At 44.1% G+C, this 72089-nt stretch overlaps 1 protein-coding gene and 2 long non-coding RNA genes across 3 annotated transcripts; all 3 read left to right on the top strand.

The window, feature by feature from the left end:
* The first annotated feature begins 4008 nt into the window (after positions 1 to 4008).
* Positions 4009 to 5777, top strand: LOC123371427. Its single transcript, XR_006579793.1, has 3 exons — positions 4009 to 4163; positions 5068 to 5238; positions 5436 to 5777. It is a non-coding gene; the product is annotated as an uncharacterized LOC123371427 (long non-coding RNA).
* Positions 5778 to 13609: 7832 nt separating this feature from the next.
* Positions 13610 to 15597, top strand: LOC123371426. The gene is made up of 2 exons (XR_006579792.1): positions 13610 to 14150; positions 15377 to 15597. It is a non-coding gene; the product is annotated as an uncharacterized LOC123371426 (long non-coding RNA).
* A 30752-nt stretch (positions 15598 to 46349) lies between these two features.
* On the top strand, positions 46350 to 46889 carry LOC123370775 (CAAX prenyl protease 2-like). The gene has a single exon (XM_045017574.1). The coding sequence runs from the start codon at positions 46350 to 46352 to the stop codon at positions 46887 to 46889; it is 540 nt and encodes a 179-aa protein (XP_044873509.1).
* The last annotated feature ends 25200 nt before the right edge of the window (positions 46890 to 72089 follow it).

Raw genomic sequence — 72089 nt, 5'->3', positions numbered from 1 at the left:
TTCACCAGGCAGGTGTATTAGATCCAAGCACTAGTTTCATGCACTTCTAAGCTCTTCTTGGTCTGGGTAGTTTCCAGGCACTGTCTTTCTTTGGCCTCTAAGCTCAGTGCCTGAACATATACTCTAAGATTGGCACCCCTCTTTGGAGGTGGGGCCCTGCAGTCCAGCTGCTCCAACCCCCCCAAGAGCAGTGCTGAACCCCCCAAGACTCCCCAGTAGTTTAAGTGCATGCTCCCTGAGCTTCAGTCTTGTGGGTACTCTGGATTATAGTTTAACGCTCTAGAGACACATGATAGTTGAAGGAAGAACACACAGACTTTGCAAAAGGAGCTCTACACCAGTCACTCTTTACTTTTAGACAGCGCAAGAGATATACAGATCCATGGAAAATAAACACATGTATGTGCCCAAGGTCCTCTCTTCTGGACTGCCCTTCTCCCTCTCAGGTTTCTTTTCCAGGCCATGGAGTTTCCTCTCAGTCCTGCCATAGGCCGTTTCTACGCTATGGAGACCGGACCAGCATAGCTATGTTGGTGCAGCTATGCCAGTGTGATGTTGCAGTGTAGCGGCCACCTACACCGACAGAAGGGTTTTTTCCATTGGTATAGGAACACCACCGCCTAGAACAAAGTTAGCTACATCAATGGAAGCATCCTTCTGCCAACATAGCTGCCTTTACACTGGGGATTAGGTCAGCATAGGTGTGGGTTTTTTCACACCCCGACTGACATTGCTATGTTGACCTAACTTTTAAGGGTAGACCAAGGCTAAGTTTCCTCATGAGGCTTGAGCATTTCTTGGGATTTGGTCAGTATACTTCCAGCGCCCAAGGTCCCCTCTTCTGGACCACCATTCTCTATCTCAGATTTCTTTTCCAGGCCATGGAGTTTCCTCTCAGTCCTGCCAAAATCTCCTATTTTGTTGTCCCCTGAACCTCTCAGTTTTTAAAGGCCAGTTCTAACACCTCTGTATGTTCTCTTGTCCGGCTGGGGAAATTCCACTGTTCCAACTCCCACTCCCTGCAAATAAGCTGGAGAAAACTGGTATTGCCTAGATTAGTTATCCCATTGTTCTGCTAGGGCAGGCTATTCCATTGTTGATGATCCTTAACAACAGACTCATTCAGGACAGACATCCAGATGACATTCCCCTTCTCCTCCATACAAGAGGTAGGATGCAATATTGCAGTACAAGACAACCATGTGGTCATAAAACACTCAGAGTTCATAAAATCAAACTGGAATTCAGAAGTTAATGAAGAGGATTTCCAACATCGTCACATTTAGAAAGGATATAAGCCGTCATGCTTCAAGACAAAAGCTAACCTGTGACGGGGAAGGCTAGGAAAAAAGTTTAACTTTGGGCAGGTCACACCACAAGGTCCTGCTTTGACTGAAAACAGGAAAGCTCCCATTGATTTCAAGTATCAATTGCCTATTTTAGAGCATTTCTTGCCTCTTCCTCTAAAGCATCTAATAATGGCTACTGTCAAAGACAGGATACTCGACTTATCAGGCACGACAATACTTATGTTCCTATTGCAGAAGACTGTTTATCTGCAATAAATAACAATATGCTGTAGGAAATGTGTTGATGACACAGAGCAAATGCTGACACCATTATCTCTATATGGTATTTGGGGAAAACGTGCAATGTTCAACGTGCTTTTCTATGAACAGAGATCCTGAACACTTCTGATCATCAAGAATCCTAGGGCACTTCAGAAGAGTTAGAAATATTACTTCTGCTGTTCTAATATGTTCTGCCATAAAATCCCCCTGTGGTTTCATTGGATTTGGCATTTTGGAACACACCCTAGCCCAGGGATGGGCAAACTATGGCCCGCGGGCCGGATCTGGCCCTTCAGGGCTTTGGATCCGGCCCGCGGGATTACCCCTGGTGGTGCTGCGGGCCCGGCGCTGCTCTCAGAAGCAGCCCCCGGGCCGGGAGGCAAAGGGCTCCATGTGCGCACGCAGAGCCCTCTGCCCCCCCCCACCCAGGGGCCGCAGCACTTCCTGGAGTGGCGTGGGGACAGGGCAGGCATGCAGGGAGCCTGCCCTGGCCCTGGTGTGCGCCACTGCCACCCCGGAGCCACTTTAGGTAAGCGGCACCGGGCTGGAGCTCAAACCCCTCCTGCCCCCCGCCCCCCAACTTCCTGCCCTAAGCCCTCTGCCTGTACCTCGCACCCCTCCTGCACCCAACTCCCTGCCCTGAGCCCCTTTCTGCACTCCTGTGCATTCCAACCACCTGCCCTGAGCTCCCTGCTGCACCCTACACCCCGTGCACCCCAACTCCCTGCCCTGAGCCCCATCCTGCACTCCGCACCCCTCCTGTACCCCAACCCCCTTCCCTGAGCCCCCTCTTACACTCTGCACCCCTTCTCTGCCCCAATCCCTTGTCCTGAGCCCCTTCCTCCACATCCCGCACTCCACCCCCCCTGCCCCGGCCCTGCATACAATTTCCTCACCCAGATGTGGCCCTCGCCCCAAAAAGTTTGCCCACCCCTGCCCTAGCCTAAATTTCCGGTATAGCTCAGGTTCAGTTCTCAGGATGGGCTGAAAATGAAAGGGGCTCTTCTTTGGGGCTAGTTCTATGAAGGGAAATCAGCCGTCTGAGACTTACCAGTAGCAAATGTTGAAGTGGACAACCCAAACCATTCCTGTGAGCATCCATGGAACAGTCATTACATGATGTCACAGCAAATCAACACATTGTGACACAATGAATAAATTTAATCTTTGGCTCTGTCTGGAATCAGATTGTTTTCTGAAGATGACAATTGTTGTTGTCCATGGACCATGTTCAGAAAGTTCAGATACTCACATACTACAGTGAGGGGTGACAGATAGTATCATTTAGATGATGCGAGGAGTGGGGCTGGACATTCTATGGATAGCACTCATCCCTCTGCTGGGCCACCTCTTAACACCACTATAGAAAAGTGCATTCCCAAGATTAATAGGCGCACAGGGGAAAAGATAACACAAGGTTGATACCAAAGTAGAGAGGGAATGCAAGTGACTCCACTACACGAAAGAAGCTCAGAGCATGATCATTTAGTCTTAGAGAACTACAGGGTGGTTCTCTGCAATCCCCCAAAGAGGCCTTACAATTATATCATATTTTTTCAAGTTCCATTAATAATTTCAATGTTATTTTATGGCACCATTTAGACCTCTGTGTGCAAAAGCACTTCACAAACTTAATAAACCAATGTACACATCTATTAAAAGTGGTATTTGATGGGCATACAAGGAAAAAAACCTGAGGTTTTGATCCCATATGGACAGCACTACAAACCCATTACTGATCATCACTAGTGTGTGACATTGCATTGACGGCCACACTTATCAGTCTTTTTAGATAAATGCCAGAACTGCTAGTTCATCTCACAAGCCCAGGAAATCCCATCAAAGACAGGGTTCCTATCTCTACCCAGAGGTGAATGGTGGTAGTGCTCCAACTGGTGAGAACTTGGAAGCCAAGCTGGAGATGCAGCTGGAGCAGGAAGCAGTGCAGGAGATAAGTACCGCAGGAAGGTATAAAGGAGGGAGAAGATGACAGCATAGACTAAAGAAGATGCTCTTCCTTATTTTTTTGGCCCACACCCAGGCTGTTTTGAATTTCCAAAATAAAGTTTCAAAAGCTTAAAAAAAATCAGATTCTTACAAACTATGGTGAATCACTTGGTCACTTTCTATATGCAAAAACTTCCAGACACTGAATAAGTTCTGTTAAAGTTGCATATCCCGAATAGACTCATGGTTTAAATAAAATCATCCAAGCATTTTCAAAATTAAGCCTTCTACCCAAGGGTAATGTACAGAATAAAGTCTCCATTGTTTCACAGCTGGATGCTTCCTCAAGAAGGCACAAATTTAATAAATGGAAACAGTTTTAAAGGCAAGTAATTTCCAGTTAATAGTTGGCATGGGAAGCCAAAGGAGACAGACTAATACAATAGGATTGTGACATCACAATGAAGTCATCTACGCATCACCTGGCCTTACACATCTCCTCACTTCCCCAGCTAGCTGTTTTCCTGGAAGTTTCTCGGCTACTTGTCACCTTCATCTACTTTACAGTTCTTTCCTTTCTGGCTTTATAGCCATACAGAATAATGCATAGCAATAATTAAGCCCTGCAACATCCCTGTCACCTAAGTAAGTTGATCACACTCAGGGCAGGGTTTCCTGGACTTGGTGATTATATGCTTAAGATCAAGGCTGCCAGTGAGAGTTGGCACAAAAAGGAAGAAGAATTACAGGGCTAGGAGCTGACTAATATACTGGGATGTTCCTACACCCTTATGAGCCTGGTCTGGTCTGAAAGCCAGGAAGTGTAAACGAGCCTTTGAAAACCACAAATTCAAGTTTCCAGAAAGAGACACTGCATGTTGGCTGAGAAAAGCTAATTTAAATATTATTCCAACTCCAGCTAACTTGGATTTCATTAACTGTAAGCTCTTGGGACGAGGGTCCACATCTTCCCATATTTTTGGAAATTGTTGAGTACAGAGTGACTTCTAGTAATACATTAGTAATAAACACAGTAATTATACTTCATGTGAAGATACAAATCTTTACTAACCATCATACAAATATTTACCTCTGTGTTTCAGGTCATAAGTCCATATCCCATTTCTCAGGTGCCCGTACCCAAAGCTGGATCCACAATTTAGCCTCTGCTATTGGAAAAGCTTGTTCCATATTATATATGTACTGTGTTATTAAAATGGTCAAAGGTGAAGGTTCAGAAGTGGCCTCTAATTTTGGGTGCCTCAATTTTGATGTGTCCAACTCGAGACTCTTAAGGCCTGATTTGCAGAGCACTTCCATTTCCAATTAAAATCAGTGCCCTTGAGATGCTCAGCATTAGAGGCCACTTTTAAAAAGGAAGGACACTGGGATAGGTTAATTCATTCAGGTCATTGTTAAGGTTAATTTCAAGCTATGGTCTTAAGCTAATTCAAATACATAATTATGATGCAAAGCAGAGAGGCTAATCATCGGGAGTATGTCCTGTCCATCTCGCCATTTAAAGACCAGTGGTGTTTATTTTCACTAGCTCAGGCATTAAAGCATCACCACTGTAAAAGTCTAAGAGGCTCTACTTGAGACTGAGAACAATGACAATGGTCAGATACATATGCTACCTCAGCACACGCAGGTGAAGGAGGCCTGGAAGGAGAGCGAGGCCTTGCAGGAGGAGAGTCACGAGAAGGAGACTCAGGAGAAGGTAAATACTCATTACTTTGGTATTTCACGTTAGTGTCTGAAGTTATTTAAAATTAGGGGCGGGGGGAAGGGGAGAGAAAGGTGTGTGTGTTTCATGTGGTGAACAAGAGCAATTTGTCCCAACCAACCTGAGCAGGGATTCTGCCCACGTTTCTTCTGGTTGGACTGTATTTGTGCCTTTCTCACTTTTCTTCCCAGGCAGACCCCATTACCATGACACTAGTGTGATGTTCTGAAGTGGTCAGTCACATCCGCTCTTCCAGTTCCTGCAGTGTATGGGTGAGCTGCCGCCCCATCACAGAACAAAACAGATGTAAAACTTGGACAACTTGTCAAAATCCAAGAGAAACCACCCTTTCCCTTCAATAGAAGCTGGTGACCGATAAATCAGCTGACTGCAATTCTTGCTGTGACTTTTGCTTTTGTCTGAAAACTTTCTCCCTCAGTTTCCTTATTAAGATGATTTCGTTTTCCAGGGTTAAGATTAGTCTAAGGACAATACGATTATGCATTTGTCATAATTGGTGCAGCTACAAAACATGGCTTGATAATAAATAGATGCTACTGAATGTGCTGGAAAACCATCAATAAACAACAATGGGATTCTACAAGATCACTGTGATGCTTCCCAGGGGTAGCCAGAGGGGCGAGTCATCTCGCTGCCACCTGCCCTTAGCCCAAGCTTTCCTATTTATACTTGTCTTCTTCTTTAAAACAATAGGTTCTGAGTGTGATGAAAATAAGTAGGCCAGTCAGAAAAAAGCAATGCAGTTTCAGGTTTAATGATGGGTTTGACCATTGCTCCTTTGGTAGAAGGGTTCCTGAATCTTGAAAAGATACTCCATTGCCTCAATGGTGTTGATTCAGTGACTTTTCAGAAGTCCCTAGGCATGAGAACAGGAGGTTATCTGTTTTTGGTGGAGGAATATACACTGTGAGCAATGGTTGCTAGGCAGAGGGAAGAAAGAATGAATAAGTAAAGTGTTTTGGAAGGTTACCTGCTTACAATTCAAAAGTTTAAAATTCTAATTAGAATCAGTAGAGCACGTGGGAAATTAAACAGATTAGATAGAAGCTATTTTATTAGCCAAGAAATTGCCAAGCTAATTTCCTGGGTTTAGTGAGATCTTACTGCAAAATTATCCAATACTTCTCTCCCCCAATGTCCATAGCTAGAATAAACAAATTAAATACATTCAGTCAGATTCTCTTTACTTCTTTCTCTTCCTTGCTAACCTAGTCTCTTCCTTCTTTTCCCACACTACCGCCATCTCTTCCTCTTCCTCCTACTGGCAAGAGGAGGCCTACAGGGCCATCCTACCATTTCAAGGCAGTTGTTGTGGTAAAATTCCAGACAAAGGAGAATGTGTTTTAGGTTCAGCCAGACCAAACCTGCCTTTCCTGATGCAATTTCTGAGTCTCTGAGATGACTTTCAGCTGGCTCTCATTTCAGGGGCTGGCACTATCAATACATACAGTGCGTAAGCAGGGGAATGATCCCACTGTTGTGGGGAAATTTCCTGGCTTCTGCACTACACTAGCTGGATGTCTGCCTCACCTTGAGCGGGAGGGATAGCTCAGTGGTTTGAGCTAGGGTGACCAGACAGCAAGTATGAAAAATCAGGACAGAGTGTGTGGGGCAAAAATAGATGCCCATATAAGAAAAAGCCCCGAATATCGGGACTGTCCAAATAAAATCAGGACATCTGGTCACCCTGGTTTGAGCATTGGCTTGCTAAACCCTGGGTTGTGAGTTCAATCCTTGAGGGGGCTGTGGGGTTACATCATCCCTATGCTGCCTTGGTGGAAAGTTACAGCAGCAGCACATCAAGAACAGAGGAGTGAGATAAAGTTGTTGTGAGAAAGTAGGGAACTGCCAGAGGGAGGCAGACGCCAGGTGGCCTAGCTGGGATCGGTTTCAAGGTGATAAACAAGTCCATAAATCAGATGAGTTGCATGGGAAATGGGAAATCAGTAAGCAAAGGGCCATGCGTGTGAAAAGCATGTGTATCGGACTAAGAACCAATCAGCAGCAATGTGATGTTGGTGGGTCTGACGTTTGCTAATATGGAGAAGTCTATATAATATGATGCATTGTACATAATAAACGATTCTGCTTGCAATCATATTGGTTGTTGTGCTTTATCCGGCCCGCATGCAACGCAACAAATGGTGACCCCGACGTGATGCGATTCACACAGTTTGGATCGTTCGTCGGTGCTTGAAAAGAAACGCGGGGGTTACAGCTGCGGCAGGAGGTACTGCGGTAAAGGCAGCCCCTGGACGTCCGAGAGAGGCGTGTGTGAGCTCACAGGTGAGCGGCTGTAACAAAAGTATGAGTACCGCTGTATCAGCTGAAGAAAAGATAATACAGAAGTTTTTATTGCACATCATGAACCGACAGGGGGAAAGAATCTCCCCTGCTGCACTGACTCACTTATTAAGGAAAGAGGGGGAGCTGGGGAGGCTCCTCCTAACCGCCCTTCGGGCACAGGACGAGGAGGTGCTCCGCTGGAAGCGAGCCCTGGACGGGAAGACGTTGGAGTGCACGGCGCAGGCAGAGGCTCGTGCCGTGGCCCCGGAGGTCGTTCGGACCTACAAGCAAGTAAGTTGTTTTGGCAGGAGCCTGGAGAAGGCGTCCTACGCTGGCTGGTTTGAGCCGGGGACAGTGCCGGGGAAACCGTTATGCTTCTCCGGTATGAGCAGCATCAGCTGGGTGTTCTGACACAGGATGCACAGATTAAAAGAAGCCAAGCAGGGAAGGAAAAAGAACAGAATGAGTTAACCAAAGAAAGCTCATTCTTTTTTCGCCCCAGTCAAGGACACATTGCTCACAGCTAAGACTTGGCGGACAGCCAAGACAAAGGGGGGCTTGACTGGGCCCAAAAAGCTGTGAGAGCTGAAAAACCCTACCAGGCACTAACGGAATGTGTTAGCTGTCTCTTCTTACAGGTATGGAAGAGCTGCCCAAAGATCCTAGCAGCCCTGCCACTCCTTGGAACCAGGAGACTGACTGCTTGGACCCATAATTCTTACTGCAAAAAGACCCCTTCACATCAGGAGAATTCTGCTACTGATGATTGGCCTATTTTTTTTTCTAGTTCCATTGTGCTTCTAAATAGCAGGAAAAAAGGACAAGGTGACGTGCTGGCTAACCTCTCCCTTGTCCCTTGGCAGCCCCCATTGTGTTATTGGATTTTTTTTTGGAAAGAAGCAAAACCACTACAGGATGATGTCCTGGTAATCTTCCCTGTAGAAGCTGAACCACGACGGTGGTGGAAAAGAAGAAAAAACACTCACATCACTGATATTGCCAAAGTCTAGAAATTCCTGACTAAAAGGACATTGAGAACTGACCCTGGTAAAGAAACAAAGAATTGTACACTGGCAGGAAGAAATTTGGGACTCCTGCTGAGAAATGTGGTATTGATTGGATTTTGAGGTTTATTTTACAGGCTGCGCCCTGTGTTCTGGAGAAATTTTTTTTTAGCATGTATTGCCCTCCCTAATTGGAGTGTAAATTATATTGCCCTTATTTAGTTTTTTATTGTTGGAGCTTCGCTAATTCAAGTACAGGCTGGAGTTGGTGAGTTACATGTCATTTCCGCCATTGGTTTTAGGATCCAAAGGCTACTGGCAGAGATGGTATGGGCTATTACTGAGGCTGGGAAAGCATTGCTGTGGGATTTAGTATGTTTAAAATCCTGAATGACCAGCTGATGGCCATTCAGAGTGATTTTAAGCACCAGGATGGCCCACTGCCCTTACAGATACATCAGGAGTACCATCTGATTTGGGGTTGTAGAGACATACTTGGACGCTGTCTGGGTGAAAGTGAATATTCGCAGTGCTCCTCCCCAGCATGGGGACCGGTTAGAGGGGGGTGTGGGCTCTCATATACCGAATCCTGCCGGGTCCATGGGGAGGATGAATGTGGAACTAATTACCCCCTCATTATTAACCCCAGCTTCCTAGAGTTTAATTGTTTTTTGTTTTCAAAGTTTGAGAAAACTCAGCCAAAAGTTTGTTGAGTATTCTCAAAGGGGGGAGGAGTTGGTGTTACTAGGCATAAATCTAGGTAACTCGGGAGGATGGCTTTGGGCCTGTGTGACCCAAAGTACCTTTATGTAAAGTGCTTTTGTTAGCCTTACCTGATTTTTGTAATTTCTTGTGTTATGTGCTGACTATTGGCAGTTGCAAGGCTGTTTGATACTAGATGTAGCCAATATTAAATGAGATAGGCGGAAAGTAGATGTTGTAATTAAAGTTGCATGCATGAGTATGTAGCCCCCACAGTGGGAAAGTACAGATAATTGTTCACAGAAGAATATCAGAAGGTTTGGTGCTAGTTAAAAAGCCCATTCTCCTAGCTAAATTGGTAGTAAAATAAGTTGGTACCCATGGAAGCAACGGTTTAGCAAGAGAAAAAAGGATCGGGCCCAGGCGGGCAGGCAACAGACAGAGAACTTGGAGAGGAAAAAAGGATCGGGCCCAGGCGGGCAGGCAATAGACAGAGAGATTGGAAATCAGGTTGAAAACTTTTAAGGGTGTAGTGGAGAGAAAAAGTAATTAAGCACAAGCATGGGAATTTTAAATATTCAGGAGGATACTTGGAATGGTGATTTAAGTTGAGAAAGGTGGTTGTTGGAGTACAAGCGAGTAATTTAAGGCAGAGTAAAAAGTTAACTCTGTGGTTGCTAGAGGGAACAGCAGTTGAATTTTGTAAAGATGCTAAAGAGAAAAGTTTTTGGTGTCTTTGAAATGTTTGTAAATAAATTTAGGCAAAGAAATTAGTTTGCTATTGTTTGGCTATGTATAATTTTGTTAAATTAATTAAAGAATGTATACAGTGCTATGTAATTAAAATTGTATTAGGCTTTAAGGGCACTGTAAGTGGTGATGTTTTTTTTTTTTAGTGTTTAAAAGCAGAAGTTAAAAGTAAAGAGCGAGCCAAAAAGCATTTGTATTAATGTTCCCCTGTTTTGCCTAAAATTAACAAGGGTATTTGTATATTTTAAGTAGTAATTGATTGCCCAGAAGGGGTAGATTTGTTTTTGTCTTTTAGATAATTAAAGAAAATTAATGCTAGCTGCATAGCATTTAATATACCATGCATTTACTAACAGAGCAAAAATTATGTTTTGTGTTTTATGTTTTGTTTTGTGATGTTTGTCTTGTGGCCAGAATTGTTGTGTTTAATATTTTTATGAGATGGTTTGATTTGAAATTAAGCTGAAGGGTTAAATTGAAATGCAGATACTGGTTTTGTTTAATTTAGAATACAAAGTGTTTGGATACATCAGAAGAAAAATGTGATATGCTAAAGTTTAATGCATTTTCTTGAGTAAGAGAGAAATTTCATTGTTTAAATTTTTTATTTTAGAATGGTTATTAAAATTTGCTTACCAATAGTTTTGGAAAGCAAGGACATGGTTGTAAGAATTTTGTAGGTATGTGTTGTATAAATTTATTTAATTATTTGCATTTTATGTATGCATTGCTTTAGCAATTGCAGGATAATATGTATAAGCTTATGCATAATTATAATTTTTTGTGGGACTGGCTTAATGGCTTTGGCTGGCCCACTTGGGTTATTTTTCTTCTCCATATGGGAATAATTGCGTTGGGAGTTGTTTTTTGTTTTTTTTATTTGCTTGCCCTGTTTTGTACGCCCTTTGCAATGAAGTTTGGAGAGGTTTATTGTATGTTTTTTGTTTTTTTTTATAAGAAAAGAGGGGGAGATGTGGGGTTACATCATCCCTATGCTGCCTTGGTGGAAAGTTACGGCAGCGGACATCAAGGACAGTGGGGTGAGATAAAGCTGTTGTGAGAAAGTAGGGAACTGCCAGAGGGAGGCAGACGCCAGGTGGCCTAGCTGGGATCGGTTTCAAGGTGATAAACAAGTCCATAAATCAGATGAGTTGCATGGGAAATGGGAAATCAGTAAGCAAAGGGCCATGCGTGTGAAAAGTGTGTGTATCGGACTAAGAACCAATCAGCAGCAATGTGATGTTGGTGGGTCTGACGTTTGCTAATATGGAGAAGTCTATATAATATGATGCATTGTACATAATAAACGATTCTGCTTGCAATCATATTGGTTGTTGTGCTTTATCCGGCCCGCATGCAACGCAACAGGGGGCCATTTAGGGATCTGGGGCAAAAATCTGTCTGGGGATTGGTCCTGCTTTGAGCAGGGGGTGGGACTAGATGACCTCCTGAGGTCCCTTCCAACCCTGATATTCTATTATTCTATGACTCCCCTTCCACGCTCCTGTGTGGCAGAGTCCTCGTAACCCTGACAAGGCTGGGCCCAGGATTCTTGGGAGACTTCACCCCCCGTCTCGTCATGGTCACTTAGGACAGGGTCTAGGGCATCCCCACCCCGGGGCACTCGCTGCACACTGGCCACTTCCCTGACCCCCTGCTCACTACGTTAAGTTCAAACCAAATACAATTGATTAAACAGCGACGGTAAGAAAAACAAGGAAAAAATGGAAAAGGTTGAAGGAAACAAAGGCCCCCCACCCTGGGCATGGGGAAGACCACAAACAACAGTCTATGTGACTTTAAACAAAGCTTCCCAGGCCCTCTTGTCTGGCGACATCTCTCTGCACTGAGTCCTCTCTGCCCAGGGTCCTCACTTCATTCTCCCCAACCATTCACTGCGCTCGGCTGCAGTGTTACTTGTGGCACAACCGGTGTCCGCTATCCTGGCTCTGGCCCCGCAGCTCCCTACTGTATCTCAGCCCTGGGTTCCTGACTCCCTCAGTGACCTACCTGCCCTGTCAATCAGGCAGATCTAGAGCACTGTCCTCTCCCCATTGACCCTGCGTATGGTCAGTCTCAAGATCGTGATTTGTCTTTGGCTCTTCCCCTGTCTTTTGGTACTGGAAGAGGGCCAACCAAACCCCCCACTAAGTTTCAGTAAGGGGCCCCGTTACACTTGTATCATCCTATGTCATTTTAAAGTGACCACATACAGGAAAGACAATTTTAGTTAATAGATTGCCATTCTTATGGACTGTCTGATTAGGTGGTAGTCATGAGATACATGATTACGGGTTAGATCCTACTTTAAGAAGCATCTCAAGATGGGGCAAGGAATCAAGACTTCAACTTTACCACCGGTTTTCAAAAACGTATAATTCAAGTGCGTCCTACATTTTACATTTTTAATCTGGAAATTCAATTATTACCTGACATGGCAAAGCAAAGTACTGTGAGTAACACAATGTCAGGAATACAAATGGATGTCCACACATTGGAAAGGGTTCACAAAAGAGCAACAGGAATGATTTGGGGTTAGAAAACCCTTCCTGATAGTGAGAGATTTAACAGGTTCCGTTTCTTTAGTTTATTCAAGAGAAGGTTCAACTCATAAAGTCTATAGTGAACAACAACAACAGTGACTAAATTTGAAAAATAGCAGTGACAGAATTTGGCCAAGAGGCCCACGGTAAACTGTTAGACCTCAGTTCTGCATTTTGTTCTGCACGTGTTCGGTGGTCACCCTGCATGGATCATACAGTAGGAATGAGATGAGAGACAAGGTCAGAGATATAGGTTGGGCAGAAGCTACAGCAAGAATTTTGAACTTGATACCTAGGGCAAGAGGGAGCCAAACATCAGTGATGACAGTGTACAACAAAACAAAGACATGCCAGGCCAGATTCTTGGCCCTGGCTCCAACGACTCAGAGCAGGCAGCCGAGGATTTTTTCCTCGCAGAAAGGAGTGTTCAGATGGTGTCGAGCTGGCATAACTAGCTTCCTGTCACATGCCCCTGGCTCTGTGTCCAAAGGGCAGGTGAAGGGAGGGGGTGAGAGGCAGAGATGGGGCAAAGTAACGATACTTGGATGTTGCAGCGTTCCCTGGGATGCCAATTTTGCCAGGGGCCAAAACAGCTCCTGCTTGGCCCAGGATCAGGAGAAAAGTAAAAAGGTAGCTTAGCCATTCCTTCTGCTCTCCTCAGCTCTGTCAGGTGTAAAGTCCACTCAGATAAGCCTAGGATTCATTACATGTTTAAGATGTTTCATTTTTCATATTTGATTGTTATATTTATTTAGCACTTATCTAAGTATTTTGGATTACATTGGTGGAATAATTGTATCAGGGACAGGATAGCTCTTAATTCTGACTTTGTGAAACGCTGAGCACTTGAGAAAGACACGACAACATGTTAAGGTTTTCATACTGTGCAATTCCTTAGATGTCTATTTTGGATAATAAAGAATCTTCTGTCATTTCAGCTGGAGGTTTGCCATCTGTCCGTAATTTTAGATTATTTTCTAGAACAAATGGGGGGATTTCACACATCATGTCCTCAATTATTGTAAAGTGTTGCTACTCCACATTGGTTGTGAAGTGACAGCAGTCTGGGATCTTCAGTTTAAAAGCTTTCTAGTGAAGGTTGTTTCTTTTATTATTATGCTTCAGCAAGAGGATAATGAGGAGAAGACAGAACTACGGAAGAAAAGGAGTTTAGAGAAACAAGGGCATAAGGGTGAAAGCAACACTGATCACATCCAATCTGGGTTTGCCTACTACTCAGTAAATTAGGATTATTAGGGAATACTAATAAAATGTCAGTGTCATTACCATATATGGTCATTTTTCAGCAGCAAAAGAGACCTCTTGTGTGTTCATAGTACCAGACCCTTTAAATTTACATACTGGCTTCACTTCACTTCACAAGCTCAAAAGTACCATCAGAGCAGGCAGGTTGGCTTGGCTTGGCCAAGAGATGCTCTCTCCCTTCTTCTGGAATCTTTAAACAACTAAATTCACTGGAGGATGGCAAGATACAGACGACAGCGCCGCACCCGCGGCAGAAGAGAGAGGAAAGTTCCTCCAAGTAGAAGGAACAGGAAGAACAGGAAGTTCTATAATGAACCACTCGGAAAGAAGAAAGGTAAAGGCCAACCCATATTAATATTCTCAAACAAAACTATGTTAAAATGGAATTGCGGTCGAGAGTTGCAAATAAAAGATGTCTCTCCCTCCTAGAAATCGTTGGAGTAATTGTTTGTTGGATATAAACAAGCCCAAGATATGGAGCGTCAATATACAGAACTGAAGTAGCTTTATGAAAAGATACAGTTTCCATTCGGTGCACTGCATATGGAGTCGTTCTGTGGCATTGCCACTGCACTTTGGAGATTCCAACCTCAGTTCTGATGAACCATCCATTGACCCTCTGGCCTTTTACTTCCTCTCACCATTAAGTTTTGGTTTTTAGGGTAAAATCAAAATAAAAATTGAGAGATGGTGTAATTATCCCCAAACCAAGCCTTATAACCCCAGGAAATTAAGAGTTAAATTTACACCAAAAAAGAAGTTTCCGCAAGTTAATGTAAGGAATCCAAAGTGAAGGGACTATACTACCTTAACTCTGCCCAGTACTGACTATATCTCTGTACTGTTGTGAATAAACATGATTATGATTAGGGCATTTTAGAGTTTGTGGCCCCAGATAAGATTAAACTGATATTTAAAGACATATTTGATTCTCCACTTCCCCCATATTTTTCTCCTCATAGCAAGTTAGCAGTACAGGAAGGATGATGATTGAGTTACCTCTGATGTCACAATGGCTCTACTTAAGAGTAATCTGAGCCTCTCAGTAGCTTTTTATAATCATGAATATTAGATAGAAGGAGCAATAAGTAAGCTTCATTACAGTCTAATTTCTTCAAATAAAGCCTATGCATAAGATTTCAGTGAATTTTGATTATAGGCAAAGTTTGACCTATATATGTTATTCCATTAAGACAGACACAGATGCTACATTTCTTTAAATACCTTAATTAATTGTAAACAAAGTACTTGAGAGATTTACTTTTTCCATGTAAAAGAGATGTTGAATCCCTACTTTAAGTGCAAAATAAAACTCAGCCTTAACAATAGAGTTGAAACTAGCATCTCCATAATATTGTCTTTTAGCCTCTTAATATGAATTATTTTGGTATATCAAATAATTTCAGAAGAAGCCATCAGCAAATATGTGATTTGGGAGGGTCGATTTACCTGTCTGAAGGAAGATTGAATAGTTTGATATCCACGTGCTTTAAACTTCCCACACACTATTTACCAATGATTCACAAATAGTTACATTTCCTCCTTGTATGTTCTTAACAGGGTACACACGTGTCTGTGCCACGTACTACTACTGGAAAAGAAGTAGATAACCTCCTGCAATTCCTTTTCTCATTCCCATTGATCATCATCACCATCTTCATTGTGAAAACAAGCAGTTCCATCACACAAGACACCAAGAACCAGATGGAAGACTTGGCAAGTTCCAGGGGCCCTCTTTGTAAAGGAGAATGCCAGACCTGTCAATAAACCCATAAAATGCATCTTTTCTGTGGTGTGGAGTGTCACCTCTTACAGATTTTATTATTTTCTAGTTGTTTGAACTATTTAAGATTTTTCAGTAATGATTCAGTAAGATGTTTCATTTTAATTGGGGTGAATTTAAAGTTAATTTGAGAATAAAATGCAAAGCCTATATTCTTGCTACAAACGGGAAATCCCTGATTTTGATGTAGTCCAGTTTCTTTCAGATTTCATAGCTAGTGATATCTTTAATGGCTCCGTAACTTATGAAAGAAAGCAAGACGCATAAAGACCTACAGTAGAACCTCAATGTTATAAACTCATCGGGAATGGAGGTTGTTCGTAACTCTGAAATGTTCATAACTCTGAAGAAAACATTATGGTGGTTCTTTCAAAAGTTTACAATTGAACATTGACTTACTACAGCTTTTGAACTTTACTATGCAGAAGAAAAATGCTAAAAGGGCATTTATAGCACCTTTCAGTAACAGTCTCCAATAAATCACTATGAAACATTTGCTCAGTTCTAGTGACTGCTAAGGTCTCTACGGACGATGTAAATAGCAATGGTGGTAATAATACTTAGCTCACATATAAAGGGGCAAAGCTGCTAGCACTGCTATAAAGAAATCCATTTAGCCCAGATGTAGGAGGGGTAGAGTGCAGCTACTTTGCATCACACCACTGGTGGATTCTAGACTTAACATTGGCTATAAGACAATTAAAATTACCCCCCAGGGTGTCTCTTTCTCCTATTCCTCCTACAAGGAGGCAGGCAGAGAATTCCTTCACAGTGGTGAGGTAGATAAATAACATTATACCCATTTTACAGGTGGGTAAAGTGAGGCTGAGAGGGTAAGTGATTTTCCAAAGAGTGCATTCCCAAGGTGTGGCAGAGATGGATTTAAAACTCAGAAGTTTCTAGCTCCCCATTCTCAGTCTGGTCCACTAACTATAATGCTTCTGTGCCTCTTGTACTGCCACATTTATCTTCACGATGAACTATACTATGTAACTCAAGATATCGTTCTCCAGCTTTTAAGTAGGGGGTTGAACTTTTGCCACGGGTTAATTCTCTTTTGGGAGAGAAATGAATGCACACAAACTAAGGCTCTTTTTCCTATGATATTCAAACAATTATTTACCATAGCCCTATTTCAGCACGAAACTTAAGCACATGCTTAATGCTAAGTCACATGAGCAGTCCCTTTAAAGTCAATGGGACTACTCCTATTTCAATTTATGCACGTGCTACCTTACTGAAAAGGGACTATACGCACATATGGCCTGATCCAAAGCCCAGTCAAGTCAATGGGAATCTTTCCAGATGGCTTCTCTTACACAAACAGTCCCCAACTGCTGTGAAAAACCCCTGACTGTCTCCACCCTGATACTTTACCATCCTCTGGTAAGAACATATACTTGGGACATCATTTAAAAAAAACAAACTACACATCAAGGACCAACAAGCTTAAGCTGAGGGTTGCCTGGCTTAACCAAAACACAGAGACTTTATCCTTTTACATTTGAAAGGCACTTCTTTGTGTGAGACAATGAGTGTGCTCCCAAAGTCACCTGCCTACCCAGACTCAGGAGCAGCTACATTGACAGGAATGCTGGGAATATCATTGTGTCTGATGTGATGGAAATTTCCCTGTGCTCTCCATCCTCCTAGTACTCCTGAATACAGCACAGTACACACTCATTCATAGCTTTTCTCCCTTGTCCGCCTTGTAGCGTTGCTTCCTCTTACTATTTTCATTTAACTCTGGAACACTGGTGGGTTTAGCTCCGTGAGGTAACTCTTCTGGGATGCTGCCATCTGTATGACAATCTCTATACAAAATAAAGTTGCATTGCTCCTGCCAGCACTATTTCTCACAGGGAACAGCCAGAGTCTTGGTGCTTCTGATCCCTGATGGAAAACATTGTGTGCATGTGGGAGGTTGTCACAGCAGGCACTAATGCACTATATCCTTTCATCGGGGGAAGAAGTGTATTCCCATATGTACCCAGCGTATTCTACCTACCACATTTCTCCACAGGCAGAATGCCTATAGCCATGCTGTCACTGCTGCAGGGCTCCCTGCCCCTAAGCAGTTTTGGTTTTAAAAGCCACAAAATATATCCCAAATGGAACGCCTTAGAAAATGTTTTGGACCGGTTTCAAGGAGCAAGCTCTTCAGATGAAATGATTGCATTTCCCTGCAGATCTTTGCCCAAGCTCAGATACCATATTCACACAGAGTTATTATGCCACTGAGTTCAATTATGTACTATTGTGCTAGACGTCTGCACCAATTACCCACTTCCCATGTTATACAGTTCAGCAACAGAATGCAAGGTTCTATTGACCAGACAGCTGTCTCCTTCCATTTTCGATACAATTAGAAAAAGTCACGTAAGTCCTGGGAACTAGGGGGGACAATTTAGAAGATTTTGCAGTGCACACTAGTGGTTCTAATCACTATTACTTCTACTGTGGGCTTGGAATCTCCAAAAATGTAAAGGAATAGTCCCATTTTTATTCCCAATCCCAAAACATCTTCAAATTTTTTGGTGGCAGCTCTGCTGTTAGTGCTTGGGCATAAACATGTAAAGAAGATTTGCATTTGTATGTGAGCACGTCAAGGTGAATATGCTTAGAAGCACATTCCCCATGTTTGATTTTTCTTTTAACAATTATTTTAAAGCAGATTTCACATTGTACAAGTGTGCGGGAATATATAACACCAAAACTGTTAATACCGATACAGTAGGTAAGCAAGTATAATGTACAACTGCCTGCTTCTATCGTCTATTGCCTTTATCCAGGGAACAATATCATAGAGAGGACAAGACAAAAGCTGCTTTCTTGATGTTTTATCCTGCAACCTTTGTGTGGCACTAGAATACAGCAGCTCATCTCAGGTTGATATTAAAAATAGAAATGGACCCAGTTTCAATAAAGGCAAAGAGATTTGCTTGCAGCAGCAGCCAGCAATGTCAGGTAAATTGATCTATTAAGATGTGATTTATTATATACCCCCAAATATAGAAAACTACTCAAATATAGCTGTCTGCAATGTATGTGATAGTACGATGGCTTATTAGTTAACAGTTGTATAATGATTAGTTTGCGTTAAATATCACGTTAGACCGCGAGAACCAAATTCTTCCACTCTTACATCCAATAGCCTTAATCTGTGGATAGTCCCATTAACTTTTTGTATCTCAACATCTATTGTTACTAAGTTATTGTCTGACCCCTGCATAATTTCCCAAAACTGTGAAAATGTAAAGGTATATAAATCGTTAAAAATGCTTAAAAATCAACATTGATATCTGCCAAAACCATTTAAAAAATCATAAAATTTTCTAAACCTATACACAACCCACTGTGATAGGACTTAGGATCTGATCTAAAACCCATTGAGTTAATTCAGGGGAGTATCTCCATGGATTTCAATAGGTGGTTGATTGGACCCCTGGATCTATATGAAACGCAGCAGTTTGCTTCACATACATTCTGGTAAATATTTTCTTCAATTTCAGTCCACATGGATTGACACCACTTGAGTTTGTTTCAAATGGACCCAAAAATCTCAGATCCGGAACTTAGTCAAAATCACCAAGTTTCCCCTATATATACTGTCAATATCTAGAATTTCACATTATTTCGATACAAAATCATAATTAGCACGGCTTCTCTTGAAAGATCAATGAACCTTAGCAAACTTTTCCATGAGTTTGGTATAAGTTTTGAGTTTGTTAACAAAACTTGAAGGCAGGTAAATATTATATGTGGACATTCTCGATTGTGAATGCAAAATTCACTTTCCACAAATAGCCTCCCATATGTGCTTAAAATTCATTGTTTCTGCAAACATTCCTGCCTATCAACTCATTGATGTATTTGCAGAAAGTGGACTGCCTTTTGGAGTATTGCAGACGAGTTTCTTATTAGCCAAGAAATTTCATTACAACTCAGTATCAGTGTTCCCAGTTAATAAGGTTTTGTTGATGAGCACTGTAGAAGATGATATATTTAAGCGATAAGCCATAGCAGACAACTAATTTCCTCAGTAACTAAAGAATCCAGACAACCTGCTGAAGCACAGAAGAACAGCAAAGGAAAAGGTGACAGGACTCCTGGGAACAAAGCACAAATCCCAATTAAAACAATAACTTAAAAGGCTTGTCCGAGATGTGGGCCAGACTCTGATCTCACACTGGTTTTTATCTCAGTGACACCATTGACTTCAGTAGATTTACTGCCAATTTACACCACAGTGAGAGCCACCTCAGGCTAGTAATTTTCTGAGTAGAAAGGAACAAAGTGGAATTGATTTAATATTGTATTATTCCGTAGCAATGAGAAAAGTAATACTGCTTTACATTTCCATAATGCCTTTCATTCCAGGATATCAATATTACAAACATTTAACCCTAAGATGGTTTAACAGAGGCACAGTGAGGTTATGGTTCAGATTTCTAAACCTGAGTGTATACACTTGGGCAGTTAAGTAACTGGGGAGCAGTCTGATTATCAGAGGTCCTGGGCACCTGCTGCTCCCAGGCCACTTATTTAGTTGCCTAACTTTATGCACTGGGATTTGGAAGTTTGATTAAGTCATGTTTCTCCCCGGCTATTCATCCATAGAGGTACGGATGAAACTTGTATGCTGCAAAGATCACTCCCAACTCTTCCATTTTACATTTGCCTGAGTTGTTTTGTTCTTTGCTCAGTGCCCTTGAAACACAAGCAAATGGTTTTCCTGTTGGTATCATGTGGGATGACTGCTTCCACCCCATATAGGGAGGCATCACAAATCCATTGTACTAGGAAATTGGAATCCAAGTGTGTTAACACCCCATACCTAGCAATGAGTCCTCAGCCATATCATATTAATCAGTTGGCATCAGCTGCTGGAGTACCTGTAAATATTTCACATTTATGTTTGGGAATTCTTAGGCCATGATCCTTCAGCATAAGAGGAGATGCAAAGACTTTTCTTGTTCCAAGTTATTTGTTTCATGAGCCTGAACTTGATGGCTACTGAGTACCCAAAACTCCTGTGGGAGTCAAGGATTCTTACACCTTTTAGGAATCATACTGTAACATCTTTCTGATCCTACTGCAGAGAATATCAGCCTTTTTTCCCTTGCCAAACCACGGTACCAGTAGCCAATGGAGCAGTGGCTACTAACTCCTCCCATCTAACAGGGACATTAATCTTTTGTAAATCTGACTTATGTCATGTGACTGGGGCAAAGCAACATTTCTTGTGTCCCCCTGGGTATATCATGGGGTTCAAGGGGTTCCTCGGTCACTTTAGTAAATTGACACCTTCGAGAGGCAGTAGCTAGGTCAATGGAAGAATTCTTCCATTGACTTAGAATGTCTACACTGGGGTTTAGATCAGCTTAACTAACTCATTTTTCACACCCTTGAATGATGTAGCTAGGTGAACCTCACTTTAGGTTGAGACCAGGCCACATTCTTATTGCAAGTGGTTCTGTTTTGTTTTTAAAAAGAGATAGTCTTTCCTGCAGTCAGTCTTCATTCAATGTGCGTTCAGTGGGATTCTTTTCACCATGTTGTTGGCACGTCTGGTCTTTATACCAGTACTTTGCTTCTGAATGACCTGGTTTGCCACATTGGTAGCATTCCTTTGTACCAGATGATGATTCAACTGTCCTCTTGTACTTCTTGGAGATACATTTAGCTCTCAGAAGTCTCTTGTAGCAGTTTCATAGACAGTGCAATTTCTACAGCCTTCTGGGATGCAAGACCCAAGACAGGCATCTCTGTACTACCAGTCCTGTACTGTAGAAAACAGACCAGCCTCTCATAGCATCATTTAACAGAGCACCTCATTGACATTTCAAGAAGCTCACCGTACAGGCTGTTGTACATTGTAAAACCAGTTACCCCTGTTTTATTTTCTTGAATGAAACTAATCTCTCAGCAATTAACAATGAATCCAGATAAAAGTGTGACAAGAGTACTTCCATAAGACCAACATGTGTCTGTTCCAATTCTGTCAGCTCATATTAGGATGAAAATTTTTTCTCCCATCGCAATATGGAAAGTGAAAATGTACATATCAAGACCTCCATATGGAGTTTGCAGCTGCAAAGTATTCAAAAATTTCAGTTTAGAAGTTCCACCATTATAGTGACTTTCATTTAACTCAGGTTCTTTAGTGACTCTCTCACCTACTGCAACAATAAACTGTCTTTTCTCTCAGGTTCTGGTCAGTTGTAGCCAAAGTGGGTTTGCTTTCCTTTGCTACTAGTGTTTTAATCTGTTTTTCTCCCCATATGCATTCCTCTAATTTTCTTTCACTGCTGCCATATTCCCAACTTTCTTTTCTCTTCAAGAAGCTTCTTTCTCATACTGCAAATACTAAGAGACTTTGGAACAATGACATTGAAGATATTCACTCTCCTGTGAAGCCAGCATCGAGGAAAGACAGGTAAAGACACAATTTCCTAGCTGCAGAAAGATGTAGTGGTATTATGCTGGAATGCGTTTTATTTCCAACAATGTCAATGTGGTCCTATGTTAAACAATGCTGTGAGGGGATGGTTTGTTTTCTATAGTACATATTGACATTGTAAAAGCAGCAAAGAATCCTGTGGCACCTTATAGACTAACAGACGTTTTGCAGTCTATAAGGTGCCACAGGATTCTTTGCTGCTTTTACAGATCCAGACTAACACGGCTACCCCTCTGATACTTTACATATTGACATTGTTCACTATTTTTTTCATCCAGGCAGATTTAATGCTGATACTTGTGTTGTATATAGCAATGCAGTCAGGCCATTCTTAGAACTCTCCTATTGTAGAGTTCAACAATCAGCAGACACTTTGTTCTCCAATTTGTTGTAGCTTGTGACAGAGAAGACATATTGTGTTCTTTCATAGATATCTTACTTTTGCTCATTCCTGCTGGTGCTTTCCTTACTCTTAAACTCCATTTAAACTGGAAGTATGTTTTGTTCTTTGCATATTGAAACATCACACTGCCATTTCAAAAATTTAAGGTAGCCGTAGCCTTGTGACGGTGGACTCTTTATTCTCTGGAAAGTTACACAGAGTTCCTGAGAACTATGCATATCTTTGGACTCTGACAGGCTAATAATGCCCCTCTGCCAACCAGAGTACAGAAATTTGCACAATGTGCAGTTATTGACAAATAACTGTGAAGTCATTATTTAAATTACACTTATTCTCCTTCTCAACCACAGGGTAAAGATTATACATTTGGGTAATAAGTGTACAAATGCCCCTGCAGCCTGATTATACTGAAATAGAATTGTCAGCCAATTATATATAATTGTGTGATTTCTCTAGCAGACTTCTGTATGTATTGTTATTTTGAGAGGTGCTAAATAGCATGACCATTAGGGGTCTCTGATACATGAGCACCCAGGATGAAGGTCCCTATGAAAGAACTCAAGTTGCTATGCAACATAACAGTTCCCATTAGGAACGATATAAGGTAGTGGCCATTTTGAAAAAGGAGAGATAACATCTTCCCTGAAGGCACCTTGTTGCTTCTGTTCCATTGAGAACAATAGAGGGCAGCCTTTTTGAAAGAAGGCGATTGTTTGTGGAATTCTCTGCAGAAGAACAAAATTCATCAGCCTTGCTGAAGAAGAAACTTAATTATGAAGAAAAACAGCAAAAAGTGATCATTAATCCTATATTTTTTCATCAAATGTGGCTTGAGCATATGACATTTCAATGAATTTTAACTATATGTGAGGTCTGAAGAGTCGGTATTATTTTCTTTTGGACAAAGGTAGTGCTATCACATAGGGTGTTAAATTTCTTAAAGGAACCCACTATAAAAATTATTTTTTAGCTCCTAAACTAGTTAACAGATTTGCTTGTAGGGTCTTAGAAAATTTGTTCTGTATTCAGAAAATAAGCACTGTAATTCCCATACATAAACTGGTTATATCTCTGCTTTAGATGCAAAACTCAACTTCGTAATTATTGAACTGTGGTGGAAGCTTCCATAATGGGCTTGGCTACACTGGAGAGTTGCAGCGCTGGTGGTGGCTTTACAGCGCTGCAACTCACTCACCGTCTACACTTGCAAGGCACATACAGCGCTGTATCTCCCTGGCTACAGCGCTGGCTGTACTTCACCTCTGCCTGGGGAATAACGACTGCAGCGCTGGAGTGCCAGTGTAAACAGTGATTAATCTTACTACGCTGTAACTGACCTCCGGAATTTTCCCATAATGCTTTTAACTAAAGAACTCTCTTTGTTTTGTTATGATGCCTCTCTTTGTTTTGTTGTGAACTCGGGGCTCCCGGAGCTGCTTATCTAAAAAACAAACACAGCTCCTGTTTGCTGTGAATGAGGCAGGCAGGGGGATGAATGTCCACAGCTAGTGTTTGCTTGAGGAGAGAAACAGCACGGCGGGGGAGGGAGGGGGGAAAGGGAGTCCGTCGGAGCAGCTGCTTATCTGGTCTGAAGGCTATTTGCATTTAAGAGTGAATGAGGGGTTGGGGAAGTGGTCAGAATTTGCAAGGCAGGGAGCTGACAGTGTCGGCTCCAAAAATCCACTCTCTCTCTCTCTCCCCCCCCCATGCTCCCTGTTACACTCCACTCCACCCCACCCCCCTCTTTTGAAAAGCACGTTGCAGCCACTTGAACGCTGGGATAGCTGCCCATAATGCACCGCTCCCAACAATGCTGCAAATGCTGCCACACTGCAGCGCTGGTAGCTGTCAGTGTGGCCACACTCCAGCGCTTTCCCTACAGAGCTGTACGAAGACAGCTGTAACTCCCAGCGCTGCACAGCTGCAAGTGTAGCCAAGCCCAATGTATATTTGCAGACTTGTACTCAATACAGTTCAAATTTCTAGAGGTAGACTTAAGTACATGCTAATTTCACCTGTGGCAGGGTGGCACAGGGAGAGAGGTAGTTTCCTCAGGTAACCAGGCCCAAAACCATTAGGTATTTAACTCCTTTAGGCTTCTCCGAATATCTCAGCCTTAAAGATTTAAATTTAGCCCCCTCCTGAGACACCCCTGATCTCCAAGGGGTCCAGCTATTCCTCCTTCCTCAGGGGCTTGGTGGCCAACCTTAGGACCACTGGCCCCCGAGTTCTTTGCACCTAGAGCCTCTACCTGGTGGCTGGGCTCAAAGTAACAGGCAACCCCTACAGCCTCTAAGGCCTGGTCTACACTAGGACTTTAATTCGAATTTAGCAGCGTTAATTCGAACTAACCGCTCAACCGTCCACACCAGGAAGCCATTTAATTCGAACTAGAGGGCTCTTTAGTTCGAATTTGGTACTCCACCCCGGCAGGTGGAGTAACGTTAAATTCGACATGGCTAGCTCGAATTAGGCTAGGTGTGGATGCAAATCGAACTTAGTAGCTCCGGGAGCTATCCCACAGTGCACCACTCTGTTGACGCTCTGGACAGCAGTCCGAGCTTGGATTCTCTGACCAGCCACACAGGAAATGACCCGGGAAAATTTGAATTCATTTTCCTGTCTGGGCACTTTGAATCTGATGTCCTGGCTGGACATCGGGGCGAGCTCCGCAGCACCTGCAACGATGCAGAGCTCTCCAGCAGAGGAGTCCGGCCAATCCAAGAATAGAAAGAGGTCCCCAGCATGGACAGACCGGGAAGTCCTGGATCTGATCGGTGTGTGGGGCGAGGAGTCTGTGCTGTCGGAGCTGCGCTCCAGCAAGCGGAATGCAAAGACCTTCGAGAAGGTCTCCAAAGCAATGATAGAGAAAGGATACAGCCGGGATGCAATGCAGTGCCGCGTGAAAATCAAGGACCTGAGACAAGGCTACCAAAAAGTCAGAGCGGCAAACGGATGCTCCGGAGCCCAGCCCCAGACATGCCGCTTCTACGAGGCACTGCATGCCATTCTAGGTGGGTCTGCCACCACTGCCCCACCAGTGACCGTGGACTCAGTGGATGGCATAGTGAACCTGGACAGTTCCTCCTCGATGTTCGCCGATGTGGAAGATGAGGAAGGGTCTGTGGAGGACGGCGCAGGCGACAGCGAACACAAAACCGCTTTCCCTGACAGCCAGGATCTCTTCATCACCCTCACAGAGATCCCCTACCAACCCTCCCCGGCCGTTAACCCGGACTCTGAATCAGGGGAAGGATCAGGCGGTAAGTGCTAGAAACATGTAAACATTTATTTTTTATAAAACAGGTATAAAAATAGAAATACTATATATAAAATTTTCAATGAAAAACTATATGAAAAGTAGGTCCACACATATAGGGATTGAACAATAATCCTCCAGGGACAATTCAAGAAAGGTCTCATTTAGGTCCTCGAAAAGCCTCCGCAGGAGGTTCCTGGGGAGAGGTGCCTTGTTGGGTGCTCCGTGGAAGCACACTCTTCTGCGCCAGGACATCCTTATGTAGATGGGAAAAGACGGTTACTCACCGTAGTAACTGTTGTTCTTCGAGATGTGTTGCTCCTATCCATTCCAGTTAGGGTGTGCGCGCTGCGTGTGCACGGCTCTTCGGAAGATTTTTACCCTAGCAACTCCGGCAGGCCGGCTGGGCGCCCCCTGGAGTGGCGCCGCTATAGCGCAGGATATATACCCCAGCCGGCCCGTCAGCTCCTCAGTTCCTTCTTGCCGGCTACTCCGACAGTGGGGAAGGAGGGCGGGTCTGGAATGGATAGGAGCAACACATCTCGAAGAACAACAGTTACTACGGTGAGTAACCGTCTTTTCTTCTTCGAGTGATTGCTCCTATGCATTCCAGTTAGGTGATTCCCAAGCCTTACATAGGCGGTGGGGTCGGAGTTAGATGTTGCAGAACGCAACCGCTAAGCCAGAGGCTGCAACAGCTCTGGACTCCCGGACCAATGAGGCAAAGGTGTGGACCGAGGACCAGATAGGTGTACAACACATCCCCCGAAAGGGAATGCGAGCCAGGAAGGCAGCTGAGAAGCGTGAGCCCTGGCGGAATGTGCAGCAAGGTGGCTCTATGGCACATGGGCCGAAACAGAAGAGGTGCAGATGCACAACGTCACTGAAGATGAAATCCTCTAGGAGGAGACAGGTATGCCCTTCGTCCGGTATGCTGGTACGATGAAGGTTTTGGGGGCGTTACGAGAGGGCTCAGTCCGCTAGATATAGATTGCGGATGCCCTGCAGATGTCGAAGGAGGGCAACCGTTGCTCTCCTTGCACAGAGAGTGGCTTCGGAAAGAAAACCGGAAGGAAGATATCCTGGTGGATATAAAAGGCCGACACCTCCTTAGGGAGGCAGGTCGGACGTGGTAATAACTGCCCTTGTCCTTGAGGATCACAGTATACCTTGGGCCTATTGTGAGAGTCTGAAGCTCGGAGACTCGTGTGGCCGCAGGAAAGACTACAGGAAACTGCCTTGCAGGACAGTTATATCAATGAGCATGTTGACATTGGCTCGAATAGGGCAGTCATAAAACTGGGTAGAACCAGATTGAAGAGCCAGGTTTATGGCGGGGCCCCACTGGGGGGGGGGGTGTATAAATGCTCCAAGCCCTGAGGAACCAGATGGAATGGAGCGGGATCTCAGCGGGAGAAACATTGCGCGTTTCGGAGCAGCATGAGAAACGCTTCCACTCGGCCAGATACTTTAACCGAATGGACGATTTTCTACCACCCCGGAGAATCCCGTAGAACTGAGGCCGAACAACGTAACTCGGATCGGTTTAGCCACACAGGAGTCACCTGCTGTGAGGTGCAGGGATTACAAGACCGGGTGGTGAAGGTTGTTGTGATTCCGCGTCATGGGGTCTGTGCCAAGAGGGTTGCTACCGAGAGGTGTAGCAACATGGTGTGCCAGTGCTGCCCAGGTTACACTGGAGCGAACCCGATCAGGGGCGCTCTGTCCCTGCGGAGTTTGAGCAGGACCTTGTGAACCAGCGGGGACAGTGGACAGCGTACGGCAGATGGCTGATCCATGGCCTCAGGAAAATCCTCCAAGACCGAGCCTGGGGAGAGGCCTTGGAACGAGGAGAATTTCTCTCTCTCTTTCCGTTCTCGCGAAAGCGAGGAGGGCTATGCGGGGAAAGACCCACTTCTGGAAAACGGAATAGATAAAGACGGGAGGAAACCACCACTTGTGAGACAGGAAGGATCTGCTGAGACGATCCGCCAGCTGAATCGCCTGGTACACAAGGCAGACTGCTCTCAGCTCTCGGACATTGATGTGTAAGGCCAGCTCTTGCGCTGACCGAAGGCCGTGAGTGCGAAACTACACCAGGTGCGCACCCAGCCGAGAGATGGGCTGTCTGTCATGAGGGACCCCGAGGGGTGAATGAAACAGCATCCCCGGATACACCGGGGAGGACGCCGACTCCCGGTCGAGGGAGCCTAGGCTGCTCGGGGGAAACGAGACGACCACGAGTATGCCATCTCTGCCCGGGTGGCACCCCCAGGTGAGCCACGATTGGAGTGAACAGAGGCAAAGCCTGGTATGTTTAGTTGCAAACGTGTAGACAGCCATGTGACTCAGGAAACCGAGGCAAGAGCGAGCCCAAGTTGGCGGGAAGGTCCGTAGACCTTGTACAATTGTTACCCTCGCCTGAAACCAAGGCTGAGGAAAGCAGGCTCTGGCGAGTCTGGAGTCCAGGACAGCCCCAATGAATTCCCTTCCCTATATGGGAATCAGAATGGATTTTACTATTGATCATCAGGCCTAGACACAGGAATAGGTTCGTGGCGATGCCCACATGACTGGTACTTTGGGCCCGGGGGTTCTTCGAATGAGCCACTCGTCTAGACACGGAGATCGTGTATCAGACGGTGGCGAAGAAAGGCGGCGACTACAGCCATGCACCTTGAATACCCCTGGGCTGTATAGAGGCCAACCGGGAGGGCCGTATACTGGGAATAACGATGGTAGGCCCCAAACCGAGGGTACCTTCTGTGTGGAAGAGAAATGGCAATGTGAAAAACACGCGCCCTTCATATCGAGGGCGGCGTACCAGTCTCCGGGATCCCAGGATGGGATGACGGTCGCCCTGGGTACCATGCGGAACTCATCTGCATCGTGACTTGTTGAGTTCCTGCAGGCCTAGGATAGGTCTGAGACCTCCCTTCGCTTAGGGGAATAGGCTTCGCCCTTAGGTACCTCCTGTATAGCTCCGATGAGGAGGAGCGTCCGCACCTCTTGCCAGAGGAATCGCTCGTGAAAGGGGTCCTTAGGAGGGGCGAGGATGGGTAGGCTTTTGCCCCATTGGTGGTCAGAAGGACCCTAATTCTGGCTCCTTTGGGGTGCGGATTGATGGCCACGACCGTGTAAGCCACGCCCGCTGGCCATGTCCTGACCTTGTCAAGGCGCAGGGTAAGAGCGGAGGTTGGGGACGGAAACGTCGGCACTGAATTACCGGCATGTGTATGCCGAGAGAGAGAGAGAGAGAGAGAGAGAGAGAGCAAAATGACCCTGCTGCCCTTTAGGTTCTGCAGCCTAGGGCCAGTGTTGTCAGAGAACAGGCCTGTGCCACTGAAGGGCAAGATCTGTATAGCGTGCCGCAGCTGCGAGGGAAGGCTCGATAAATGGAGCCCTGAAACGCGCCGCGTGGCAACACCCGAGGCCAGAGTCATGGCAGCGGAGTCAGCTGCGTCCAACGAGGCCTGGAGGGAAGCTCTCTCCAGCTCCGTCCTTTGCTGCAGGAGGGCATCGAACTCTTGACGGGAGTTCCGAAGAACCGACTCTGTAAATTTGCCCACCGCCACCCACAGTAGCGGATAAGCAGGGCTTGCTGGTTCGCTACACGAAGTTGCAGGGCCCCCTCCGGGTACATCTTATGGCCCAGTAAGACCACACGCCCAGCCGCTTTGGATTTAGGGGCTGGTCGCATTTCGATTAGAGAAGGGCCGGAGGGGTATGTTCCTGCCCTCGCCTCATCTGGGGAGGAGGAAGAAGAAAGGCCCGGGACAAGCGGGTCCTGTGTGGGCTCGAGCTCCTGGACAACCTCCTGATCCGGTGGGATCTGGGAGCCCGGTGCCGAACCGGGGGTTGCTCTGTACCGGTTGGACGGGGACGACTAATTGTCACCTCTGGCACCCAGAGCTCGGAGGGAACGGAGCGAGATGGGATCACCGGTACGCCTCTGGCGTGGTAGTACACCCACGGCGTCCAGAATGCCCACTGATAGGTCTCCTGGAAGACTCTGGAGGGCACATCGGAAAACAGAGTGCTACGCATATGAAGTGTCCGCACAGGACGACACTGATGCGTGGCTGGATGGCCCTGGAGGAGCTGAAAGCTCTTGGTAGAGTCTCCGTCTGTAACTGACGTCGCTCGATGTGGCACTGGGGATCGGTACCGGTAGACAGACTGGTACCGAGAACGGGACCTGCCACCGAAGCTGTGCCGGGCGGTCGACCGAGGGTGCGAGGCTCGATGATCAGGAGTGGCTACGAGCGTCCCGGTGCCTGGGGCTTGATCGGAGCTGAGTGTTCCGGACCGGCGAATGGGATGCTGACCGGTGCCGCAAGCACTACTGGTACCAACATGGAGAATGGTGCCGAGACCTAGATCGGTGACCGGACCGAGAACATCTGCGGGACCGCGACTCTGAACGGTGCCGCTGTGCGGTGCTGAGGTAAGGTGGTCTGATCAAGGCAGGCTTGCCCATCGACTATGTAACCCCCACCGGCGGTGCCGGGGGTTGAGGCAGCGTAGATGCTGTCGTTGCAATCAGCCCCATCGCCATGGACACTGTCTCCGGCGTGGAGGGAATAGTGAGCTCGACCATAGCTGGCACCCCGGATGCAGCTTCATAGCGAGCTCGACTACGGTCCGTACCGGGGAGTGTTCCAGCACCGGACTCGACGGCTTTTGCCTGGCCGGAGTTAATGGTGCGGGCATTGTCGGTGCCGCGGTAGACATCGGTGCCGGGCGATCCGACGGAGCATAGCGCTCGGCTGCGGAGCAGGCGGCTCAGATGCAGCTTCAGGGCGAGCTCGACCACGGTCCGTACCGGGGAGCTTTCCGGCACCGGACTCGACGGCTCTTGCCTGGCCGGAGTTAATGGTGCGGACATTGACGGTGCCGCGGCAGACATCGGTGCCGGGCGATCCCACTGAACATAGTGCTCGGCTGCGGAGCAGGCGGCTCGGATGCAGCTTCCTAGCGAGCTCGACCACGGTCCGTACCGGGGAGCTTACCAGCACCGGACTCGACGGCTCTTGCCTGGCCGGAGCTAACGGTGTGGATACTGTCGGTGCCGCGGCAGACATCGGTGCCGGGCGATCCGGCTGAACATCGCGCTCGACTGCGGAGCAGGCGGCTCGGGCGCAGCTTCCAGGCGAGCTCGACCACGGTGTGTACCGGGGAGCTTTCCGGCACCTGACTCGACGGCTCTTGCCTGGCCGGAGTTAACAGTGCGGATATTGTCAGTGCCGCGGCCGACATCGGTGCCGGGCGATCCGACGGAGCATAGCGCTCGGCTGCGGAGCAGGCGGCTCGGACGCAGCTTCATAGCGAGCTCGACCACGGTCCATACCGGGGAGCTTTCCAGCACCGGACTCGACGGCTCTTGCCTGGCCGGAGTGAAAGGTGCGGATATTGTCAGTGCCACGGCAGACATCAGTGCCGGGCGATCCGACGGAGCATAGCGCTCGGCTGCGGAGCAGGCGGCTCGGACGCAGCTTCAGAGCGAGCTCGACCACGGTCCATACCGGGGAGCTTTCCAGCACCGGACTCGACGGCTCTTGCCTGGCCGGAGTGAAAGGTGCGGATATTGTCGGTGCCGCGGCAGACATCGGTGCCGGGCGATCCGACGGAGCATAGCGCTCGGCTGCGGAGCAGGCGTCTCGGACGCAGCTTCCGGGCGAGCTCGACCACGGTGCGTACCGGGGAGCTTTCCAGCACCGGACTCGACGGCTCTTGCCTGGCCGGAGTAACTCTTCATCCTCCAGGAGAGGGGTCCATGCCGAGGGTACGTCGGAGTCAGCGACGGTGGTGCCAGGAGGCCTTGGCGGCACCGGCGGTCCGGTGCCGAGGGAGCGCGCCGTGAAAACTAACTAGTGCCCGGCGCCGAGAGCGGAGGAGCAAGAGCTGCCTCCCTCAGGAGCTGTTTAAAACGAAAGCCCCGCTCCCCTTTGTTCACGGATTAAGGGCCTCACAAATGCGGCACTTATCTGTGAGGTAAGATCCTTCGAGGCACTTAGGAGAAGATCTCTTGTCGGCAGCGGCTTGTGGCCGGCCGAGCATTAGAAAACCCTGTGGACCGGGCATCGGACCCGGCCCCGGGTGAGGGGAAGGGGATAAACCCCAACCCCTGTAAAATAAATACACTATACTATTCTACAAACAAACAGAGTTAAATACAACTATAAACAGAACGAGAGAAAACTACGAGTAGCTAGGGAAGTGGAGGTCAGCTGAGCTGTGCTCCACTGTTCCAACGGCCGTCACGGGCGGAAAGTAGGAACTGAGGAGCGGACGGGCCGGCTGGGGTATATATCCTGCGCTATAGCGGCGCCACTCCAGGGGGCGCCCAGCCGGCCCGCCGGAGTTGCTAGGGTAAAAATCTTCCGAAGAGCCGTGCACGCGCGGCGCGCACACCTAACTGGAATGCATAGGAGCAATCACTCGAAGAAGAATCATCGCCTCTACAAGCATGGCCGCATATGGTCCTGGTCTCTGCAGGGCTTCCCTTAGCATCCGCTCTTTGTGACTCCGAGGGACCCGCATCAGGGTGATCTCGTTCATGAAATGCTGCATCTAATTAGGGCAATTAGTGTATTGTTACTGTTGTGAATGGTTGACTTTTACTTTGCATAACAATGACCCTCGCTTAACAGCCACGTGTTGTAGGCCACATAGGAAAAGCATACATTGATCTTTCCCGTGCACTGGCGGGAGTGGCTGGAAAAGGGTCAGAGTATATGATTTCCAGATTGGATAGCTGTGCCCTCCCGCTAAAGGCATTAACTGATAAGCAGAATGTACTGTAAGGCTTACCAGGACTGTCTGCTAGACGGATTCAGCTGTCTCTCCCCACTTGTCCGCTCTCCTGTGCAATGCCGCAGCCAATGAGAGCGTATTCCGAAATCTCGAACTTGGCCCGAGATCTCGTGAGACTTGTTGCCCTGTATGGTCTTGTTCAGAGAAACTGACTAGACTGAGTTCACTGTTCGCAAACATGTATCTGTTCAAGGAAATCAGTTACTTTTCCCATCACACAGCTTCGGCTCTTTCCTGGACTGCCCCGGCATCCCCCTCGCAGAGGCTGGCGCAGATTAGGCGGCGAAAGAAAAAGACTAGGGACGAGATGTTCGCGGAACTGATGGCTTCCTCCAGAGCCGAGGCGGCAGAGCAGACACAGTGGAGGGAGACCCTATGTCAACAGCATCGCACACACATCGAACGGGAGGATAGGTGGCGGCAGGAAGACCAGCAGGCGACTCAAACGCTGCTTGGGCTAATGAGGGAGCAAACGGACACGCTCCGGCGCCTTGTTGATGTTCTGCAGGACCGCAGGCAGGAGGACAGAGCCCCCCTGCAGTGTATCTGCAACTGCCCTCCCCCGCCAAGAAGTCCTGCCCCCCCCTCACCCAAAAGTACAAGACGGAGGGGCGGTAGGGGCCGTGAGAACTGTCACTGCACCACTGCATAGCGCTAATGTACCACACACCTCTCACGCTATACATTTGTAGAAGTGCTTCCCTTACAGGCTCACCCTGTCCCAAATCCAAGTTTCATCCCCCCAGTGTGTATTAGATTATTAAAAGTTGTTTGCTGTTATTCACTGTTTCGGTCACGTCTTTCGTGTCAGAGGATTTCTTTGTGTATGGGGGGGGGAGGGGATTTATAATTGCACGATATAGCCTACATTACCAGGGTACAGACTTGGGGGCATGATCAACTGCAGGGCACACACACACTGCAGTCAGTAGGCACCAGGGTCACTCTGTGTGGTGTATGCTGCCCCGGGTCATTCTGTGATGTGTATGCTTGTCCAGGGTCCTAGCACCTGCCACCCCCGTAATGTTAAGGCACGCTGCCCTTACCATGCACTTCCACCGTAGCAACGAGCCTCTCCGCTGCCCTGAGCCCCAGCAAGAGCCCTCATCCACGGACAGATACTCACCCTTCCCCCACACCCCTCACCCCTTCCTACGCCCAAACCCGCAGCCCACTGCTGTCATCCAAACCCCTATCCAAAGAAGGCACCACTCGCCCCTTCCTGCAAACCCACCCCTTCCTGCAATCCCTCCCCTTGATGCACAACCACTTGCAACCGTCCCCCACCCCAGAGACCTATGTAGGAGCAGGAGGATGTCATTCCTCTATGGAACAAGCGGTCTGTACATCAGTGCACACCATGCCCAGCACAGTATGCGTCCATGTTTCAACAACTGAACAGAAATGCAAAGTAAAACAAAGATTTATTAATAATGAGTGTAACAATTAATTGTATTTAAAACGTGCTTTGGAAGTGGGGGAAACTTGGAGAACGGGGTATATAACCACAGATCGAAATCGACACATACAGACACAGGCCCAGGGTCAGTTTCTATTGAAAGCAAGTGGAGAGTCAAAGGTTACCCTGCTCTCCGAGGAAACTAGCTTTCAAAGCCTCCCGGATACACAGCGCTTCCCGCTGGGATATTCTCTCGGCACGGGTGTCTGGCTGAGCGTAAACTGCAGCCAGGCGATTTGCCTCAACCTCCCATCCGGACAAAAAGGTCTCGCCATTGCTCTCACAGAGATTGTGGAGCACACAGCAAGCAGCAATAACTACGGGGATATTCTTTTCGCTGATGTCCGAGCGAGTCAGTAAGCTCCGCCATCTCCCCTTGAGACGTCCGAAAGCACACTCCACCACCATTCTGCCCTTGCTCAGCCGGTAGTTGAAGAGTTCCTTCTCTCTGTCCAAGGCGCCTGTATAGGGCTTCATGAGCCAGGGCATTAGCGGGTAGGCTGGGTCCCCGAGGATCACTGTAGGCATCTGCACATCCCCAACCGTTACTTTGTGGTCCGGGAAGAAAGTTCCTGCCTGGAGGCGTCTAAACAGACCAGAGTTCCTGAACACACGCGCGTCATGAACCTTGCCCGCCCACCCAACGAAGATGTTGGTAAAACGTCCCCTATGGTCCACCAGTGCTTGCAGCACCATAGAAAAGTAGCCCTTTCGGTTAATGTACTCGCTGGCCTGGTGGGCCGGTGCCAGGATAGGGATGTGAGTCCCATCTATAGCCCCACCGCAGTTTGGGAATCCCATCGCGGCGAAGCCATCTATGATGTCCTGGACGTTTCCGAGAGTCACTACCTTTGAGAGCAGTTGCTCAACGATTGCGTGGGCTACTTCAATCACAGCAACCCCCACGGTAGTTTTGCCCACGCCAAAGTGGTTCGCTACTGACCGGTAGCTGTCTGGCATTGCAAGTTTCCAGAGGGCTATGGCCACTCGCTTCTGCACACTCAGGGCTGCTCGCATCCGGGTGTCCTGGCGCTTCAGGGCAGGGGACAGCAAGTCACAGAGTTCAAGGAAAGTGCCCTTACGCATCCTGAAGTTTCACAGCCACTGTGATTCATCCCAGACCTGCAGCACTATGCGGTCCCACCAGTCCGTGCTTGTTTCCCGGGCCCAGAATCGCCGTTCCACACTATGAACTTGACCCATTGCCACCATGATCTCCACGGCGCGGCGTACCCTGCTTTGTGAGAGGTCTGCGCCACTCTGTGAATTCCTGTCCTCACCGCACTGCCGGAGCCTCCTCGCCCGATTTCTCAGCAGCTGACTGTGGAAGAGGTGGACGATAAGGTGCGAGGAGTTGACAACGGCCATAAGTGCAGCGATGATCGCAGCGGGCTCCATGCTCGCAGTGCTGTGGCGTCCGAGCTGTAACTAACCAGAGAAGGGCGCGAACAGATTTCCCGCCGGAGCTTTCAGGGAGGGAGGGCGTGATTGACGGTTCAATGATGACAGTTACCCAAAACCACCCTCGACACATTTTTCCCCCCAGCAGGCATTGGGGGCTCTACCCAGCATTCCAATGGGCAGCGGGGACTGCGGGAACTGTGGGATAGCTTCCCACAGTGCACCGCTTCCAAAGTCGACGCCAGCCCCGTTACTGTGGACTCAGAAATTCGAATTAGTGTATTTACTGTGGATCCACAAATTCGACTTCATAAGGTCGAATCCACAAGTTCGACGTAAGTAGATTCGAAATAGTCTTGTAGTGTAGACAAGGCCTAAGACAATACAATTTATAAGTACAGCAAATCAAGGATATCAAATGAACAAGGATCCAGCCAATGCCTCTGCTGTCCTCTGGCTCCTGAAGACCTACCAGGTCTAGCTGGTAGTCAGTCCTCACAGGAGCAGCACAGTTTTGAGCCTCTGTCTCTTTGTGGAGCTGGGGATGCCAGGTCAGTCTCAAGCCCCTCTGGCTGAGAGAAACAAAATGGCATCTGCCCGCCTGCTGCAGGTAAAACTCTGGGGTTGCTGCTGTAACCCAACCCCCTGCAACTAGCTCTCCCACACACAACTGTCCCTGCTCTGGCTCAGCTCCCACTTTGGGGCAGTCCCAGACACGTGCAGGTTGTCTGGGGCCTACAGTTAGTTGCCTAGCTTGTCCTTCGGGTTCCTCGTCCAGCCCCTGCAGACCATTTGTGCCCCTTCAAGCGCAGGTGAAGCAGGCAATCTCAGTTCAGCTTTTATGATGCTGGGAGCTGCTACCATCAAAAGCCTAAACTGGCAAGGGGGCTACATAAGTCATACCAACACCCTGAATTTCACTTAGACACTGATTGGCAACCAATACTGAACCTAGAGTACAAACGTCATACGCAAGCATCAGCATCCTGCACTAGCTCCAGTGTGTACTCAATATATAGCCCAATATTGTGCACTTGCAGAAATTACATGCTTTGGCCAAGTTTTTAGAAAATGGGTGCCGAGACTCCTAAATCCACCTTTAGGAATCAATGCTTCACTTTTGCAAAAGGTGCTGATTTCCCAAAGTTCAAAGTGAATTAACTAGGCGCTGGTGGATGCTCAGCAAGTGTAAGTGTAAATAGGGACACTTGATTTGCCTTCACTGTATTACTCATTAGTTTGTACATATAACTCATGTCCTCTCTTATTCATCTCCCTTCTAAATATTCCTAGTCTTTTCAATCTCTTCTCATACAGAGCTCTGTCTCTAGTCTTCTGTGGATCACACGTCTCTGCCTCCCTTCTATTTCCGCTCGACTGGCTTTCACATCTATGTATTCCCATTTCTAAAGAGTCCCTCCTCACAACTGTTTTTCTTTAATTATTTCTAAAAAGAGAGCACTCTCTCCTTGTTCCCCCAAAACGAACAAAGTATGCATGCAACAGAAAAGAAATATTGAATTTTTTAAAGACAAGGGTAATTAAGAACCACCTCAAACATTAATGAGTGAAGCAACAATGCATGCCAAATACAAGGAAAAAAATGAACAAGCATTAGCAAAAAGCATAAAGAAAATAAAATTAGAAAAAAGGGTCATAGAGGTTTAGTAGTTCCCAATATACTGGTAGTTAAGAGCCTGATCCAGCAAAGCACTTAAGTACATGCTTCAACATGAGATGTCAATGGGAGTAACTAGTTAACTCATTTAGGAGCTGAGATGGAGAAGGTAAGTAAGGAGAGGAGACAGGAGGAAAGGTACAACTCCACTGGTTTTCAGAACAGCTGCATAAAGAATGAGAATAAATCCTAAATAAATTTGATCATCAATATTAAAATAATCAAATAAGCTGTTTGCAGAAAGATATTGAGTCATTTACAGAGTACTAGAGTAATGATAGTATTCATAATTTTTGAAGAAAAAATACCAGAATGTGATGGAAATTATCCACAACAAATAATTTGACCAATTCCAGTTCTAAGGATTCAGGGAATAAAAAAATTGCGAAGGAGGATTGATTTGAAATCTGAATGTGCGAATTTGACATTACTCATGCTCTTATTTCAGAGGCGATATTAAGACCTGCCACAGTGAACAGAATCCTGTTAATCAGTAACAAGAATAAATCATATATTTACTGAGATTAGGAGGGTAAAGCACTGGGAGCAATGAGCTGTGAACAGTAAAGACATGGGATCCTTTCCTCCATGAGTATTGAAAATCCATGTCCAATTGTTTTCACCTGTGAGTAATGGAAAAAGTATTCCACACAAAATATATATACAGCAATGAACTAAAGCATATTTCTCTTATACCTTAAGGGTTCTTTTTGTCTTAACTCAGTGCCTGATCCAACTCCCAGTGAACTCAATGGGAGCCTTTCCAAAGGGTTTAATGAGTGATGAATGATCAGCCCGTTGGAGCATATGAAATAGACCTTCTAATCCGCACAAGCTTGTGCCAGCTGCAGGCAGACACATCTGAGCTTCCTCATGATTAAACCTTTGGCTTCCTCTGAACAGAGCTTGGCAATCATCATAAATTGTGCCAGTCTGTAAACTGACTTAGTGATATTGCCAACTGGGAACTAGGATAAGAGCTTTAAGTTTTCAACACAAGAAACCTACCAAGAGCAGCAGAAATTAGATACATGCCTAGGATTTGATAGCATTTTATATCCACTTGTTACTGGTATAAATGACTACATAAGGTGCAGGGCAACAGTGAAATGGGCCCATAATTTTTAACCTTCTGCTAACACATCGGTGTATGTCAAATACATATTTGTGGGTGTGCCCTGAAACTCAGAAGCAACCCTTAGAGTGTGTGTGTTTAGCAAGCACTTCTTTAGTATTTAAAGAATTTCTAAATGTATATTTTCATATACATACACAGTAAAAATACTATCAGCTTCTAAAACTTTGTCATGAGGTTCAACACCTGCTTTGACTTACACCTTATGCAAACCGAATGAAGTCAAGTCGGTGCAGGATTTGGCCGCTATAACAGTTATTGCACTTTTAATACCCCCCCTCCATTATGCATACAATTTTTCTCCCACTACAGTAGTCTAAAAATATAGTTTCACTGTAGAACTTTCCTTACCATCAGATTTTACCAGATTTACTTACAGTGAGTAGTGCTCACTCCTTGGTTAGTCCCCTTAATTTCAATTGGGCGATTTGAAGACTAGCGTATTACTCACTGTGAGTAGGGCTGACAGAATCTGTCTTGTTCGCTTAACTCGCTGAAGTCTAATCTAGAAGAGCTGCCAAAATGAGAATAAAAAACAAACATTTGTCAGAAGTCAGCTCAGTCTAAGAAAAGAGTTACTTCATATGTCATAGAAATATGAATGCAATTGAGGTACGCTCTCTGGTCAAAAGGTTTCAAACATATGTGAGTAAATGCTTCTTTACAATATCATTCAAAACGTGTATAAATGTTTTGAACCATGTAATTTTATATAGTTGCAACTTTAAATTATTAACCCAACTGACTGCTAGACCACTGGAAAATATTTTCCCCTAAGGTGATCCATTCTTATCAAAGAGGTTATGTGAATTTCCAATGAAAATATATACTCTTGTGTTTATGTATCTTCAAAGACAACTAACCCATTACCTCTGTGACAAACTGTGTTCACCTACATTTTATTGCCTTGTAGGGGATTATTGGCATGTGTGCGTGTGTGGGGATTTCTTCAAATTTTTGAAAGAGACACTCTCTCTCCACAAGACAGCAATACATTTAGGTTACCATGACAGTACATTGGTTGACATGCTGGTCCAAGCAGATTCTGCAGCCCACGAACAGGAAAACCTACTATTCTAATCCTCAGCAAGAGTGGGAACAGTCTTTTTTCTGACTTGCTATCTAAAAAGGAAGACATACCATTTTTGCTTCTTGATGGAAAATTAGTGTATAGTTTATACAGCTTTGTAAATAAAAAGATCTCAAAGCACTTTACAAACTAGTTTGCCAAGCTATGAGCTACATGTTTGGTGCCCCAATACGGGGGAAGTAAGACTGATGGTCTTTACACATCTGTGGCTGTGAATATATAGACATCATACTCATCAGTGCAAATAAGAATTTATGGATCTTCAGCAGAAATAGAAATACACCCCAGATGGCACTAGAACGCTCATGAACCTTCAGGTAGGTCTACGTAGCAAAACTGGGCACTGGCTAGCCTACCTGGGCTAGCTTGAATCCAGTAGGGTGGGTAACTACGCAGTGACAACAGCCCAGCTTCAGGGCAGGTAGCACGAGGCTGGCACAGATCCTGGGTACGTACTTGGCTCCCTAGCCTGCTCTGAAGCCTGTGGTGCACAGTCTTCACTGCTATTGTTACTCACCCCAGCTGGTTTCAAGTTAGCTCAGGTAGATAAGAACATGCTTTGTTATATAGACAAACCTTAGACACAGAGAGCTAGGTCTGACAGGGGAAATATGTAATGTATGTAAGCAGGGAGGATAAAAATTGATTTTTTTTTATTTTTTAAATTTTGTTATCTAAATTAATATTTATTTATTTTGTTATTTAAATTAAAATTAGTTTTTCTATTTAAAAATAAACCCATTTAAAATGAAACCTGAATTTAATACAAAACATGTTAAGGCCTAAACTTATTATAATCTCTTAAAACTTTAAAATAAAAAATAAATATGCTGAATCCATGAGCCTCTATCAAATATATATATATAAAATTGGGAAAAAAGCAGCCAACTTTGGAGGTCAAGGTTTATAAATATGACACAAGAGGACATATACTGTATTTAAGGCTTGACCCGTGGGGGACCCAGGGGCTGGGCTACTGGGTTCAATAGCCTGGCAAAGTCATCACGGCTAGTGAAGGCAGGGGGCTGGACTCGATGACCTTTCGAGGTCCCTTCCAGTTCTAGGAGATTGGTGTATCTCCAATTATTACCTTTATTACCTTTGGAACCTGGCCTTGACTCCAGGATCATCCACCAAGCCACCTGGGTTGTTTCCTACTCCTATTTTATAGCTTCTCTCCCCCCCCCACTCGAGCTCTGATTGGCTTAGTTCTCCAGTTATGAATATTTATGACTCCACCCACCATGGAAACTTACTTTCTAGCTCATGGATAACACTGATCTACCCAATAACAACCAGCCATTATTTCTGGATAGTTCAGGGTACATCAGATAAACAGCCTTCTTCTGTCTCTTTGCAAGTGTACACAGACAGATACAAACAAACAGAAATCCATTAATTTCTCAACTGCTGCCCTCTGTGTCTAAAAGAATAAAATACAGTAACTCCTCACTTAACGTTGTAGTTATGTTCCTGAAAAATGCGACTTTAAGCAAAACAATGTTAAGTGAATCCAATTTGCCCATAAGAATTAATGTAAATAAGGGGGGTTAGGTTCCAGGGAAATATTATTCACACACACACGCACATACACACACAAGTTTTAAACAAACAAATACTGTAGACAGCAATGATGATTGTGAAGCTTGGTTGAGATGGTGAAGTCAGAGGGTGGGCTATTTCCCAGGGAATGCCTTGCTGCTAAATGATGAACTAGCACTCGGCTGAGCCCTCAAGGGTTAACTCATTGTTAATGTAGCCACGCACTCTACAAAGCAGCACAAATGGAGGAAGGGGGGACAGCATGGCAGACAGAGAAAGAGACACATACCCTGTGTGTGTGTGTGTGTGTGTGTGTGTGTGTGTGTGTGTGTGTGTGTGTGTGTGAGAGAGAGAGAGAGAGGATGGGGAGTTATATCACAAAAGAGAAGGAGCAGATTGTGCAACCAGAAAAAGGAGCCACACCAGTGGTGTCAAAGCAGGACACTATGGGAAGAAGGGCCAGTATTCTTCAGAGTGCAGCCCCTAGCCACAACACCTGGGAACTGGAGAAAGAACGGCCATGGCTGCAAATCCTAAAGAGAGATCCTATTTGGAAATATTTTCGGTAAATTCCTGTACCTCTGTGTAAAAAAGGAACACATGCCAAATGTAAACAGTGCAACAAAGGGATGCAAGACTTGGGTGTCAGAATGAAACATGTGTCTCAGAAGGCAATGAGTCAGAAGATGGTGTGGATGTGTCTGAACAACCCAGAGCAACTGGCTAGTATACTTATTTTTGCCCCGTCCTTGTGGGCTGCCTACCATGTCTTACTATGCCAGTGAATGATAACATAGATTGTCCTAAATTTGTGTTTTGCGTGGCTTGCTTATGATTTTCAAAATATTTGTATCCAAATATAATTGGTATGCTTGTCGGGGGGTATTTATCGATTACATTTTTATTTTTCCTGCTGGATGTTTGAAATGATTTTTTTATTGCTCAAGATAATCAAACACGCTAGGTGAAGATTTCTTATTTAAAAGTAAAGTTTGATTAGCCATTTATGAATGTTTACATTTAAAACAATTTTTTTCAAGCTGTTTGGTATGTTGCAAGAGATAAGGGTTTAAGTAGATATAGGTAACCCTTAGGATTTGCTAATTATTTTTCCAGTAAAAATGATTTAGAATGAATTAAATAATTTAAACAAACTGGTACAAACAGCTGCAGTAGGAAGACTCTTTCATTTACACTCTCATTTTTAATAGCAGTGAGTGAGAATGACTTTTTGTTCAAAACCGTTTTGTCGCCAGAACTAGCTTAGATATAAAGGCAGGGCTGGATTAAGACCTTTAGAGGCCCTAAGCACACAAAAGATTATGGTGTCCCCCATATGTAATTCAAAATAAAAACAATACTATACCGTAAAATAAAAATTTTATTTTTCAAAATGACACAAAACTTACATGTGTGCTGAAATTAAAATAGCTTCTTTCTAGATTTTCTGATTGCAAAATTCTGGATACGTTCATCAAAGCTGACGCGATGAAGCATACACAATAGGGAAAGTGAATCAAGTCGGTCCTGACACATTGTTGTTCTCTGAGGGTTTTTTATTCTTTTCAGCTGAGGAAAAAAAGAGCATTCTGCGGAGCAGTTAGTAATCATCGATGTTAGAAAAACATGTAGTGCGACCTCTACATTTGGAAATACACATTGTATTCAGTCTTTCAATACTGTGTCATGCAGATCAATGTGACTGAATTTCATTTTTCCTCTTTCATTAAACTTTGCATGCATATAACAGTGGAACTGCCGTACTTCTCCACAGAGATTCATGTTCAAGTCAACAGGGTATGAGTCAACTAGCTTTTGGGAGCCTTGTGAATATTGTTCATCAGATAAGTCCATATCATTTAGAAAAGAAAATCTACTTGATACTTCTTTGTACCCTGCACCTCTCCTCTTCATATGAGCTTCAAGTGTATCAGTTATAGCATAGTAAGTAGATACGTGAAATTTGTCTCTAGGATTCAATGCTGTTTCTGTTGCACTGCTATAATTTGCTTGTTTTTTCCTGATTCTCTTGCTGGACTGGGCTTCTTTGTAGTTAGTGTCAGGCAAGATCTCTTTTGATATGTCTTCAAATCTTTCGAAATCATTCCTCAAAGTGTGTAAGTGGTCTGTTAATGATTGACAGAGGACTGCACATGTTTTCAAATCCAATTCTTTTTCTTGGAAAGCTTGACTTGTGTGGTAAAAGTGTTGTAAAATTTCATTCCACATGGTCAACGTGAATACAAACTCTAGTTCTTGCATCTTGTTTACAATGTTTTCTGCCTCTCATATAGTTTCTCCCTTTTGTGATTGGTCTTCAGCTATTCTTTCTAATGCATCCACAATCTTTGAGTAGGACTCCAGAATTGCACTTGTTGCCATTGTATGTGCCTTCTAGCGAGTATTAGAAAGAGATTTATACACATGATCATTGCCCAAATAGGTTTTAAGAACTGCCCATCGGTGTGTTGAGGCAGAGAAAAATGTATAAAGTAACTCGACTATTGAGAAAAATCTTACTGCCACCGGACAACAATCAACAGATGAAGGTTTATATGCAAAAAGTTTGCAAACAAAACAGTACCCAGATCCTGTGGATGGTCAATACAGTAGCCATCTCGAGTGTATTTCTCACCATTCGCTTTCATGCTGAAAAATATTTGTTGTGGACAATATCTTGTTTGCTTGCCATTGTAAAAGTCTGATGTGATTTCTCAAATGGCCCAGTGTGGTGTTGACAATCATTTGGTCCACGATCTATCCAGTAAGTTACATCATCGGTACTGAAATCAATCCACATACCAAGATCTTTTCTCCAATTATTTACAGCATGAGCAGATTCAGTCTCTGACACATCCACACCTTCTAGAACAATGTCTTTTACCACCGGGAGTAGGATGATCAGTTACAGTCTCTGACACATCCACATGTTCTGGAATGATGTTTGTTTCACCAATAGAAGAAGGGTCAGTCTCTGAAACACCTACAGGTTTTGGAACGATGTCTGTGCTACTGAGAGAAGATGTTGCTTCTGATGGATTCACTTTGAAAAATGATGTCAGCTTTGGAAGTTTTGGGAAAATTTCACTAGTTTTTTGTTTCTTTTCTTCCCCCCGTTTACATTTCAGTGCTCCATTCAGTTGGTTATGTTTCATCCTGCCCCTTATCTCAGTTATCTGAACTTAAAAATATATATATATACACAACATACACTATTTTATGTATATAAATATATATAAAAATGAATCAAGGATGTATAACTCAAAAGAATATATCAATAATAAAACAAATTTATTGCAATACATGACAGGATCTGATTTCCTCGCATTATTTCGATCTACATTAGTAGGACATCCCCCTGGTTTAGATGGGGATAAGTAATAAAAAGAGAACAGAAAAACGGGAAGAGTATGTAGTGTAGTGTAAGGAAGTCTAACAAAGTTCTGATTTTTCCCATGATGACTACTTCGATGCTTTTTTTGAAATATCAAATATCAATTTTTTTTAAAAAAAAAATCTCTTTTTTTTTGGTGCCCCCTGCTTTGCTGGTGCCCTAAGCACATGCTTAGTCTGCCTATTGGGTAATCCAGCCCTGTATACGGGTTATGAACGTCCATCATCTGTAACGTCTACAACTTCACAGTCATCTGCTAGTACCACCAGCAGTGCTGTAACTAGACATATATCAAACAGTAAATTACTTGTATATAAAAAAAAAGACTTTGTTCATCATCTAGTAGAACCACGGAGAAGTTCATAATTCGAACCTGCAAGATTCCATATATGAGAAGATTGCTCGGTTCACTTATGAAAAAATTTTTTTCTTGTTCATTGACATGGTTCAATCATTCTGACCAGGCTCCACCTGGCAGAGCAGACACTGGTGAATGCAATGTAAGAGAAGGAAATTGAACAGTGTGCAAAAAATCATTGAACAGAAATTTGTTAATCTGAGTCTTGATGGGTGGTGCAATACACACAATAATCCAGTAATATGTGTTTGTGTGACAACAGCAAACTGGACTGTCTATGTTGCTGAAATGCCCATACGGCAGAATACTTAAAAGAAGTAGCTGTCAAAGCTATAACAAACTGTGAACAAAAAGTCTAGTGTCAAGTAAATAGCTTTCTTACAGAAAATGCTGCAAATGCAGCAAAGAAGCAATTTAGAAGAAGATAATGAACAAAATCTGAAATTAATAATATATGGGTGTAGGGCTTATTTGATGTATGTTGTAACCAAAGGCTTAAGTACAACTCCAGGAACAAAGGAAAAATGTTGAAATTGCAAAAAAATACTTCCATAACAATCACTTTGCTTCAGCTTCAATGAAGAGAGCAGAAGGATCCAAATGAATTCTCCCCCGAGATGTTTGATGGAATTCAGTGGTTGACTGTTTTAAACTATTTAAGAACTGACCTATTCTGATGAAAATTTGTGAAGAAAATTGGGACTAAAATAGATGGAATGATCACAGCCAAAGTAGTCAACATTGGACTAAAGAGAAACGTAGAAGTTGTGTTGAATCTATTTTCCATAGTCTTAGACAAATTGCAGAAAGATTGCTGCTGTATTGCTGATGCTGATGAAATTTTAAAAGAACTTCAAGAGACATTGAGGAACAAAATACCTAGTAAAGTTAAACTGCAGGCAGTAAAGAATCGGATGGCTCAAGCACTTATTCCACCTCATTTTCTTGCGAATATTCTTTACCCAAAGTACCGGGGTAGCTACCCAACTAATGAAGAAGAAGCTGCTGCTATGACATGGGCATTTAGTGATCACCCTTCAGTCATGCCAACCATAATAAATTTCAGGGCTGGAGGTGAAGCATTCAAGCAACACGTTTGCTGATGTTTTAAAGAAAGTCACACCACTGAACTGGTGGAGGTCACCAGTTAAAGCACCTGGAACCAGAGTCTGTTGAAGTGCTTAACCAGCTTTTGACAACAGTAGATTCTTCTGCACCAGAAGAATACTTTCTTCATTTGGACTAATTCATCCAAAGCTGAGAAACTGATGGGGAGTTAAAACACAATTTTTCCTGCTTTTTCTCATCCAGCCTATGAATGAAAGTGAGAGAGGGAAGGGATGAGATCTACTGATTTTAAAAATTTGAAGGATAGCCTAAGTAACAGCTGATGTGGCCCCGGATGGGCCGGAGGCGCTGGGCCCGGCCAACTTCCCCTGGGTCCCCACTGCCGGGCTGGTGCTGGGCCCCGGCTCCCCCATGCTCTGCTGGGCCGCACTGCTCGCCTGCCTCAGCCTGGCCTGTGCCTACGTGGGCAGCCTCTGCCTGTGGAACAGCCACCTGCCCCGAGACCACCCGGCCGTGATCAAGCAGCGATTCACCAGTGTTCTGATAGTCTCTGGCCTCTCGCCACTCTTCGTCTGGCTCTGGAAGGAGCTGACAGGCATTAAGCCAGGTACATCCCTGCTAGTTCTACTGGGCTTCCAAGTGGAGGGCATTGTGCCAGCAACTCTACTGCCCTTGTTGCTCACCATGGTCCTGTTCCTTGGGCCCCTCATTCAGCTCTCAATAGACTGTCCCTGGGACTGGGTTGATGGACTGACGGTCATGTTTGACCCTCGCTTCTGGGCGCTGTGCCTGAGTGACATGCGCTGGCTCTGCAACCACGTGACCACACCCCTGACAGAGGAGCTGGTGTTCCGGGCCTGTATGCTGCCCATGCTCATCCCTTGCAGCGGCCTGGGGCCAGCCATGTTCACCTGCCCGCTCTTCTTCAGTGTCGCTCACTTCCACCACGTTATTGAGCAGCTACGGTTCCGCCAGGGCAGTGTGACCAGCATCTTCCTGTCGGCAGCTTTCCAGTTCTCATACACAGCTGTCTTCGGGGCCTACGCAGTGTTCGTCTTCATTAGGACAGGACACCTGATTGGCCCTGTGTTATGCCACTCCTTCTGCAACTACATTGACTTCCCTGCCATCTGTGCTGCCCTGGAACATCCTCAGCGCCTCACAGTTGTCATCTTCTATGTGCTGGGTATGGTGCTTCCTCCTGCTCCTGCACCCCATGACTGACCCAGCTTTCTTTGGAGACATCCTTATTTACTCTCTGTCTGCAGCCAGCTCTGGCTTCTCTGTGTGCTCGTGACACCTGGGGCAAGGGTTTCAGACCCTCCACCCCACCCCACCCCAACTCCACTGAGAGCAAGAGATTTTTTTTTATTGTTATTAAAGTACTTTGGAAGGTGAAGGGGGAAAAAACCCAAAACCTAAGGAGACTGTTGTCTCATTTTCAAGAGACTTAGGCGAGTAGGAACTTAAGGTCCAATCACTTCTTAGACATATCTGAAAATGTTCCTTGGGCTGACCTGAAATAATCAGTTTAATTCACTGACAACGGTTAATCCATCTGTTCATTTAATAAGTCATCTAGGTATAAGTGTGAAATATGCTTTGAGAAAAGTTTATCTAGCCAAAACGTTTAAGGTTGTTTTGTTTAGTAAAAATAAATTGTATGCGCCGTTGTATGCTTAATTAAGTTCCAGTTATCATCCTAATGCAGCTTGACACAAATCATAAGCAAAAAGTTAATCTAGTAATTATGCAATGTATCATTCATGGTTTTCAAACATACTAAAAACATACCATTAAGAAGAACCTAAAAATATTAAGCTATATAATTGCTTAAATTAATGTACATAGTTATAGTATTTCCTGCTAGGTAGTAAAATGATGTACCAAAGCTAGTGTAAAGGCTCCATTGAGCTGTAAATCAACATGCATTAGTGGTTATATCAGCCAATGAGAACGCACCTTTCTTTAGAAAATAATTGAAGTACAAATGAAAAAAATGTATCCAAATTGATTTAAATCGAGGCTTTCCACTGGGTGATTTAAATCACTTTGATGTCAATCCACCCTGTTTTTAAGTGGATATTGACATATTGTCCTGGAGTGACTGACTCACAGATATGTTAAGGAAAGGAGACCACTTTTAGCTCAAATAGTAGTTTAATCTCTGCCTGTCTGTGCCTCTGATTGATCTAATATCTCATGTCTGTTGCCTACAGCACATGGATGGATTACAAAACGACACTCAGATGTGATTTGAACTTCTGTAGCCTTCAGATGTTTGTCTAATAAATGATGCACGTAATACACTGGCTAAGTGTGTGCAATCATGTCTCTGCTACTGGCTGGCCCACGGAAAACAAGTGCCTGCTACTTACTGTTAAATAAAAACATTGGCTCAAGTGGTGAGGGCTTACACTATCCCTGTTGCAATCTGGTATCTATAGAGATACAAAATGATGAAGCCACATTTTCTTTCTGCAAATCCCAACATAGAATTTAGATAAAAAAAGAGCCTTTCCTGACAGCCAATTCATTGGTTAAAATATTCACAGACAGCAAACACAAAACAGGCTCCAGAAGGGGGCTCAGGGCTAGAGCACGGGATTGGGATGTGGGAGCAGGTGAGGCATGCGGGCTCTGGGAGGGAGTTTGGGTGCAGAAGGGGGCTCAGGGCTGTGGCAGGGACTTGGGGTATGGGAAGGAGTAAGGAGTGTGGGCTCTGGCCGGGTGGTGCTTACCTCGGGTGACTCCCGGTCAGCGATGCAGCAAGCTAAGGTAGGAGGCTCCCTGCCTGCCCTGGCACCATGCCACTCAGAAGCGGCCGGCACGTCCCTGTGGCCCCTGGGGGATGGGGTCAGGAGGTTCTGTGTGCTTCCCCTGCCTGCAGGCTCCGCTCCCACAGCTCCCATTGGCCACAGTTCCTGGCCAATGGGATCTGTAGAGTCAGTGCTTGAGGCGGGGGCAGTGCACGGAGACCCCTGGCACCCGCCAGGGGCCACAGGGATGTGCCGGCTACTTCTGGGAGCAGCACAGAGCCAGGGCAGGCAGGGAGCCTCCTTTCGCAGATGGGCTTTTAACGGCCTAAAATCTCACCGTTCGGCTTCAGTAGCCTCCGGGAGACAGAGCCCGATTCCAGGAGACTCCTGGCAAAACCGGGAGGCTTGTTAACCCTACTGCTCCTGTGCCAAGCTGGATTAACCTTTTGTGGGCCTGCCCCTCCTCCACCCCCGCTTGGCCTCTTCCCCTCGAGGCCCCACGCTGCTTGCATGGGCGGGGGAGGAGGTGGTAAGGGGCGAGTGTGGAGGTTAGGGGGAGCGGGGCCACAAAGCAGAGTGCAGGAGGAGCAGGGGTGGCCATGGTCTGGGCACTGAGGCTCCTTCTGAGTATGGGCCTTGCACCACGGTGCCACTGGCACCATTGTAAACCCGATACTGTTGCTGCGACAGGAGCTGACGAGCACTGTTCCAGTCCCAGAGGGGCTGACCCAACCCCGAATGCTGCTTCATCCCTGGGGCTGCTTCTCCAGTGGCCCCAGGGTCGACCACTGGCCAGCTGCTCTGGCAGCGCCAGGGCTGGCTGCAGCTGTGCCCTAGAAGAAGTCACAGAGGCCCTGGAAAAAAAAATCACAGAATCAGGGACCTCTGTGACAGAATCATGTGCTTAATCATCTCACTAAAGTGCAATTTGAATTAGAATTTATTTAATCCTTTTCTGTAGGACTTGGGTTTTTTGGTCAGTTCAATTGCTGCTTTCAACATATGTAATTTCACCCCTCATTTTATTTAAAGTTCCTTCCCCTCCTCCTCACCCCCACTTATGTTTAAAGTGGACTTTGATCAGTGGTCCTAGTGGACACTGATGAAAGCTTTAGAACAGTGGTCCCCAAGCTTTTTCGTCCGGCGGGTGCCAGACGACAAGCCACTGAGGACTGTGGCGGCGGAAGAGCAGCCGCTCACAAGCAGCAACATCAATAGGCATCGCTGCCGAAATGCTGCCGACAAGCTGCGTCATCCAGAGGCGTTGCCGCCGAAATACCGCTGAAAATCGGCAGCATTTTGGCGCCGCCGCCTCTGGATGACGCAGCTTGTCGGTGGCATTTTGGCAGATGCTCTGCTCCTTGCTTAAGCCTCTCCAGTGCTGCAACACCCCCCCTGGCAAGAGGGTAGAAAAGGAACTGTGGGAACTGCCCTTCCAAGTCAGGAGAAGACTGGATAAATCTTTGGAACTGGAATGTCCCACCCAGGCCTGGAATTTCCTAACTTTTGAGAGCTTGCAGCCTTCACATTCCTGTAACAGTTTTTTTAAATGTAGTAAGCTGTATATACCTATGAAGGCATTCTAATTCACCCCAAATAACTGCTCCTCTGTAGCCATTCTGCTCCATGGACTAGATAGCTGTGCGTAGCTAACAGACTGGAATGGCTCCAGGAGCCTGTTCTGTCACTTATAAATATGTCCTACGATTCCATCACACACACTTTTCTTTCCCTATCTATTGTTTGCTTGAGCAAACATTTCTTCCTTCAGAAAGATGAGGCCTGGCTCAGCAAGATTCTGACTGAACTATTATGGTCAAGTCGTAAACCTGCAGGTAGAGTTTATAATGAGTATGTTGCTATATAGTCTTCACTCAACCAGTATTGCAATGTGACTGGAATATAGTTAAAAATCCATTACTTTAGACAGTGGCCACACTGTTACCATCTATTATACAAAGTAATACATTTAAATCAATCGAAATAATAAAGTTCCTGGCTAAATCTGAATTGGATATATTTGCTGAACAGATTCGTCTGCTCTTTTAGGTCTTTATAAAAATTGCCTGAAGGGAGGAACATCAAAGTAAAAATTGCCGTCTACATTTTACAACACACATTGCTTTAGCTTGTTCAGTAGCTGCATTTTAATCTCTCTTCGGCCTGGTCTACACTAAAAAATAAGGTTGATCCAGCTACGGTTGCTCAGGGGTGTGAAAAATCCACCCCTCTGAGTGACATGGTTAAGCCAACCTAATTCTTCCATCAGTCTAGCTACTGCCTTTGGAGAGGTGGATCACCTACGCCAAGAGGAGAACCTCTCCCATCGGTGGAGGTAGGATCTACGCTGAAGTGCTCTAGCGGCACAGCTCCAGGGCTGCAGATGTGCCACTGTAGTGTTTTAAGTGTAGATAAGCCCTTAGGGTCAGCGTTGGAAACAAGCCTTTAAACTAAGGCTCTGTCTACACTACAGCCTATGGTGGCAAAACTTACGTCATTCAGAGGTGTGACTATTCCATCCCCCCCTCCTGAGTGACATAAGTTACACAGACATAAGTGCTCGTGTGCACAACACGGTGTTGGCGGGAATGCTGACATAGCTTCTGCCGCTTGCAGAGGTGGGTTTTTTTATGCTGATGGGAGAGAGCTCTCTCCTGTCAGCATAGAACATCTTCACCACATGCACTTCAGCGGTGCAGCTGTATCGGTACACCTGTGCTGCTGCAGCACTGCACGTACAGACATACCCTAATACACTACTCCAAGAGATTAGCATCTCTTCAGTAGCTACGTAATGATGCCAACTCCACAGAAAACCCCAGACAACTGGCTCAGTAGAAAAAGTCCACGAAGTCCTGCATCACAGTGAAGTCACACCCTTTGTGATACATGTGCTCCTGTGCTCCTCGAGGAGGGCAACCTATGGGCACGAGTCCCATCAATGGCCCAGGCACAGTTTGGAAAGCCCACTCTCTCAAAGCCAGCAGTTACCTCAGCAATATCCTTTATGCCTGCCACTTTGGGGGTAAATCACATGCCTGATTGCCTCAGAAACCTCCACCCCCACTTTCCCCATCGACTTTCCAATGCCAAACTGTAGCTGTCCGGGGTAACCAGCTTCCAGATGGCTATAGCAAACCCACTACTGGACCGGCAAGGTTGCCCTTGTCTGTCTCTTTATGCTGGAGGGTGGGGGCAAGCTGCTAGATCAAGTCTGCCATGTCTGTGTCCTCCTCCTCCTCCACTTCGTCCATCATAACCTGTGTCCGGGTCAAAAACTCTGCCAAAATTTCCACCAGTGTCTCATGGAAGCTCTGTCTGTTTCCTGACACAGGAGAGAAAGCTCAAGCAAGAGAAGTTCTTCAAAAGGCACCACCTCCATGTTGCTTTCCCCGGCTGCTGGGAGCGTACAGACCAAAGTGACTGCTCAGCAGGATGTGTTAGTGGGCTGTACAAACTTCTTGTAATATGCAGGGTGGACAGTCAAGTTTTCCCACACTGCATGAAAATCAAAGGGAAGCCACATTTCTCTTGCAGGAGGTCAGACTAGATGATCATAATGGTCCCTTCTGATCTTGAATTCTATGATTCTATGATTCAGGAGGGCACTAGGGAGTCTGGGATATGGTTGGTTTGTCTCAGGCCTGCGTGCGGAAGTGTGGATGCTAGATCCCCAGGTTTGAAAAAAATCACTGTAGATTCTCAAGACATCAGTTCTCTAACTCAAGGTGAGCTGACTTGAGTACCACGAATCCTGGACTTACACTTGGATGCTGGCGCTGTGTCTTTATGGTTGTAAAGTGCGGTATAAAGTTTATGATGCAATAAACAAACTTTCGTCTCCTTTAAACACCTGTGTGAGTTCTAATCTGTTATGCAAAGAGATACATGGATGATGTCTAATCCTGTTTGGCTAAAATAATTTAGACATACATGTTTACCAGTCAGAGGCCTTATGAAAAATGTAATGTACCTAAGGAACTAGAAGTAAGTTCTTTTTGTATAAAGGTTATACAAGTGTTCAAGCAGGTAACATAACTTGATAGTGAAACACTTGGAAGTTTAAATCTTTATCAATTAGTTATAACATAAGAATTATACTCTGACTAGGGTTCTGTTTTCTTATTTTATACAAATATGTTCCCATGCTTTAAACACTGAAATGGTTGAAGCATGAGCTCTAACTTCTTTTAGTCACACATTTTATATCATTCAGGTAAATTATGTTTATAACTTGAAGGCCAGAACTCATCTGTTTTTATTTATCATTAGGAAATTCAAAAGTCATTCTGAATGGACAAGCTGACTAATATAAGACCATCAGAGGATTACATACTGAAAAACTCTGCTGTACACTGTGAAGAAATAAATGAAAATAATGACACTCATCTTCCTAAATTGCCCCATTGACATTTACTGCTAACATTTATTGACTCCCGGGGCAAATATGTCAGAAGATCAAGAGATAATTAGGTTATTGGCCCTATCTTTCTCCAAGAGATCATAATCTCCTGGAGGGAGATCATAATCTATCATAATTACTGTGTCTTTCAATTATGGTTTTTTTTAAAGTTCCTTCATTGCAGCATGACATCTTTATTATATCATAACGGTTTATTGCACATCTACTGAACAATCTTTTTAACAGAGTTCTTAAAATGTTTAAATTAAAGTGCAGTACTAAGAGCCTGGACAAGCACAAGGTATATTGCAAATTAAAATATTTTACTGTGTTCATCATTTTACAGGAGATCATCACCTTGTTTCTAGCGCACCTTCTGGGGTCCATCTCCTTAGTAATGGTGCTTTAAATATCCCTTGAATACAAACAGAAAGAGATAAAAATGCATCTGTCCTAGTTCCAGCACAGAGAGCTTTGTTTCAGGTAGCTAAGGTTGTTAAGTGACAATGCAATCCTTAATCAACTATTTACAAAGCTCACTTGAAAGCAAGGAAATAATTGAAGGGCATTTCCTTTGTATAAGGGAAATCTGCACAGGTGGCATATGCCTGATGTTCTGGCTCTGTGAGGACATGGTGGGAGATAGAATAATAGAATATCAGGGTTGGAAGGGACCTCAGGAGGTCATCTAGTCCAACCACCTGCTCAAAGCAGGACCAATCCCCAGCTCAATCCCCAAATGGCCCCCTCAAGGATTGAACTCCTAACCCTGGTTTAGCAGGCCAATGCTCAAACCACTGAGCTATCCCTCCCCCCATAAAACCCTGCTCTTGTAGGCCGGGAATCAAACTGGGGCCTCCTGTGTAGCAGGTGAGACTTCTACCACTGAACCACCAATGCTGCAGCTTAGTTCATGTGGCCAAAGTGCCACTCTGTTCTAGTGATGATTGATTTCCAAAACAGTCCGTAGGGGCCACTGGCAGCTCTTAGTTGTGTTGTGGTCCAAATTGGGCCCTGGAAATCCCCGGTATCAGGGCATCACAAAGGTAGCATAAAGCCGCCTTCGGTGCCTCCAATGACCTTTCCTATTCTTGGACTGAGCACAACTTGGTCAGTCCAGAGAATCTGAGCTACTATCATCAATAGAAAGGAATGTGCATTTTATCGTAACTCTCACTAAAAACATTTGAAGGGAGTGATTCTCAGGGAGGTCCAATCCATCACACATGCAGTACCTGAATGATTTTACTTCACATGTATTGTCCTGCGGTCATGAAGGTAAGTTTCATGTAGGTGTAGCCACAGAAAGTACAAAGGCTAATAAGTAGGACTGAACCAATCCACTAGTCATTTAAACTGGAGTTCAGGAGAACAGGAAACCAAAACACATAATCTTCATTCAAGGAAAGAAATAATACTTTCTTTAGCAACAGACTCCATTAAGCTCTACTTGCTATAATATTGCACTGAAAAGGAAACCTACAGTGAATTCTAATGTGTAAGAAACAAATAATGGATTTATGGGTACCTACCAAAACTAAATGTCTCCACAGTGGTTTGAACAGCTAGCATATGGCTCATAATACATTGCAGAAAAAATGACAGACTGATGCCACTGTCGAATAAAAGATCAGACTCCTTTTTTATTTTTTTGCAGCAATTTAAACTGCTAATTAATGTGCATTAAGTTGCCTCTGAATGAACACTGCTCATCAATACTGTTTGTTTAGTACACAGGCATTTTAGAGCCAACCATTTAATTTCTTGGGCCCGCTGTCTCATCACTAGCAATGATGGCAGGATATACAGAAACAGCATGTGTTGTGTCAGTACATTAGCTGAAAAATGAGAAATTGTCTGTGGTTCCAGCTCTATTGAAAGGTAGATAAGTTGTGAAACTATTTCCAGCAAGCAATCACAAGTATACTGGTGGTCCTTGCCTCATCAGCGTGCATGGGCAGAACTGTTTAAGGGCTTTCTGAAACCAGCTTTTTTAGCTGATACCCACAGTAGAGTATAATCTTTAATAAGATAGTGGCATCAGTTGATGTTCCACTTCTGCAGTGAATTCTGATTCATGTGTGTCATTTGCCAGGTCTTTGGAAATTTGTATTAGACTATACTTAATATTATGACTGCTTTGTCCACACTGGTTGGCATTCACGAACACAGCTACGCTAATACAAATTGTTTTTTAAATCTGTGATGAAGATGGGATGCAGAAAATGGATGATTTTGCCCTTTAATTGTGACCTAAAAAGTTGTCAATTTTCCCTCAGTCATCGCCCCATCTAATATTGGTTCTTTTTATGATTCTCTATCATCTGCTGCTTGGAATATCAGACCTGCTGAAATTAATGCGATTAGCATTCTGGCCAACAAAGACATAAAATCTTTGTAAAATCTGATCGTTGTGCTTAGCAACTGAAGACAAAAACAAAAAACCCATAACCATTGTTGGGCTTCCTATTCCCCCACGATTTTAGGACACCAGAGTTTTGCTTTAACTTTGTGTTCATGACAAGACTCACCTAGAGCTGCATTCTCAAAGACAGCTCTCCTAACAGGTCCTGTACATTTTACTTTAACCATCCTTGATCATGGGGTAGTGGAAGAGGAAACCAGGTGGTGTTCTCTCTGTTCACCATCACCTCAGCTGTCATCAGGCGAAGCCAAGTGCTTCCCCCACACCCATTATCTCCCTCAAGTTCCCCATCAGCTTCTTCTGAAGGAAGACAGTCAACCCATTTCCCCTTTCTGCAGTAGCAGGACCGGATAGGCTCCTTTCTGGTCCACTGCTGCCATTACAACTGGTCTTTTGTCTCTGCTGCTGAGACATACACTGGAGTGCCCTAGGCTAAGGAAATTCCTTTCCCACACAAGGACAAAGTTTTCCAGGATTAACAGAGAACTTTGGCACACCTCATCATCATAGTAATAGAGTTAGTAGTAAAGGAACAGCTGCAGTATCGGAGGAACCTTATCACTACAGAGAAGAGATGAGACAGGGAGCTTGACTGCGGCAGGCTTGCCTGCCACAAAGATCCTTCATGGAAGATTTAGAAAGGAATCAGGGTTACCATGTGGCCCCTCAATGGATTAGGATGGGGAATTGGGCCAGTGAGCCATTCCTGAAAGGCCAAGAGAAGAGGTGCATTGAAGACACTGGAGCCACCAAACCTCATCTAGGAGCTGTCTAGAGATTAAAAATGAGAAGCCAAGGGCGTGTTGGTGAGTAGGGAAACGAGGAGGATCTGTGCTTTCAGAGCACACATTTGAGGTCTCTCTCTTACACTGCCTGTGTGATTTAGTTGATGTGATGTTCTGGGGGTTACCCAGATCAATAAGGGGTTCTGCCACCACCTGCCTTATAACTGTACGTGCCTTAATGCTAGGCTGCAGTGCCTCAGAGCTATGACACCAGCCTAGAAGAGTAAAGGTCTCAACCCTGGCTTCCAGCAGCCCAGTTACTCCTGCAGAATGACCTCACTAGCCCCTCTGGTCCTGAGTCCCTCCACATCCATCTCCCCAAGTTCTTAATTACTAGACCCATGGACTGTTCCCCCTGGGGTTCATCACCCCAGAAGGAGTAAAACCTGACCCCAATTATCAGCTCCCTTTAGCACACATGCTCACAGTTTGCACAACAGAGAAAGTGCTTGGGGAGAAAACAAAGTGTTTATTTACTAGAAAGAACACAGCTTCAAAGATGAAGTGGTAAGGAAAAGAAAACCCAGACAAGTTACACAGAAAACAAACAGATGCAGTCTGAGGGCTTGGCTACACTTAACATGCTACAATGCTTCAGTGCAATGCTGACAGGAGGGACTCTCTTGTTGGCGTAGTTAATCCACCTCTCCAAGAGGTGGTAGCTACATCGACAGAAGAATTCTTCCATGGACCTAGCGCTGTCTACACAGGGACTTAGGCTGGCTTCCCTATGCCGCTCAGGAGTGTGGATTTGTCATACCCCTGAGTGATGTAGTTAAGCCAACCTTATTTTCTAGTGTAGACCAGGACTCAGGCTTTACACGTCTACGTGAACTTGTATTAGAAAAGGGAATTTAGCTACCTAGTGCTTCTAAACAGTTTCCCAGAGTGCCCTCTGTCTTAAAGGGGTCCTCGCACTTCACTGACTGCAGCCCACTTAGATCCGTCTCTTTCAGTTTCTAGATAGCTGCCGCTTCTCCCTTTTAACGGGGTTTGCAAGTGGTTTCACAGAGCAGTGGAAATTGCCTCCCGTCCTTAGTTTTCCAAGTCTGGGGTTCTCTTTTCACTTTCAGTCCCTTTCCATTTACTTCAATGTTTCACCTTTGTCTTTCCCTGGGCTGTAAAATGCTGGGTGCTTGCAGTTAGTTTGGGGTAAAAAACTAATCTGGGAGGTGACCCTCCCTGCCTGATTTCTTCACCCCATGTTGTGAGGTGATGCTGCAGTTGCATTTTAGGTACCATTACAACATTCTACACACGGACATTTGTAATCATAACCTATATACAGATCTCCTAATGATCATCAAGTTCAGAACATTACAAACTTCTATAAAAGTCCGTATTTGATATATAATTGTATACAACCGGATGATTCAATTGCTTATTCATAGAGGGTTCTGACCCCCTGTTCTCCCTTTGGGGTGTCTGGACCCTGATTGTCAAAACCAGTATCCCTGATTTCATATATGCCTCCAGATATTCATTACAATGCAAGTACCATTAAGGCATGTGAATCCATAGAAGAGAATAGCAGGGGTATTATTTCAGAAATATCCAAGGGGTGGGCAAACTGTGTCAGTATATTAAACGTTATATGTGATTATACCGTAGTCTAGAAAGTTGGGGAGGGAAGTACGAAGTGGAAGACTAATTAAAGATCTAGATCTACAAACAGTCAGGAGTATAAACCAAGTTTGGGTGGGGGGGACAACTGCCCTGCTTGCCCCATAGCAAATGATGGCCCCAGAGAATGGATCCATAAAAGAAAAAAGAAAACCAAAGTTATTATTTGCCATTTTATTCTAGTGTTACAGGTCTTTTACTGGAGATTTTCCTTCAGCTCTGGCTGATTGCCAGCTAGAAAAGTAGCAGATAAAAGTAGTAATTGCTCTCAACTCTATTATTCCACATGCCATTTCATGCTTTAATGAGCCTGGTGGAATCTCTGCAGAGCCCAGTATCAGTTATCTCATCAACAAGGTTATGTGAATACCTATTATACTAGAGAGAAACGCTCACAGGGTGGTAATTAACCAAGCGGATAGTAGCGATAATCTGGGCTCTATTATCCCTTACATTAAATTATACATTTTCCACCCTAAATTACAAGCTTTAGTATCATTTCCTCTTCCCTCCCCCCAAAAAAATGTATTTGGCACCTGTTTTTTCCCAGTCATTTACTTTCCTTTTTCATTGGTATATTGCTGTAAAGCACTATATAAATTGATGCTTTGTGTAAATGATTAGAAAGAATAACGTTTCTTCCAGATTGCTTTTCCCAGTACTTCATTTCCAGCACATAGGCTAGGCTAATGTGAGAGGGCCTATCATCTCTTAGGGACTGAGGTGCTGGGCCCTTTACTCCCATCACAGAATGGGACCATTGGTGTGTGTAAAAGTGGATAAACTGGTAAAGTTAGACTGGAGAGCCTAAGGGGTCTGACTCCATGGAAAGACTGGTATAGTGATCCAGGAGTTCACATTTGTTACTGGGTTGGTGAAATCTAATTATGGAACATACCACCAGTTTGGGGTGTTTTTTGACTGTCTGCTCTGAGGTTGGCACTCACCGTCGGTCGTGAACCACTCCAGAGAGCCTGACAATCACTACCAATGTACTCCTGTTGCATAACTCCATTACACTGTTGCAAATTGTCAAGACCAGGTTAGTCTTATTTCTTCCAAGACATGCATACACCTACCCTCTCAAAGTGTACTTGGAGAGACTTAAGACTTTGATTGAAAGATTTGCTGTAGTTTGTCTGCATATAAAACTAAAATAGACAAAAAATTCATTTCCTGGAAATGTTAAGGTGCATTAAAAAAACCAAACAACAACAACAAAAACGTACATACCAGACGTTGTGACAATTTGAGGATGAAGCTTTTCTTTAAAAAGGATGTGTAAAAAAAATAGTTATTCTTCAGTTGGTTTCTTTTATTCCTAAATGCTGATTGCTATAAAAAAAAGATTGTAGCTTTTTAAGATATAGATCTAGTGACATAAATCTAGTCTGCATGTTTGTTTTTTCCAATGCACAACTACTCATGGAACAAAAATTGTAAATTTTATTTAAAAAATTCTGGCCTAACATTTACATGCACCGCTAAAATACTTATTGATTTCAAAAGCAGCCTGTATACGTGCTCTTATTGTGGTCATTAGTAGCCTTGGGATATATGGACTTTTTTACATCTATAGCAGAGAGCCAGGGAAGTTTAATGGCTGAAACTCTGCAGGGAAAGAGGCTTTAGAGACTTTACTGTTTTGTTTATATTAACAAAGTTCCCTGTTTAGTGCTAGAAGAAACTATTTTTTCCTGGGATTCTTTCATTGTCACATGACAGTGTCAGAAGTGGACTCATTTTTAGCTGGCATAAGAAAGAGGAAAAACACCCAAAACCCCTGAAGTTCAACCCTCCACAAGAATTTCAGCTTAATAAACCCACAGAATGGGGTGAGTGGAAGAAGCACGTCATTATATTCTCAACCACAGAAAAGCTTAACAAAGAATTACTAGGACATTGCTCTTAGAGTGTTTGATAAGCCCTTTGATAAATGTAACACATTAAAAGGGATGCCTGAAAAAAACAAATAGAAGAAAATGTAGAAAAATTACCAAATGAACATTAGCTTCCAGAGTGACAACAACAACAAACACAATCCATATACATAGAAACAGGAGAATATCAAGTAGGCGATATTGCCTCTGCATATGGAATGAGAGACCCTTACTGGAATAGTAAGTCTAGTTTTGGGGTCCACACTTTAAAAAGGATGATGAGAAATTGGCAGGGAAAAAGAGAAAAGAATGATAGCACGGCATGGTTTTCCAGACCTCAAATGGCTTAAGGCAGTAATGTATTTATTTTTTTGAAGAGGTAGTTAAGAGGCAATGTGATCATGGTATGTAAGTACCTACTATCAGGTATCGTCTCTGTATTTAGAGGGCTCTTTAATCTGGTAGACAGAGAATGAAATACAGCGGCTGAAAGCTGGAACTAGAGAAATTCAATACCTATAGAAACAGAATTATGTTACATTTTGTAACATTCCAAAGTCAAAGTCTTTTAAGCTTCTAGAGAATTTCTCCATAAAATCAGGGCCAATATTTCTAAAGTTCGGAAATGTTTGATTCTGGGATGTTGTTGTGGGCCAATTTACAAGAAGATATGGCAGCTTCAGTAGTGGCAAGTATAAAGACAAAACAGATCATGGGGACGGTTTTGGCAAAAGCTTCCGGGGCCACATCACACAAACCCTTTTCTCCTTTAAAAGACATTGCATAGCTGCCTACTTAGAATAAAAGTAGACAGTGACAGGCAAACCATAGACCTTTCAGGAACAAACGGTATCAACAAGAACCTGGAATCTTTCTCATGTTATGACTTTTATACCAGCTCAACATCACTACAGCATTTTGGGCTTGGTCCAAAGCCCATTGAAGGCGATAGGAGTCTATTGACTGCAGTGAACTTTGGGTAGGGACCTGTGTCTCTTTTTGGGGCAGAGATGTGATGATGAAAAACATAATTCGGTTCTCTTGAGATCTGTTCCTGCAAACTATTAGAAAAACTGAAAAATTTATTAAGAGAAGTCCGGCACCTCAAAAAGATACATATATTGACGGAAAAGCAATAGCATTGCTTCTCTTGCTAATACTTGCCTGCCATTATTCTGTATAGGAGATCATGCATTTTTGTTTAAATTAAGCAAGGTCAGCCGTTTAACGTGGTATTTCCTATGCTTTTCCCATTATTGGTTTTACTGGTCTACTTACCACCAAGTGTCAGATATTTTCAGACAACTGCCCTACGAAAGGTAATCCAATTAGAATAAGAGATCTCTACATCCATACCCCATTTCAAAATGCACACTGTACTGTACTGGCAATATAATTCTTATATTACTGGAAACACAGTACACATTTTATTCAAGGGTACTGAATATACATTTATTTGCCCTGTGACGTTGAATTATAATCCCATATACGTGAAATTATAAAAATCTAGTTAGATTGTCAAACTAAGGCTCCAGTTCAGCAAGGTTCTTACCGATGTGCATAACTTTAGAGTTTGTCGTGTGTTTAAGTACGTTACTGAATCAGGATGCAAGTGTGTAAACCAGAAATTTTTGAGACACTATATTATGAATTATTATTATTTACAAACTACACTGCCGTATATATGATGATGAAATTATTCAAATGTTATTCTGCAAATTCTTGTGAGGTGCACTACAAATATTTTTTTACTGTAGTTCCTGAGTAGTCAACTCTTTTTATAACAGGGTCAGGGCAATGGTTAGGAGCGTTGTTATATCATTTAAACCTAGAATTGCACACAGAGCCCCTGGCTGAAATTTCAAAACAATCAAGTTACAGAAAAAGCAAAGTTTTAACAATGCTTTCCATGAAGAAAGCATTTGAAATGCCTCAGATATGAAGAGAGCCTTACATATGATATGTGAAGGCCAATTTAACAAATTTGGCTGGAAAGGATTTGGCTGACAGCATAACTGGAAGTGAATGAAATAATTTGTGAATTGCCTGCTAAATACCTGTGAATAGTTCTGTATTATATTATAATGTGTTCTGTGTCCAGGGACTCTTATTTTTACGGGCTCATATATACGCAAACCGTTTCATTTAATGTATTTCCACTCAAAAACATTGAGAGATCAGAGGCCAAGTACTTCAGCCTTCCATAACCCTTGAGAAATCTCCTAGGAGCAGCATTTTGTCAGTTTCATTAATGCCATTTGTGGAACATAACACACACACAGCAAAAATGGGAAACCACCTGTATTTACAGCCAATGAGCGCTGTTTAGACGCGAGTTTTGTTCTCCAAAAGATATAAACTAGTTGTTCTCAAATTCTTCCATCACTTCTATCAAAGCACATCAACTCTGGCCCCACCTTGATTTGTGCTAGGGGAATATTCATAGGTATCGGTTATTAATACAGCACTACGATACTGAGATAGAAACGGCTATCATGGACTTTACTGTGGCATGTACCAGTGATGAGGGAGCTGCTTTGTGAGCTTGGACTTCAATTGGTGGCAATTTTTCAGAGATGGCGAGTGACCTGAAAGCCTCCCAGGAAAAGGAGATACAACACAGGGACAATGGCTAAGGGGAGTCCCCATTAGGATTCCTCCAGCTTTTTCCTTTCTCAAAGCCACTCTGCTCCCCGCCTGTTCTGTCAGTCACCTTTCCTTGTCAGAAGGGCCCTGAGGCTTCCAGCTGCTGCCTCTTGCACCTCCTCCCCCAGCTGGGCAATTGTAGGGGGATTGCTGGGAGATTCTCCTCATGTTCAATGACAGCACCGGTGACTCAATCCCAGGCAGTCAATGGTATTGTAACAAGGTGGCTGGGTCAGCGTGCATGGCAGCGGCAGACCCCTAGACAGCTCCTGAAGGGTATAGTTCCTTCCAGAGGAGAGGGCCCCTGACCCATGAAGTAACCCTGAAAGAAAAACCAGGAGAGGGGGTGATTCCTGCCTGGGGCAAAGTGAAAAGCTGCCTCCGTCCCTCTTACCAGTAATCAACACATGGTCTGTTGTTACTGAGCTGGTGCCAACATCCTGAGTAAAAAGAACAGGAGTACTTGTGGCACCTTAAAGACTAACAAATTTATTTTAGCATGAGCTTTCGTGAGCTACAGCTCACTTCTTTGGATGCTGTAGCTCACGAAAGCTCATGCTAAAATAAATTTGTTAGTCTTTAAGGTGCCACAAGTACTCCTGTTCTTTTTGCGGATACAGACTAACACGGCTGCTACTCTGAAACATCCTGAGTGTCTATCTCAGCACCTGGGCCATAAGTGCCAGGATAGTGCAGATAAACAGGAACATGGTGAGGATGTGGCCTGCTTAACCCACCAAGAAGGAGATGGCCAGGTTACACAGCAGTATGTTCTTATTTTCACATTTGAAAATAAAGCCAGAGAAGAATTTCAGGCCATAATCTGAGAAAGCCTTGTTTAAACAATTGAATGCTCATGAAGGAGATAGTATCAGTAGTAAGGGCATCTAGGGCATGCAGTTAATTGAAACCAACCAGCGCTGGCTAGATTGACAGGCAGTCAGTGGTACCCTGGTTGAAATATATTTATAAAACAAAAGAATGTAAGTGATGCAGAACCACCAAGCTGTACCCTTCGCTAACCTAAGAAATTATGTGCGCTAGTTACTGTTACCTTTTGTTCCCTATTCACTTGCCTCCCATTAATTCTTACACCTTTTGTGTCATGTTTCAAATAAAATGGAAAAGCCCTTCAGGTCAGGGTGTACAGTGTCCTGTGTAATTCATACATTTTCCAGCGCTATGGGCTCCATTCTGATTGAGGTTTCTGAGGAAGACAACAACAACCAACAACAGTTTTAAACAGCATCACTTTGTCCCTATAGAAATAACAGAAAGTCATCCAAAATAAAGAGCTATAGCTGGCGGGTATGGATTCTTTTCCCTTAGAACAGATAAACCCAAGTATTTCTTTCTACCTGGAGACTAGATCTAGAGAAGAAAGTTTTCTAAAGATTAATAAAACCCCAAAATGGGTATCCTAAATCCAGGTCATTAAAGGTATCTGTGTAAACCTTCCATTTTCATCCAGGGCATTTTATTATCCCTAGTGTATAAAATTCCTGAGACAATGTGACATATTGTCAATAAAAAATAATACAACACTACAACTTTCTCTTTTACTAGCAGCACCGGTAGGGGAAATAATAAAAGTTTAATAGTACAATGGAATGAAATAACGAAGCAGTTTGAGAGAAGGCAGCCAAACAATTGCCCTAAACAGCTAGATTCTTATCCACAACTAGAATTATCATCATGGAGATCTAGGTTACTTTGCAGCTTGATAATATCCCAAACAGTCTCTGGTTTATTTCGGAGAGTTCAAAATCAGCTTGCTTCATTAAAAATTAAATTATGAACGGAGGAGGTTCAGCATCCTTGTAGACGGAAGTGATGCTTTTCTGTGTATAGGGCACAAAGATACAGTGAGAGCGGGACTGATTTTCCTCTGTCTTACCACTTATAAAGACTTACACCACTGGAGGAGTGCAAAGTGAGTGTAGAAAAGCTACCATGAGGATAGGGTGCCATTTTACACCAGCTGCGTGACAAAGCTTGTTGGAACAATACGTTGCCACCTTTCATACAGAGCTGGGTCGTGCATTCTCAGAAGTTCAGCTGAGAGAAATCCTAATGTCTGATGTGATGTGGCGCACTCTAGCTAGATAAGGTGCTCCTTCGTTAGGGCTTGGCTACACTTGCAAATGTAGAACGCCGGGAGTTAAACCAGCCTTCGGAGACAGCAGCAGGGAAAGCATTGCTGTGTGTTTACACTGCCAGCTGCAAGCGCACTGGCGTGGCCACATTAGCTGCTCTTGCAATGCCACAGAGAGCAGTGCATTGTGGTAGCTATCCCAGTGTGCAAGTGGCTGCAGCATGTTTTTCAAATGGGTTGGAGTGTGTTGTGTGTATGTGGGAGGAGAGACAGTGTGTCAGCATGCTGTCTTGTAAGTTCAGACAGCAGCAGACCTTCCCGCCCCCCCGGTGTCTCTCTCCCCCCACTTCTTCGGCAGCAGTATTCCACAGTAATGGTTTGCTTCATCCCGGAGAAACGGAGCTTTGAAAGGGGATATCCCCATGCCTGCAGCCGAGTTCAAAACAATGACCAGAGTGGACCCTTGACTTCAGAAGATTATGGTACGTTTCCGGAGGCCAATCACAGTGCAGTAATGCAACATGTCATCCACACTGACACCTGAGAATTTCAGCCAGGGTGCAGCAAGCTCTATTCCTCTCACGGAGGTGGATTACCAGGAGTGCTCCAGCTGCGCTCTAAGTGCCTTGCCAGTGTGGATGCCTCAGGAGTTAGGGCACCCGGGGCTGATTTAATGCGTGCTAACTTGCAAGTAGCCAAATCCTTAGATATTGGTTCCAGGGGATTAAAAGTTTGCTATTCTGGCACAGGCCATTGGCTAGCCTTCACTACAAGTATATACAGTCGCTGAACCATAGGGGACCCACAATAAGGTTATTTGACACAATGAGCTCTTTATAATGCTGTACTCTGCATATCAGTTCTGGGTAAGCCATTTACATCTACCCCTGCTCCCACTATAGCCAGGGCAAAACTTCCATTGCCTTCAATGGGCTCAAGAAAGGTCCTCCCTCTTTTATTCTTCTGGTTTTGATTGTGTGATATCTGCAAGATTTCCCACTTCACTCACTTTTCTGCATTTATAATAATTACATTAAACAATATCCATCTACTGACATCAGTAGGGCTCTACACAGGCCTAGAATGGGTCAGCTTGCACGATTACAGCCTTACTTTCCAATTACTTTTGCAGCTACTGACAGCACACTGGAGCTCAACAACCACTCTTTCCCATGCGTTTGGGGGCCTCCAAAAATTGCAAGCCATTGCCACAATTTATTGCTGCTTCTTAATCCAAGCCTGTACATGTGAGATGGAGTTAAGGTGACCAGACAGCAAGTGTGAAAAATTGGGACGGGGGTGGGGGGTAATAGGTGCCTATATAAGAAAAAGCCCCAAAAATCAGGACTGTCCCTATAAAATCGGGACATCCGGTCACCCTAGATGGAGTCCAATTTAAACAATGGAAGATTTTGAATTACATTAATGTTACATCACTCGGTCACTTGTAAATTCTTTCCCAAGATTTAGCCCTCATCCTTGTCTCAAGACTGTAAATTTGAGTCCTATTCCTGCATGAATTTCATGTAAATGGGTACTTTAGAATTCCAGTTCATAGAAAAGTTCTGTCTCTGAGGCTTATTCTCTTCGGGAAGTGCTTTAGGTTGGAATATTGCCAGAGTGTTAGTGCTCCCAGCTGTTCCAATTATTGTATAGCAAAACTGATATTCATTCACTTAAGGTTAAAAGGTGATAATATTCTGTGCACAAAGGACTCATGCACACCTCCCCTACAGCTCCATGCAATGTTGTACCAGTTATCTTACTTTCTAAATGAACATCTTATGTCTCTCCCCACTCCCAAAAAATAAAAATAAAAATCCCGTTTAGGGAATGAAAGAGGTAAGCCTCAGCAGGAGTGGAAATCAATCCAATTAGAGAACAATACTTGTAGAATCCTACAAGGACCCATATTTAGTCCACAGTCATCACTGATAGTTCGTTCAGCTCCCTGCTAGGCAAAAATGGGCTGAGGAACTGCCATGTGCAGAGGATGGAGGGTTCAATGGGAGAGAGTAGTGAAACACCGGAGTTTAAAAAAACAAAAACAAAAACAAAAAACCCCAAACAGTCACATTATGTCATAAGCGGCTACTTCCCATTTATGACATTCCTTGCCATTTATCCCCTTTGTGTACCAGAAGGTCAGTACTTTGTACAAAGATTGAATAGTATCAGAGGGGTAGCCGTGTTAGTCTGGTTCTGTAAAAGCAGCAAAGAATCCTGTGGCACCTTATAGACTAACAGACGTTTTGCAGCATGAGCTTTCGTGGGTGAATGCCCACTTCGTCGGATGCAAGCTGAATAGTAGTTCTTTCACCAATTTCTGGTGGAGTGTATTAAGATTGGCTCAAGGAGAAGCTTCTACTTGATGTGAAATGGAAAAAATATATACTCCTTATGCAGTCTGTTTTGCCTGAGTGAGTGTTTGAAGGAATACCTGAAACATTTTTCTTATGTGGATTCATTTTTCACTAACCTCCTACAATATTCTGGACCTTTGTAGAATCTTGTGGAACCTTCCAGATTGAGAGTTACATTTTCCTTGAACCTTTTAGAATGTTGTCAGCGACACCCTTGCGGGTATATAAGGGGTGGGGTGTTGCCAGTCACTGGACGAGACATAACAACGAAGTAAAGTGAGAGCCCAGCTGTGAGATTGTGAACCTTGTTTTATTGTGTAATTGTGAATGTGTACTTTGTGTTTTAAGACTTGAAGAGTAAGTAGCAACTAATAAAGGACATATAAAGGGATAAATCATGCATATAAATGATGTAAAGCTGTGAAATGGGCTACAAATGCCATAAAAATAAGGCATTCAAAAGTCTAACAAATGGAGGGAGGGTGCTGCCGAAGACGCTCCTTGCTAGGGTCGCCATTTGGTTTAGGGTCAGCCCTGATCGAACCCCAGACCAGTGTTACCCCTGACTGCATCAGATACTTTTAAAGAGAATTTTCCCTGGGGAGTACTGGCGTGTCATGAGGAAAGTGAAGAGAGACTGGACATTTGGTAACTCTGCAATAAAAATTAAAATATGCTTAGGGTTGCTTAAAGTTAGCAAAATCCCAAAATATTTCAGGTCATCCTTTTGTATCTTTCCTTGTTGTACAAGTAAATATACCGTATGACTTGCCATGCACCTTCCTGGGTGCATACACATAACCTTTTCCCTTCAGAGTGGTAGCTGAATTAGTCTGGATCAGCAAAAATGGACACAAATCAGACGTCAAGAATTATAATATTCAAAAACCAGTCGGAGAACACTTCAAACTCCCTGGACACTCAATTATAGACCTAAAAGTCGCAATTCTTCAACAAAATAATTTTCAAAAACAGACTCCAATGAGAAACCGCAGAACTGGAATTAATTTGTAAACTGGACACCATTAAATTAGGCTTGAATAAAGACTGGGAGTGGATGGGTCACTACACAAACTAAAAACTATCTCCCCATGCTAATTTTTCCCCTTCTGTTACTCACATCTTCTTGTCAACTGTTTGAAATGGGCCATCCTGATGATCACTACATAAGTTTGTTTCCTCCTGCTGATAATAGCCCACCTTAATTGATTAGTCTCATTAGAGTTGGTATGGCAACCCCCATTTTTTCATGTTCTCTGTATATACATCTTCCTACTGTATTTTCCACTGCATGCATCTGATGAAGTGGGCTGTAGCCCACGAAAGCTTATGCCCAAATAAATTTGTTAGTCTCTAAGGTGCCACAAGTCCTCCTGTTCTTTTTGCTAACCTTTCCCCTGACCCTCACCCCCAAATAAGCAACTGGTCATGTGGATAGTGAAACGCAATGGGACTACTATTTACATTGAAGTAGCACCTAGGAGCCCTAGTCATGAATCAGAGCCTCACCGTGCCAGGTGCTGTACAAACAGAACAAAAATGGCCCTGGCCCTGAAGAGCTTACAGTCTAAGTCAATAAGAAAGCTCTAGCTCAAAAGTGAGATTTTCCATGAGCATAAAATATCTAGAAACAGAAATGCAATTAATATTTTGTAGGAAAAAAAACCCAAAAAACAAAACAGGCATCCAATGTTTTCAATACTGTCAAAGGAAGATTCTGTATTGATAACTGATGGGAAAAAAATGGATGAAAAAAAAAAACCCTGCCCTCATGGGACAGATGTCAAGCAGATGCTCGCTTGCTTACATATTGCTGAAGTTCCATAAAAGGAAAAGACAACCTCTTATTGTATAACAGATGCTTAAGTGCAGAATGGGAACGAAAGCCTTTTAACATTTAAAAACTATCAGCTAGTCTCATTTTCACAATATGAAAGGCAGACTTATTTCTTACATATAGCAGCTATCAGAGAAACAAATGGAACAGACTTTGCTGATATGCTCAGCTTTAAACAACAACAAAAAAACCCACCCATGATCAAACAGCCCCTCACCCTCAATACCCAGCATAGAATCTAGTAATAAACATTTCTTCCAAGATCAAACTCCTCTACATTCAGATAAAACAAAACTAGCAAGACGACCATGTGCTATAGTGACATCAATAGATGTCACTATAATTTTGTGCTATATCCACTCACATTTTCATCTGGCCATTCAAAGCTGCAAGCTAGTGACTTCCTTCATGCTGATGTTTTCAGAGGTTCCATTCTGGTTTTCATTACACAGATGCTATGTGCTTATATAAAACTTCTGCCATAGGCTGTGGAAATATTGCTGCTCTCTTAAATGTAAATTTTAATACAGAAAATATATTCATACACTATTGTTACCATGAGAGGACAGGCACTGTAAGCCCGTTATCAGTGTTAGGTTAGATCAGTGGTTCTCAAACTTTTGTACTGGTGACCCCTTTCACATAGCAAGCCTCTGAGTGCGACCCCCGCTTATAGATTTAAAAAAACACTTTTAAATATATTGAACACCATTATAAATGCTGGAGGCAAAGTGGGGTTTGGGGTGCAGACTGACTGCTCATGGCCCCCACATGTAATAACCTTGCGACCCCCTGAGGGGTGGCAACCCCCAGTTTGAGAACCCCTGGGTTAGATAATATCCATAACTACTCTGAAAAGGCTCAGCCTATCCCTCATTAAAACAGGAATCTAGCTAAACATGAATAAAGCAGACTGCAGAGGCAAATAGTTTGGTACCAAACATTTTTCTCTTTTACTTTCATTTTTAGTAAATTTTATACACTTAGAAAATGCCAGATTGCACCGTGCCTGTATTGCATAGAACAGACTTCCATTTACTGAGGGGCCAAACTTTCCTTCCTTGTCCTACCATCATGCCCCATTCTCCTTAGAGAGACCATCTAAGAGCAACGGGCTGAATCATCCTATGCCCACTCAGTGCTTGGCCGCTCTGCTCAGACTGCCAACCAAGGGGGCAATTATTTACATTTGTTAGGGTGGTTTGGTATGAAATTAACCAAGACCAACAATGCACTTCACAGAGGCACAAATTGGTGACCCAGAGATTAAAGGCTCCATATCTCATTCCCATGAATATGGTAGACTCCCTTGAGGATTTTTTGGTAGGAGCTGGGACCTTAAATAAAATAAAGCTGAGAACTTGAAGTGGACATCAGCTGTAGTGTATCTCAATATCTCTGGAATGCTTGATCTATCTTTAAACTCAGAGAAATGAGAACAATATGTTCCTCCTTTTAGCTCCTCCTTATTTCATACTCTGTTTCACCTCAGGTTCCTGCCTGTTTCACTGGCATTTCTCTATTGCGTCTCCTTTATTTCCACATCCTGCACAGTGCATGTTGTTCTCTGAACACTTTCCTGCTTCTTTTGATTGTGCCTCATGTGTGTGTCTTATGTCTTTTGTTTTTTCCACCAACTTTTTTCAATAGCTATTTTAGGAGAAACAATTATAGTCAGTTATTGGGAACAATTAAAAGTTTACAAATACAGAAATGCTTGACATTTCTGTGCAGAATTTCCTCCAATGGACTAGTTTACAGAGCGAGCCAGACCAGTAAATCAAAGAGGAACTGATGATACTAAGGAAGTGAGGTTTTTTAACCAGTAAAACCTTTTTTTAAAAAAGATTGTGCAGGCTACAAGAAATTAATCCTTATTTACACCTATTGTGTTCTTTAAAACCACTGATGTAACAGTGTTATCCAGCTAGAAATCGTTACAAGTTTTTTGTACCTTACGATATTCAGTTGATATGATTGTGACTGTAAGGTCTCACTTTTGATCTAACATGCTATATCGCTGTATTTACTATTACTGTGTATAGTAAATTCCAGCAATGCCAACAGATTCACTATAAACACTGACTCTTAATGTAAGAAATATCTGACTGCACGTGTGAACCAACAGGGCATATACAGAGAGTTTCCATTTTGCATTTTTTGTTTCAATAAAATGAATAGTTCATGGCCAGCTAATACAATGGGCCAGTTTGACTGGTACACACCATCATTCCGGTGCACCATTCTGGCAAGGCAAAGCAGCCACAATCTTGGCTTGGCTGAGCCGAGTCCCTGGATTTTACTGGTGTAAATCAGGACTAACTCCATTCAGTCAGTGGTGTTTTACTGCTTTTTCACCAGTGTGCATTGGACAAGAATCCAGCTCCGTGTGTGTGTTACCAATGTTCCCCTTTCACTCGAAACGTGCTATAATTTACTGTTCAAATGAATATTCTTAAGATTAATCATAACTCATTAATACCTGGGGCTCAGGGGTAGAAAAACTGTTAGATGACGGTCATCCAGGAACCCTTGAAGACAAAGAATATAAAACCAACAAACCAAACAACAAATTCTTAAAAGACGTGGTAGAAACATCACAAATCAAAATCAAATTTAAGAGAGTTTGCAGAACCATATATCTGAGGAAATATTGCATTAGGAATAAAAGATCAAATGATATATTGAAGAAATAAACGGAAGAGGCATTCTCATGCTTTCATTTTTTTTTTAAAATGAAGGAATTGTCCATGAGTCTGACAGTATTATAAACCAAAAGAAGTTTAGTGAAGCATGTGCTATTCCTCCCCATCCTCCTAATATGACAAGATAAGAATTTCTTGGGAAAGAAATATTGTACTTTCATTTATCTAAGGCTGACAAACATACAGGTTATTTTTTTTTACATTTCATTCCTAATAAAACTTTTCAGTGCTTCTAAGATGTTCAGCCTGTATATTTTAATTTCCATCACTGTTTAAAAAGCACAACCCATGCACCTCACCCCCTACATAAAACAAAAACAGAACAAACCCTCCCACCAGATCCTCTTCCTCATGTTGAATAATCCTAACAAAGTCAATGGGACTATGTTGAGTAAGGTACTAGTTAATGTGAATAAGTGTATTAGAAGCCAATCCTAAATAAGTTTTTACTCCTAAATCTGTCCTCCTATGGAAATTCTAGGAGAATGTTGTTCTGTACCTTGCAGAAATGATTTAGTTTTCTGTAAAAGTTTCACTTCCTAATTTCCTTGTGACCGCTAATTTTGTTTCTGTTGATCCAGGTAATCACAGTGCACTTCATCAGCAAAATGTAATCTCATGTTTCTCATTGATTCATTCTAAGGATACAAGTAGCTGTTTGGCTTTACTGTTTTGTCAGTGTAGCGACTTTAGACTAATTGCTGTACAGTTCACATGGGAGGAAAGAGCCACTGTACATTTGTGAATAACTGCACAGCACAATGCGCTGACATCCGAGTACAAGTAATGTAACAATTTCTCAGTGGCCCAGGAAAGCTGTGAAATGCATGTCTCAGATGAAAAGTTATGATTTTCACATGGGAGGTGATGAAGGTCCATTGAAAGAGAAAGTTACAAACTGTTT

Source organism: Mauremys mutica, chromosome 5 (genome assembly GCF_020497125.1).
Source record: "Mauremys mutica isolate MM-2020 ecotype Southern chromosome 5, ASM2049712v1, whole genome shotgun sequence".
Taxonomy (NCBI): Eukaryota; Metazoa; Chordata; order Testudines; family Geoemydidae; genus Mauremys; species Mauremys mutica.
This window is presented reverse-complemented; position numbering and strand designations above follow the sequence as displayed.

Coding starts and splice junctions, on each gene's coding strand:
- LOC123370775 (XM_045017574.1), top strand. CDS start 46,350: ATGGTCCTGTTCCTTGGGCCCCTCATTCAGCTCTCAATAGACTGTCCC.